We start from the raw sequence: 72,089 nt of genomic DNA, 5'->3' as shown, positions 1-72,089 counted from the left end.
AAGGGACTCTCAAAAGGTTTTTCCAGCATCACTATTTGAAAGCATCGATTCTTTGGCACTCACTCTTCTTTATGGTCCAACTCTCACACTGTACATGACTACTGGAAAAACCATAGTTTCAACTGTACAGCTTTGTAATATGCTGTCTAGGTTTGTCATAGCATACCCCCATTTTAGATCTGGGAAAGGGCCCCCAAGGGAGAGTTTTCAGAACAGGTCAGGATCCTAATATCAATTCCTGACTAGTCTAGATAGAAAAAAAGAGAAAAAGAGCTATTCTTGGGCCTTAGGACTTTCATAGATTAATTCTAATGAGCTGAAAAGCATGAAAGGAATGCTGTCACCCATCAGTCAGGTAACCTGTTATATCTCCATGGAAAAGAGTAAAGAACATTCATGAAAATAGCTCTTCATGGAAATGAAAGGTTATCCTTTCATCCCCAAGGAGGCTAGGAATAAAGAGAAGGAACCAAGTATTCTGGATACTTCCAAACTGTTACCTCTTGTACATTAACAGATCTAACCTAAAATATTTCTTCTTTTCAAAAACTGTTTTTAAAACTCTAATTATTTTCTCTCTACTTATATTGCACCTTATCTGCTGTACATTTCACTGATATTTAATATATTCAAATTTTATAAGTCTAAGTGGCACATCAAATAAAAATAAGTCTTCTTCATCATCTTTCTTCACTTATGTCTTTTGGTCTTTTACCCAATTCAAAAAAAAATTGGTCATTGGCACATATTTACAGAATTTAAAAAACAATTTAAACAGTTCAAATAAATGAATAAATAAAACCCATGTTGTTTGTATGAATAAAATCATACTCACTGTTCTGCAATGAGTATATTTATACTCTATACTAGAAAGAGTATACTTTATACTCTATACTATACTACTACTACTACTAAGTCGCTTCAGTCGTGTCTGACTCTGTGAGACCCCAGAGACGGCAGCCCACCAGCCTCCCCCGTCCCTAGGATTCTCCAGGCAAGAACACTGGAGTGGGTTGCCATTTCCTTCTCCAATGCATGAAAATGAAAAGTGAAAGTGAAGTCGCTCAGTCGTGTCTGACTCTTAGCGACCCCGTGGACTGCAGCCTACCAGGCCCCTCCGTCCATGGGATTTTCCAGGCAAGAGTACTGGAGTGGGGTGCCATTGCCTTCTCCGACTCTATAGTGTACTCTATACTTTTTACTAGAAAATCTTCATGGAACTTTTTCTGTATCAGGACATATTGATCCAAATGATTTTTTTAAAATTATATGTAGTGTTAATGAATACACTATAAACTGTGAGCATTATTTTATGTTATAAGCTAGTAAAAATAATATAAAGACAGAATTTTATGTATATATTTCTTGCCATAATTTGTTATTTTAATAACAATAAATAGGTAGAAAGGAAACATATTCAAACTGATGGGTCATATATTGCCAAATGGTATTAAAATTTTTTCAGGAGTTTACATTTTTGTTATAAATGAATTGAGGTTCCTGTTTTCTCCAATTTACTCTTGTATAGCAATTTCTAAAATTGGTGTGAAATGTAGAAAGTGTTGCTTCACTCTAATATGAATTTACAATTCTTTGAATGTGTCTATGTGCTTTTCCCAGTTTTCTGGTTAGTTGCTTATATTTCTTGTTGACTTTTGTATGAAGATTTGGTCAATTAATTTTAAATTTAAAAACTTGAAGTGTGTAATTATCATGTAATGGACATATATATTTGTATCCAAAATACATAGTGAGTGAAGTGAAGTTGCTCAGTCATGTCTGACTCTTTGTGACCCCATGGACTGTAGCCCACAAGGCTCCTCTGTCTATGGGATTTTCCAGGCAAGAGTACCAGAGTGGGCTGCCATTTCCTTCTCCAGGATCTTCCCAACCCAGGGATGAAACCTGGGTCTCCTGCATTGCAGACAGACACTTTACCATCTGAGCCACCAGGGAAGTATTTTAGCAAAGAGTATACATTTAAATTCACATGTAATTATTTTATATCTTTTCCAAGTTCACTATCTTTGAGTATATGGAAAATTTTAATGAAGACTCAGGTTGCAATGATGCTAGTTCTGGAGCTTCCTGAAACAATTCTTGCTATCTTTAATTCAGCATTTCTGAAGATGATTAATAAATCAAAGTGAAAGATTCTAACTGGTTGAGCAACAATAATTTCAAAATTTAACACTATTAAAATCATATAGTTTTCTCATTTCTGGTGTTTTTGACTTAGGCTCATTTGTTAGGACTTTGTCCATGCATTCCTATCCTGAAATTCAAATCACTGCTATGATTATTTTGCTCAATTAATAATTCTTGACTTTTGAATTCATTAGCACTTTAAATGTTTAGGATCTAAAGAAGATTATATTAAGCTATCATAAATCACTGAGAATTAGACAATAAACTTGTATGGCTCTTCTGCTGTCCTATTTTATGAAACACATATCCGATTGCATGAAATTTAAAGCAATATGTCTTGTGGATTTATGATCAAAGTCCAGAACATTTTAAACTGAAATCCTGACGAACTTTCAAACTTCATAAAACTGAACTGAGAAATAAAACATATCATTAGTTTGTTTGGGATTTGTGTGTGTGTGTTTTCACTAATGACAAGTTTACAGCAATTAGGTAATTTTCCCTTCCTTTGGTCCACACTTGATAATAAAGGCTTAAGGTTCAAACTTTTTCAGTTTGTTCTCTTAGAAGAGAGAATACACTTGTTAGGATGTGGTGACATTTAGAGCATGAAGCTTTCATATAAAAGTTTTCCAAGACTTCCTTGGTGGCTCAGTGGAATGGATTTTGCCTGCCAATGCAGGGGACATGGATTTCATTCCTGGTCTGGGAAGACTTCACATTATCTGGAGCTACTGAGTCCATGTGCTACAACTACTGAACCTGTGCTCTAGAGCCCTCAAGTCATAACGACTGAAACCTGCATGCTCTAGGGCCCGTGAGCCACATCTAAAGAGTCCCTGTGCTGCAACAACTGAAGCCTGCATGTCCTAGAGCCAGCAAGTTGAAATCACTGAGCCCTCAAGCTGCAACTACTGAGGCCCAGGCACCTAGAGCCTGTGCTCTGCAATAAGAGAAGCTACAGCATTGAGAGGTCCATGCATCACAACTAGAGAAAGCCCTCTTGCAGCAACGAAGACCCAGTGCAGCCAAAAATATATAAATAAAGCAGTGCATACCTGTCAAAAAAAACCAAACTTATAAAAGTATATTTTAAAAAGTCAAAAACATGTCCCTTAAAAAAAAGTTTTCCAGTTATAGATACAGAGTAAAGAAACAAGGTAGTTCAGTTTTAAGGGTGCTCCAAGAAGCTTGGGTTCTTTATGTCTCAGTGCAGAAAGAATTTGACAAGAGACAAAGTGATAGATAAAGAGATATTTATTAGAATAGAACACTTATGAAGCCTGTGAACATGTGGGCCAGAGGGTGCTGTTCTCCAAGAACTTAGTGGGCTACAGTTTTATAATCAGAACAAAAGTGGGGAGGAGGAGAAGACCACCTTCTTCCTCTTTCTTGAATAAACATCAGCAGTTTCTCCTCCACATCTTGTGGGGGAGTTTTCTTGTCCCTATGTGGTCAGGTCAGGACTGTTATGGTGCAGTGGAAATGAGCAAAAATGTGGTTATGAGGCAAGATGGGTCCCAGGCTGAAGAGTTTCTCCCCGTGTGGACAGAAATTCCTTAAGAGCAGAAACTCCATAAAAGCATAATGATGGAGGAGGCTGGGCCCTGCCCAGAGAAGAAATAAAAGTCCACATATTCCTCATTCTCAAAGCCAAGGAGACCTTCCCAACTACACATGTGCAGAAAGGCTCCTTGGAGATCCAAAAGGAAAGGGGTGTTATCATACAGTAAGTGATGTCAACAGGTTTCTTCACTAAAATCTATTTTGGCCAAGAGATGAGCATGCACACATGAGATATCCTGAGATAAACCAGATTCGGACTTAGAATCAAACCAGCAAGGTCATTGGTCAAAGGAAACCTGGAAGAAATGCCCCCAAAAGTGATTCAAACTACCACAAGGGCATGACTCTCTCTCTGAGTCTGCCTGTGTATCTTTTCACATGTACCATACTCTTTTTTTCCTCCTAATAAATACTTCACTTGTTTCACTGCTTTCTGTCATTGTGGGAATTCTTTTTCTGCAAAGCTGAAGAGCCAGGGCCTCATCACTGACCACTAGTCTAGTGGCTAGGATTCAGCATTTTCCCTGTCATGATCCGACCTCAATCTCTTGCTGGAAACTGAAGCCCCACTTCAAGCTACTGCAGGCCGAGGCCACCAAGAACAGTAACATATGCTAAAAATGGTAAATCATCTCAGGTTTTAGTATAATGTCACCTTTTTCTTATATTTTTGTTTTTAGTGCACATAAAGGGGCATGTCCTAGGAATCATTAACTTACAAAGCTCACTGGGCAGGAGATGGGTCTCATGCCACCATAGTTTTCTTGTTTTGGGGCATGTCTCACGCAGCTATTGTATGGTTTTGTTGCTAAGCAAGCCTGCTTGGCTTTGGCTAAGCAAAGCTACTGTCTTGAGTGATCATTAATTTACAGGAGTCTCTCATACATTTTTTTTTTTTTTGCTGGATTCCCTAGTATGATTAACTATTAAATTATTTACTTTGTTCCTTTGTGTGTGCATGCATGATATGTCACTCGAGTCCTGTCCGACTCTTTGTGACCCCACGGTAGATTTGCAACCCCAAGTTCACCACACTTCCAAAGCAGGAAGCCTGGTGCTAGATTGTTATTGCTCAGTCGATCTGAAAATACAATGAACATGCACTATGAAGACATAATTTCTACAGGCTTTGATATAATTTATTTGGTGTGAAAAGAATGGATAGGGTACTCCTAATATTAGATTGCTTATGTGAGTGCTAATGAGATATGATGTCATGGAGTAGTCTATTCATATTAATATTATCATCATCATAATAAAACTTTTATACTAGAACCTTATTCCTTGGAACATAATGTTCAATGTATAAAAAATACTACATTAAATACTATTCAAAATGTACCTGACTATTCTCAAAGAGTATTAGTTAAAACACTGAAAAACTAAACCCCTAACTTGGTAAAATTTATCCCATTTCTTCATTGTTTCTGGACAAGATGAATAACAGCATTATAACAAAAATTGACCTGATCCTTGGATTTTGGCAGAGAGCTGACATTGTCTCATGATATTCCCATAATGCAGGAATCAACTGCAGCAAGGAACAGTATTTCAGATAGATAATAGTTAAGATCTGTATAAAGGAAGAGCCATTATTACTATTAACATATAAGTAAACCCACAGGTACAGAAACACGGTAAAACTTTTATCAGAAATTTCCCCTTGGCCTTGTATGCAACTAGAATATGTTTCTCTTTAAAACCTCTCATAAAGCAAAATGTATTTATATTGTAGATTTACTATTTCATATCATAGATGACAATTGCAGAATTTTTAAGTACTAATTAAATTCTAAAGCACAATAAGTGAAAAAAGTTGGTAACACTTGTAGAATGCTATACTTTTATGAGTTTGTATTCTAAATTTGAAGACCTGATATAACTTGAAAATATTTTAATAGATATGTAGAGTTCTTTTCTTGTTAGTAAAGTTTTATTTGATAGTGTATTACAAACTCTTACTTCTGTCCTATGTATTTAAAGCTAGTTTTGAAGTTACTGATTTTCTCTGACTAATATTTTCATAATTAGATAAATTAACTACTAATTTTAAAAATACCTTTTTAAACTATCATGTCAAAACATTCACAATATTTAGGTCAAAGAGTTTTTTTGGTAAAAGCAGTAGCTCTCATTTCTTCCTTTGTTTCTAAAATTCACATTCTAGACTGAATTGATTCTTTGAGGAAAAGTCATCCATTTCAGGCTTGACTGTTACATGAAACTCACCAGCCCACAAACTGTCCACAGAAATGCACAGATGATCCCCAGATTCATGGCAACAGTTTATCCTTTGGGTGGGATCAGCTAATTTTCCTAAAAGAGAAAGAATCAAGGGTTGGGTTTACTCGGCTCATTTTAAACTGTAGATATGCTAGATACATTGCTGTTGTTGCTGCTGTTCAGTCCTAAGTTGTGTCTGACTACAACCTTATGGACTGTAGGCCTTGGGCTCCTCTGTCCATGGGATTTCCCAGGCAAGAATACTGGAATGGGTTGTCATTTCCTTCCAGGGGATCTTCTCCACCCAGGGATCAAACCTGTGTCCCCTGCATTGGCAAGTGGATTCTTTACCACTGAGCCACCAGGGAAATCCATACCCAATGCATCAGGTTAACAGAACTGTACAAAATATTCTTTTAAAGAATTGTGTCAGCCTTCCCATCACTGTTGTAAAAAAGTTAACAAACAGACACGTATTAAGTTGAAAGTTGAAGGAGGAGTACTCACCTTACAATGATAGCAGAGCCCAACAGAAAGAAGAAAAATGTTTCCTTTTGCACAAGCACTCGGCCAGTGAAAAGCCATGAACTCGGTTTACTATAGCCCTCACAACTTTCTTTTTCTTCTATTAAGGTGTGTTCCTTCCCTTGCCACGTGGGCACTTGCATGTGGCTCACCATGGTTGTTGCTGTTGCTGTTCAGTCACTAAGTCGTATCTGACTCTTTGAGACCTCATGGACTGCAGCATGCCAGACCTCCCTGTTGCTTACCATCTCTCAGTTTGCCCAAGTTCATGTCCATTGAATCGGTGATGCCATCCAACCATCTCATCCTCTGTTGCCTTCTTCTCCTTTTGCCTTCATTCTTTCTCAGCATCAGGGTCTTTTCCAATGAGTTGGCTGTTCGCATCAAGTGGCCAAAATATTGAAGCTTCATCTTCAGCCTCAGTCCTTCCAAAGACTATTCAGAGTTGATTTACTCTAGGATTGACTGGTTTGATCTCCCTGGTTTGGTCATTGTGGTTGCAGACTCTGAACTGCAATTCTCTGCTGATCCTGAACAAGCCCGTATTCCCTAGAGAAATACCTGTAAGTCCATTTACTTGTTTATCTGGTCAACATTTTGGTGGTCCATGTGGGGACCAGAGAAGATCCTCAAAGGCCCCCAATATTGTGAGCAAACAGATGTGGTACCCACAATTGACCCCATTATCACTGCTTTCTCACTGACCCTAGCATTTGAAGGTACATCTTTCTCCTGGATCTGAGCTCATATCCCCTTTGTGTCTAATGCTCTCCAGACTTTATCTGGGATCTACTTTAAGTGGTCTTTCTGGTTAAGTCCTTTTTCTGTGTGCAGGCACTTGTTTGGAACTTCAGTCTGATTTTCAGATTAGACCACTCCAACTGAAGCTGACTAAAGGGGACAGAGGTTGCCTTACTGAAAGTGTATTGATTTTTCTTTTTCTTTTTCTTTTTTTTTTTAGCATTTGACTTATTTCTTTGGAAGTTGTTGTTTTCTAGAAATTGTCTGAAAAAGATTTGGCCTGGTTTCTCTGGGACCAAAGTATTTTTTTTTATTTTTTATTTTTTTTAGCATTGGCTGGTATTAGGCTTGCAAGCTGCTTGAATTGAGCGATAAGCTGTTGAAGTTGTTTGAAAATTGTTCTCTTGATCCTGGAGAGACAGTAGCAAGTGCTCTTAAAGCTGGATCTTACTTCCCTGCCCAGGAATTGAACCTAAGTAGCCTGGAGGAAAATTAGGAATCCTAGCTGCCAAACCACCAGGGACTAGAGACTAGGAGCAAAGGTACCCTGGCTCCTGCCCTCATTTGAAAGCAAGAATGGTCAGTTCAGTTCAGTTTGCGACCCCATGGACTGCGGCATGCCAGGCCTCCCTGTCCATCACCAACTCCTGAAGTTTACTCAAACTCATGTCCATTGAGTCGGTGATGCCATCCAACCATCTCATCCTCTGTTGTCCACTTCTCCTTCAGCCCTCAATCCTTGCCAGCATCAGGGTCTTTTCAAATGAGTCAGCTCTTCATATCAGGTGTCCAGAGGATTGGAGTTTCAGCTTCAACATCAGTTCTTCCAATGAATTTTCAGGACTGATGTCCTTTAGGATGGACTTGTTGGATGTCCTTGCAGTCCAAAGAACTCTAAAGAGTCATCTCCAACACCACAGTTCAAAAGTATCAATTCTTTGGCGCTCAGTTTTCTTTGTAGTCCAACTCTCACATCCATACATGACTACTGGAAAAACCATACCCTTGACTATACAGACCTTCGTATAGTAATAGTAATATTCCACTGTAGCTTAATTAGAATTTTTCTAAGTACTAACATTTTTAACACCTTTGCATGTTGGCATATCTTCTTGGTGAAGAATTTTTTTTTTAGTCTTTTGCCCATTTAAAAAACTGCATTATTTGTTGAAATTTGAGAGTTCTTTATATGGCTCAGATGGTGAAGAATCTGCCTGCAATGCAGGAGACCCAGGTTCGATCCCTGAATCAGGGAGATCCCCTGGAGAAGGGAATGGCTACCTGCTCCAGTACTCTTACCTGGAGAATTCCATGGACAGAGGAGCATGGTGGGCTACAGACCATGGGGTCGCAAAGAGTTGGACACTACAACTTAATGACTAACACTTTCACTTTCCCTATATAGTCTATATAGAATCCTTTGTCAGATATATGATTTGGAAATATGTTCTCCTTTTCTGTTCATCCTCCTAAAGATGTCTTTCAGAGGACAAAACCTTTTAATGTTGATGAAGTCCAATTTATTAATTTTTTCTTGTAACAATCATTACTATTTGCATCATATCTAAGAACACATTGACTAACGTGTTGTTCTCAAAAAGTTTGATAAATTTATGTTTTACATTTAAGCCTATGATCCATTTTGGATTCATTTTCATGTTAGATATGACATGTAAACCTTTAAACCATTAAAAATGCCACTATGTGAAAATAAAAACAAATATGTTAGATACATTAAGTAGGAGAAAGGATCATAAGATTATGCAAGATTTACAAAGAAATGTTGAACAGGAACTACAACATTTTATTTCCTTAGGAATAATGAATCTTAGAATTTGGGGTACATGTAATTTTCCATTACCCCCTCACTGAGTGTAACTAAAAACCCTAGAAACTAGATGTAAAACAAGCATAAAATGACTCTGAAAGGTAAGGAGAAGGCAGAACTGCTAAGAATCTCAGGGTCCAAGGAATAACAGGATGGTAAGTTCTCTGGGTTTCCTTTCTGTTGCATGCAGAAGCAGACTTAGAATTTCAAGGGGGCAAAAACAGGTATAAACTTTATTATTAGACACATCACACAACACATAGGAGAGCAAGCAGAGAAACAGTTTATTTAGACAGAAGTAAAATGGAAATACACACTTGGAGAGAGAGAGGATGTGGGAGTCTTCCCTAATGAAGAAGAGCTCAGTAAAGAGGAAGTTAAATCATTTATATAAGGGCAGTTTCTCTGGGTCTTCATTCTCCGCTTGACGATTACATTGCTTCTTTCCCACATCTGATCTGATCTGATACATGTGTGCATGTTTTTGCCAAGATGGATTCCAGCACAGAGGCTGTGGGAGGTTTGACAACACCTACTATGGGATGACATCCCTTCCCTTTTTGACCCCTGAGGAGCCTTCCTGCGCATGTGCAGTCAGGGAGGTTTTCTTGACCTCAGGAGTAAAAGCTGTGTTCATCCTACCTAATTATTCCAGCAGAGCTCATCTTCTGCCTTTAACTTTGTTCTTGGTGTGAAACAAAGCTCCAATTTACTCCACTTGACAAGGTCCAGCTGCTCAGTGCTGGGGCCCAACTACCTCCTACCTCACTTTGACTCTGAAGAAAATTTTAAAGAAATAGGATCACTGTCACCTAAGTGTTTTGGGAGTGCCCCACCCAGCCACCACCCTAGGAGTCCAGCGAATTTTTTATTTAAAACCAGTGGTCCTTCCTCTTGCACATTTATAACCAAATGGATCAACCTGCTGCTGCTGCTGCTGCTAAGTCGCTTCAGTCGTTCCGACTCTGTGTGACCCCATAGATGGCAGCCCACCAGGCTCCCCCATCCCTGGGATTCTCCAGGCAAGAACACTGGAGTAGGTTGCCATTTCCTTATCCAATGCATGAAAGTGAAAACTGAAAGTGAAGTCGCTCAGTCGTGTCCAACTCTTAGCGACCCCATGGACTGCAGCCTACCAGGCTCCTCCACCCATGGGATTTTCCAGGCAAGAGTACTGGAGTGGGTTGCCATTGCCTTACCAGTGGCTATTATGGGGAAGTTTTGAAATCTCCAAACAATTTCCTTAAAACCAAATTGGACTATGCTAAGTTGCTTCAGTCATGTCTGACTCTGTGCGACCCCATAGATGGCAGCCCACCCACCAGGCTCCCCTGTCCCTGGGATTCTCCAGGCAAGATTACTGGAGTGGGTTGCCATTTCCTTCTCCAATGCATGAAGGTGAAAAGTGAAAGTGAAGTCGCTCTGTTGTGCTGGACTCTTAGCAACCTCATGGACTGCAGCCTACCAGGCTCCTCTGTCCCTGGGATTCTCCAGGCAAGAGTACTGGAGTGGGGTGCCATTGCCTTAGCCTAAACATTTCCAAAAATGAGTGAAATGCTTACTTCAGTTGGTATCCTGAGGCCTCCCAATATTATTGAGTTTAATATTATCTCTCTGCAAATTAAGATTTTAACATTAACTGAGATAAAGAATTGTACCATAGTTTGAGCATTCTTTGGCATTTCCTTTCTTTGGGATTGGAATGGAAATTCACCTCTTCCAGTCCTATGCACACTGCTAAGTTTTCTAAATTTGCTGGCATACTGAGTGCAGCCCTTTCACAGAATCATCTTTTAGGATTTGAGATAGCTCAACTGGAATGCCATCACCTCCACTAGCTCTGTTTGTAGTGATGCTTCCTAAGGCCCACTTGACTTCACATTCCAGGATGTCTGGCTCTAGGTGAGTGATCACCATCGTGATTATCTGGGTCATGAAGATCTTTTTTGTACAGTTCTTCTGTGTATTCTTGCCACCTCTTCTTACTATCTTCTGCATCTCTTAGGTCCATACCGTTTCTGTCCTTTATTGAGCTCATCTTTGCATGATATGTTCCCTTGGTATCTCTAATTTTCTTGAAGAGATCGCTAGTCTTTCCCATTCTATAGTTTTCCTCTATTTCTTTACACTGATCATTGAGAAAGGCTTTCCTACCTCTCCTTGCTATTCTTTGGAACTCTGCATTCAAATGGGTATATCTTTACTTTTTCCTTTGCTTTTCAGTTTTCTTCTTTTCACAGGTATTTGTAAGGCCTCCTCAGTCAGCCATTTTGCTTTTTTGCATTTCTTTTTCTTGGCTATGGTTTTGATCCCTATCTCCTGTACAATGTCATGAACTTTCCTCCATAGTTCATCAGGCACTCTGTCTATCAGATCTAGGCCCTTAAATCTATTTCTCACTTCCACTGTACAATTGAACTCATCTCACACGCTAGTAAAGTAATGCTCAAAATTCTCCAAGCCAGGCTTCAGCAATACGTGAACCATGAACTTCCAGATGTTCAAGCTGGTTTTAGAAAAGGCAGAGGAACCAGAGATCAAATTGCCAACCTATGCTGGATCATGAAAAAAGCAAAGGAGTTCCAAAAAAAACATCTATTTCTGCTTTATTGATGATGTCAAAGCCTTTGACTGTGTGGATTACAATAAACTGTAGGGAATTCTGAAAGAGATGGGAATACCAGACTACCTGACCTGCCTCTTGAGAAACCTATATGCAGGTCAGGAAGCAACAGTTAGAACTGGACATGGAAAATAGACTGGTTCCAAATAGGAAAAGGAGTACATCAAGGCTGTATACTGTCACCCTGCTTATTCAACTTATATACAGAGTACCTCATGAGAAATACTGGGCTGGAGGAAGCACACGCTGGAATCAAGATTTCCAAGAGAATTATCAATAACCTCAGATATGCAGATGACACCACCCTTATGGCAGAAAGTGAAGAGGAACTAAAAAACCTCTTGATGACAATGGCAGAGGAGAGTGAAAATGTTGGCTTAAAACTCAACATTCAGAAAGCTAAGATCATGGTATCCAATCCCATCACTTCATGGCAAATAGATGAGAAACAGTGGCTGACTTTATTTTTTTGGACTTCAAAATCACTGCAGATAGTTACTGCAGCCTTGAAATTAAAAGACTCTTACTCCTTGGAAGAAAAGTTATAACCAACCTAGACAGCATATTAAAAAGCAGAGACATAACTTTGCCAACAAAGGTCTGTCTAGTCAAGGCTATGGTTTTTCCAATAGATATGCATGGATGTGAGAATTGGACTATAAAGAAAGCTGAGCACCAAAGAATTGATGCTTTTGAACTGTGGTGTTGGAGAAGACTCTTGAGAGTCCCTTGGACTGCAAGGAGATCCAACCAGTCCATCCTAAAGGAGATCAGTCCTGGGTGTTCATTGGAAGGACTGATGTTGAAGCTGAAACTCCAATAGTTTGGCCACCTGATGAGAAAAGCTGACACATTTGAAAAGACCCTGATGCTAGGATAGATTGAGGGCAGGAGGAGAAGGGGACGACCGAGGATGAGATGGTTGGATGGCATCACCGACTCAATGGACGTGAGTTTGGGTAAACTCCAGGAGTTGGTGATGGATAGGGAGGCCTGGCGTGCTGCGGTCCATGGGGCTGCAAAGAGTTGGACCCGACTAAACTGAACTGAGATAAACAACTTAAAAAAGATAAAATGTCACCCAGAGCCTCGAGCTCTTCTCCCTTGGTTCCTCCTTCAGCTCCACCTTGTCTTTTTCCCTAGCTCCTCCTGGCCAGACTTCAGTTATGATGCCATGATCCTCCTCCCTTCTACACCAGCCTCACCCTCTCTGTACCCTTAATTCGCCCATGCTAACTCTCTCACTCAACTTCCCCCTTTCTCTGAAACTCTCTCCATTTCTCTTTTCCTTTGAACTTGTCAGGGTCTGTTCCTTTAAAATTAATCCTTCTGATGATTCAGAAAACAAATCCTTAATTTCTTATATTCCCTGGACTAAATTTGAACTGCACATCTTTGTCAAAGATTTTCCCAAAGTAACCAAAGGTCCTCACACGTTTGTTAAGCAATTGAATATTGTGTTTCAAACTTACCAAACTGGTTTCTCTGACTTATGTTACCTAGTTCATATGCTTGTTGGTGAACACTAGGCTCAGCACTGCATATGCATGCATGCTAAATTGTTTCAGTCCTGTCTGGTGTCTGACTATTTGTGACCCCGTGGTCTGTAGCCCCCCGCTCCCCTTAGCCTACTCTGCCCATGGGATTCTTCAGGCATGAATATTTGGTTTGCTGTGTCTTCCTCCAGGAGATCATCCCAACCTAGGGATTGAACCCGTGTCTCCTGTCTCCTGAATTGGCAGGCCGGTTCTTTACCACTAGTGCCACCTGGGGAGCCCATAATTGCATAAAACCTGCTAATAGGGAAATCCTGAAAGATCTCTAGGAGATCAGCCCACTAACCTACTACATGCTCAGCCTCGAGCAATCTCTAGGTGACTTCATCAAACAATTTCTCGGGTTTTTCCAAAACTGATTGGAACAAAATTCAGGCTTGCACACAAAATCCTGTTAGCTAAAGAAAATCACCCTGTCAATAATTCCACAAGGAATGCTGCCCTTAAAGGTACCATTAGCAGCCAAATCTCCATCATGGTCCAAAGGGATATTTTCCCAAATGATAATGTAGAAAAACTGACTTGAGAAGCCCAACAGTTGGCCTCAGGAAAAGCAATACAAGGTTGTAAATTTCACAATTGTTCATTTGTTAAAAAGAGAAAGCTCTGGTTTGACCAAACAACAACCTGGTCATACTGGAGACTCTAAAATTCCCGATCCTCACCACTGAATATGCAATACACTCCTGATCTATTGTCAAAATGATAAACTTCAAGAATCAGTGTTGGTGAAAAAACATTAATAAGGTCACAAAAAGTGCCTCCTTATTTATAGCCAAACTGTTCTCACCTCCTGTTGATTTTTCCTCTGAAGAATGTTTTTCTTGGCTTCAATGGCAGGAAATACATCATTCTCAATAACATTGACCAAAACTTGTTTTTCCCTTTTTTTTTTCTTTTTGGTATCCATTTTTTTTCCAGAACAAAATTAATGTTATATCTTTTACTATTCAAACTAACTTATTCAGGAGACATAAGAGATGTGAGTTTAATCCCTGGGTCAGGAAGATCCCCTGGAGGAGGGCATGGCAACCCACTCCATTATTCTTACCTGGAGAAATCCTATGGACAGAGGAGCCTGGTGGACTACAGTCCAGGGGATCTCAAAGAGTTGGACATGACTGAAGCAACTTAGCATGTACATACGCATTTCAAACTCTATCCTTTAACTTCTATTTCTTTATTCATAGATTATTTTTCTTTTCAGTCCATCAACATTGACTCTTTTTTCAAGATTCATTTCCAATCTTATTCTATTCTCAGATTATTTCAGCTCACAAAACTCTCACTTTTATCCAATATTTTATGCCTTAGCTTCTTATTGTGCTCTGATTGTATTGGTTCTAACATTTCTTCTTAACCACATTGGAAGATCTTCAAGGGGAAGCATTATCCTGACTCAGACTTTCAATAGTCTCTTTGCAATTCCAACATCTTTTTCAATTAAAATCCTGCTAAGCAATAAGAATGAATGAATATTGACATGTGCAAGTAGATTACTGAATCTCAAAATAATTATAACTGAAATAAACCAGACAAAAAAGAGCACATAACAGCTTGAAATCTCTAGCTAATGTCTAATCTGCAGTGATAGAAAGCAGATCAGTGGTGCCTGTGAAGTTGGGTAGTGGGGTGGGGTGAGGAGTTAGTGGCATGCGGGGGTCAGGGAGAGAGTGGACATCAGAGTAGGGAGGTTCTTGAAGGTAAGAATACAAAGGGGAAAAGAAATTTTTTAGAGTAATGCATGTGGATATTTTCTATGATGATTGGTCCAAAGCCACAAAACATATATCAGATTTATCAGTCAATACACTTTTAAATGTACACATTTTTGTATGCTTATTATATATTAATAGAGCTATAAAAACTCTACCAAACAAGCAAGAAGCAAACATTCAGAAGTCCTAGTGCACAAGCATTATATCTTTCTTGTTAAACTAAACCTTAGGAGCCCAATTAAAATGCCTCAGTATAAATTTAAAGATATTTCTTTTTTTTTTTAAATGTACTCATATAATCTTTATTCAAAATTTCACTGAGTGCAATTCATGAGGTTTTTTTGTTTGTTTCCTCAAGTGTCATAAATTCATATGTTCCCAAAGGAAAATATAGTACATTGATAATCATATAAAAATAGAAACAGAGAAAAAAATAGTATCTTAACTTGTATTTTCTATATTTTCAACAGGGCCTAACTGATCTTCCCAAATTTACTATCCATTACTTTATTTACATTCCAATTCTCCCACCAACATGGTAGTCTTGTTTCTGGTACAACCTTCTGTCATTTCCATTTCTGTAATATTCTGGCAATGCCTTTACCATGTTCCTTGGCCCCTACTTTCTTCTTATGTAGGGGATTCTCGTTGGTGTTGGAGAAGACTCTGTGGTGTTGGAGAAGACTCTTGAGAGTCCCTGGGACTGCAAGGAGATCCAACCAGTCCATCCTAAAGGAGATCAGTCCTGGGTGTTCATTGGAAGGACTGATGTTGAAGCTGAAGCTCCAGTACTTTGGCGACCTGATATGAAGAGCTGACTCATTTGAAAAACCCTGATTCTCCAAGCCAGGCTTCAGCAATATGTGAACCGTGAACTTCCTGATGTTCAAGCTGGTTTTAGAAAGGGCAGAGGAACCAGAGATCAAATTGCCAGCATCCGCTGGATCATGGAAAAAGCAAGAGAGTTCCAGAAAAGCCTTTAACTGTGTGGATCACAATAAACTGTGGAAAATTCTGAAAGAGATGGGAATACCAGACCATCTGATCTGCCTCTTGAGAAATTTGTATGCAGATCAGGAAGCAACAGTTAGAACTGGACATGGAACAACAGATTGGTTCCAAATAGGAAAAGGAGTTCGTCAAGGCTGTATATTGTCACCCTGTTTATTTAACTTATATGCAGAGTACATCATGAGAAACGCTGGACAGGAAGAAACACAAGCTGGAATCAAGATTGCTAGGAGAAATATCAATAACCTCAGATATGCAGATGACACCACCCTTATGGCAGAAAGTGAAGAGGAACTAAAAAGCCTCTTGATGAAAGTGAAAGTGGAGAGTGAAAAAGTTGGCCTAAAGCTCAACATTCAGAAAACGAAGATCATGGCATCTGGTCCCACCGCTTCATGGGAAATAGATGGGGAAACAGTGGAAACAGTGTCAGACTTTATTTTTTGCAGCTCCAAAATCATTACAGATGGTGACTGTGGCCATGAAATTAAAAGATGCTTACTCCTTGGAAGGAAAGTTATGACCAACCTAGATAGCATATTCAAAAGCAGAGACATTACTTTGCCAACAAATGTTCGTCTAGTCAAGGCTATGATTTTTCCTGTGGTCGTGTATGGATGTGAGAGTTGGAGTGTGAAGAAAGCTGAGCACTGAAGAATTGATGCTTTTGAACTGTGGTGTTGGAGAAGACTCTTGAGAGTCCCCTGGACTGCAAGGAGATCCAACCAGTCCATTCTGAAGGAGATCAGCCCTGGGATTTCTTTGGAAGGAATGATGCTAAAGCTGAAACTCCAGTCCTTTGGCCACCTCATGCGAAGAGTTGACTCATTGGAAAAGACTCTCATGCTGGGAGGGATTGTGGGCAAGAGGAGAAGGGGATGACAGAGGATGAGATGGCTGAATGGCATCACTGACTCGATGGACGTGAGTCTGAGTGAAGATCTGATCTGATGCTGGGAAAGACTGAAGGCAGGAGGAGAAGGGGACGACAGAGGATAGGATAGCTGGATGGCATCCCCGACTGGATGGACATGAGTTTGAGAAAGCTCTGGGTGTTGGTGATGGACAAGGAAGTGTGTTGTGCTGCAGTCCACAGGGTAGTAAAGAGTCGGATATGACTGAGTGACTGTACTGAACTGAAGTGAAGGGCTTCCTTGATAGCTCAGTTGGTAAAGAATCCACCTACAATGCAGGAGACCCTGCTGTGAGTCCTGGTCTGGGAAGATCCGCTGGAGATGGGATAGGCTAAACACTCTAGTATTCTTGGGCTTCCCTTGTGGCTCAGCTGGTAAAGAATCCACCTGCAGTGCAGGAGACCTGGGTTTGATCCCTGGGTTGGGAAGGTCCCCTGGAGAAGGGAAAGGCTACCCACTCCAGTATTCTGGCCTGGAGAATTCCATGGACTGTCTAACATACATGAGATTGGAACAAAAGCCTAATGGAGCGAATTGTGAATGCTAACACCAATCATAATGTATATTGTAAAATGTGCAATGAATTCTTGTACATTGTATAATGTACTCTTGTATTATGAACTTTTGATCAATTTTAAGCTGTAACAACTTCACAAGGTGATGTTTAGTCTATCATTCTCTAAAAAAGTATTGATATGTCTCCAGCCAATAATGTGTTAATCTCAGCCTATGGTTGACACTCTTTTCTGAGCTATTCTTGTACTTGGAGTCCTTATCTTATCTTTGAGGCTAATTGGTGAGATCGTCCCTGGTGGCTCAGATAGAAAGATTCCTTCTGCGGTGCAGGAGACCTAGGTTTCATCCCTGGGCTGGGGAGATTCCCTGGAAGAGGGCTCTGTAACACATCCCAGTATTCTTGCCTGAGAATCCGCATGGGCAGAGGAGCCTGGCAGGCTACATTCCATGGGTTGCAAAGAGTCAGGTATGACAGAGTGACTAAGCAGAGTCCAACAGCTGTACAGCAGTAATTAACACACCATTGAAAATCAGTTCAGTTCAGTTGCTGAGTCATGTATGACTCTTTGCTACCCCATGGACTGCAGCATGCCAGGCTTCCATGTCCATCACCAACTCCCAGAGCTTACTCAAACTCATGTCCATTGAATCACTGATGCCATTCAACAACCTCATCCTCTGTCATCCCCTTCTCCTCCTGCCTTCAATCTTTCCCAGCATCAGGGTCTCTTCCAATGAGTCAGTTCTTCTCATCACGTGGCCAAAGTATTGGAGTTTCAGCTTCAGCATTAGTCCTTCCAATAATATTTAGGACTGATTTCCTTTAGGATGTATTTTAAGATGGCAGAGTAGAAGGACTTGCGCTCATCTTCTCCTGCGAGAACTCCAAAATTACAGCTCACTGCTGAACAACCATTGACAGGAGAATGCTGGATCCCACCAAAAAAAGATACCCCACCTCCAAGGGTGAAGGAGAAGTCCCAGCAAGATGGTAGGAGGGCCGAAATTGCATTTAGAATCAAACCCAATTGGAAATCAATTATACTTCAATTTAAATAAGTTTTTTTTTAATTTTAAAAATGAGCAAAATACATAAATGTCCATTTTAGGTAAGAAAAGATAATTGAATAAGGACATGAAAAGATGTTAACAAAATTAGCTATTGAGGAAATTAAAACCCATAGTGAATGATCATTACATGCCTGTTAGAATGGCTAAAAAAAAACAAAAATAGAGATAATACAAATGCTAGTTAGGATGCAAGAAATTGGATCATTCATATGTTTCTGACAGAAATGTAAAATGGCAAAACCACTTTGGAAAATAATCTGGCAGTTCCTTTTAATACTAAAAATGGACTTACCATATGACTTAACAATTAAACTCTTAGATATACATCCCCAGGAAATGATAGCTTATTTCCATGCAAAAAAAATTGTACATAGAGATTTTTTGTAGCTTACTTTGTTGGATATGACTGAGTGACTGTACTGAACTGAAGTGAAGGGCTTCCTTGATAGCTCAGTTGGTAAAGAATCCGCCTGCAATGCAGGAGACGGAAGCTATAATAGCCAGAGGCCCAAAGGGCATTAGTGGATAAATGAATAAACAAACTTGTACACCTATAGCAAAGAATATTAGTTGTTCAGTTGTCAAGTCATGGCCTACTCTTTTGAGACTCCATGGACTGTAGCCTGCCAGGCTCCTCTGTCCATGGGATTTCCTAGGGGAGACTACTAGAGGGAGTTGCCATTTTCTTTTCCAGGGTATCTTCCTGACCTAGGGATGATATCTGTGTCTCTTTCATTGTCAGGCAGATTCTTTACCACTGAGCCATCAGGAAAGTCATGTAAAGAGGTAGAATGATGTCCCAGCCTTGTGTTAATGGTACAGTTATGTGTATTAATTATGGTAATAATTGCACAAAGATACAAATGTGACAAATTTGCGGAGATACACATACATACAGGTACACACATGGGTACTGCTGTAACCAGTGAAATCTGAACAGGTTGTATGGATTGAAACAATGTCAATATCAATATCCTGGTTTTGATAATGTAAAATCGTAACATTGAGGGAATTTATGTGATGGGTGCCTGGGAGAATTCCCTGTACATTTTTTTGCACTTTCCAACAAATTATTGATGCTTTTAAACTGTGGCACTGAAGAAGGCTCTTGAGAATTCCTTGGACAGCAAGAAGATCAAACCAGTCAATCTTAAAGGAAATAAACCTTGAATATTGATTGGAAGCACTGATGCTGAAGCTCCAATTCTTTGGCCACCTGATTCAAAGAGCCAACTCATTAGAAAATACCCTGGTGCTGGGAAAGATTGAGGGCAGGAGGAGAAGGGGGCGACAGAGGATGAGATGGTTGGATAGCACCATCAACTCAATGGACATGAGTTTGAGCAAACTTCAGGAGATAGTGAAGGAAGGGGAAGCCTGGCATGCTGCAGTTCATGGGGTGGCAAAGAGTTGGACTTGAATGAGTGACTGAACAACAATGAATTTATGATTGTAGCAAAATAAACTTTTTAAAAGTGAGAATGTATGTGACTCGTTATACATGGCCAGATGCTTCTGTGAGTCTTCTACTATTTTGCCCTGGTCCAATACTTTGGCCACCTGATGCGAAGAACTGACTCATTGGAAAAGACCCTGATGCTGGGAAAGATTGAAGGGAGGAGGAGAAGGGGATGACAGAGGATGAGATGGCATCAGTGACTCGATGGACATGCATTTGAACAAGCTCCAGGAGTTGGTGATGAGAAGCCTGGTGTGCTTCAGTCCATGACTTAATCCTTGCAGAGGTAGATGGCAAGTCCCTATTTATAGATGACATCTATTTCACACAATCCCTCACACTCTCCTGTCTGGAAACCACTCATTTGTTCTCTGTATCTATGAATGTGCTTTCTTTTTTTCTTTGTTCGTTTGTTATGTTTTTAGAATCCCCATAAAAGTGGACATTACAGTATTTGTATTTTGTGTCTGACTTGTTTTACTTAACATGATGACTTCTAGTCCATCCATGTTTTTGCAAATAGCAACATTTCATTTTTTTCATAACCAGCAAAAGTCCTCTGCGTGTGTGTTTCTGTGTGTGCCTTTGTGTTTATTCATAATAATAGACACTAAAGTCGCTTCCGTATCTTGGCTATTGTAAATAATGTGGAAATAAACAGTTAAGTGCTAATTTCCTTTTGAATTGTTTTTGTTTTATTTGGGTAAATACCTAGAAGTGAAACTGCTGAATCACTGGCAGTTCTACTCTTAATTTTTTGAAGAAATCCTATATTGTTTCCCTGGTGCTTCAGGGGTAAAGAATCCGCCAGTTAACGCAGGAGACTCAGGATACTCAGGTTCAGTCCCTGGGTTGGGAAGATCCCCTGCAGAAGGAATTGATAATTCACTTCAGTATTCTTGCCTGGAAAATTCCATGGACAGAGGAGCCTGGCAGGCTACCTTCCAAGGGGCCACAAAGAGTCACACAAAACTGAGCACTAGCACACTAAAAGATAGTGGTCCAGTCTCAGCTTTTTGGCATGTGGGTCTCTAGTTTTCCCAACACCATTTGTTAAAGAGACTGCCCTTTCCCCATGTATATTCTGATCTCCATTGTTGTAAATTAATTGACCAAAATATTTTTAGGTTTTTTCCTAGGCTCTATTTTTTTTTTTTTTGCATCGATCTATGTGCCTCTTTGTGTGTAAATATCATACTCTTTTGGTTACTATAGATTTATTACATAGTTTAGGTCGCACAGATACAGACACGACTGAGTGACTTCACTTTCACTTTCATTTTTCTTAAAACCAGGAAGGGTGAGCCTTCCAGCTTTTTATTCTATCTCAAGGTTGTTTTGGTGATTTGGGTATTTTTGTGGTTAGATACATCTCTGTCACTTGACTTCACTTACTAGTTTTATTTTTGTAATGTAAAAATGTCTCACCTGTATGTAGACATTGACCAATCTGTTTTCTAGTTTTGAACAATAGATCTTCCTTAATAAGACCTTCCCCTAGCAAACACACACAGTATAAAAAATCATTTATTTTTATAGGGGACACATTTGGTTGAGAGGTAGTTAAAGAATACTGGAGTTTGTAGGGGAAACAAAAAAGTGACACAATATAGGGGAAAAGTATGACTGGTGACCAGAACCATCAGAAGATAATTAGCCTACTTAGTTAGTTTGATTCATGCCATTAGCAGTAGTTTAAATATGGTTTCAGATACTTTTTATTCATTTTTAATATGTGCTTTTTTACTTAGGGGCTTTAATAGAAACAAAAATTATATTTAAAAGAAAAATTACAGTTTTGTTAGTTTACACCAGAGTAGCTCAGAAATTTTCTACTTGATGTTGAAATGATTTCTCCAAGTGCTCAGACACTAAGAAAGCAGCCTCTTTCACTACATGGATCGATAATTGTGCTCATAAGGCAAAGTACTTTGAGTTCAGTCCTAGAATATAAATTAGTTAAAAACTCTCTTCAATGCCCAAAGTTGTATCTTGTAAGAATAACCTCTTGCAGGAGAATTTGCATTGCTCCTTGCAATATATAAGTGAGCGTTGAAAGAAATATCAAAACCTGGAAAATCCTGTGGACAGAGGACCTTGGAAGACTACAATCCATGGGGTCACAAAAGAGTTGGACATGACTTCGTGACTAAATAACAACAACCTGCCTTTGACACAGATATTGACATATTCATGTATAACTCAAACATTCTGAGATTAATTAGGGTTCCACCAGACATGTAGTTAAATTCTAAGGAGAGGTTGGCTGAGGGGATTATTGGCTGGTAACTTTGAAAATACAAAGATGAAGCAGGGATAATAAGGACCACAAACTTCTCATAGTCATTATAACATTTGATTGCTTTTATTCATGGAATTAAACTGATCAACATGTAATAGCATAAATTTAGGCTACTAAATTGGTATTAAGAGGAGCCTTTCAATGAAGAAACGTGCCATAGCCCGAGCAAATTTTGAAGTCATGAGCTTCTTCCAAAATGTTCAAAATAAACCTCCTGTGAAAATAGAAATATTTATGTTTCCAGTTAATAAAATTATGAAGAACTTAGAAATGTAAAAATATACAGAGTAAAGTAAAATTTCTAATTAAAGGATTTGTAACATATTAGTAGCCCTGTCAGACAATTAGCCTTGTCAAAGTATAAAAGAAAATGCATTGTTTGGGGCAATCTAACAGTAAAATGAAGTGCTATTTCCCTTATTTGAGAATGAGATGTATGAAAAAAATTCTCACACAATGTAATAGTCACAATATTTTATGGAATAAATTAAATGCACCTACTATGTATCATCACTGTATTACAAATAAAATTGTTGAGACCCATGTTAACCCCTTTCTTACTCTTGTTTGCAATGTTTTCTTTCTAGAGTGAATGTTTTCCCTGGAGGAAGGAGACCTCATGATATCCAACTGGCACTAAAACTAAGTGATATTTGCCAACTTAGCCTCCCTGAACTACAGGGTTAGTCCATGAAAAGATGGACTAGGAGAGCAGAGACTCCACACTCCTAATTTTAAACATTGATATTTAAGTGTATAAGGTTCGTTAGTTCATCAATACTTCTGTATTTTCAAGGCAGGTAATACTGGATAGTAAAAAAAAAAAAAAAAAAAAAAACACCCACAAAAATTGTAGTAAAACAAAACCTAGTTTTATTTTGCTTCAATTGCTTACACTGTGTATCCTTTAGGACATGTTATTTATCTTCAGTGGATCTTTTTACTCCAAAATGTAAACACTGTCATCATCATACTGTTTTTAAGGACAATAAAAAACTGATGTGTGAAAACATGAAACCTAATATCTATTATTTAATTGATATTAAAAAATCTTATATAACTCTGTATCTCTGCACTCTGTCTTCCTAGTTGCACCCCAGCCATCTGTTTCTTATTATATTCTCTGTCTTGGTGGATGAGCACACCTTACACAATAGAGAATATTCACCAATAATGAAGGGTCTGATTATCATGGATTAGCACGTTTGAAATGTAATCTAAAACCCAGAATATTTTTAGGGCAGTAATAAGTATTTTAAGAAGAAATTTATGAAAGTGTTTATTTTAGAACTGTCACTATTGCAGAAACTACATGATATGTGAGGTCCTAGAAGGGTAGTTTTCACTAACTGTCGTAATTATATTCAATATATCTGTAATATAGCAGGTACTCAATCATTCCTGTTGAATGGATCATTAAATATATTTAGTTCTCAAATGACTTTGGTTCATTTAGGCTTTATGGATAGTATAACTCATAATCATACCTGTGCTTTTATTTATTTTTTGAAGGAGTTTTGCTGCAGCCATAAGTACTTTTTCCCGTATGCTGAAGTTACTCGTGAGAACATTGCGATCCTGATCTGTGAATAGCCCGTGTGAGAAACCCACTAGGAATTCTGCTGAACTTTCAAAGTATGGGTGATATAATACTGCCTCAACAAATTCAATGGCCAGTAGAAAGTCCATGGTGAAGTCTTGTTCAGTTTCAGAAGAATAGAATGATCTAAAGAAATGACACAAAATTAGATGCATGAGTTACAAAAAATTTCATTATACATGCAAATTAAAGTCTAAATGTCTCTTTTCTCCCGTGTTCCTTAGGGATTTTATGCTATTTATTACATAGTTGACTGAAGTGAACCTACAATTTCAGTATATTGTAATTAACCCTCACACTATCTTCTACATTTGCCTGGCTGAAGAATCTACTACATAGCAACAGAGATGTCAAAACTTTGAATCCCAATTTTTAAAAATTGTAGCATCCTAAGCAACTGCTCTCTTACTTCTACCAGATTTATTCTTTGTGATTTCTGATTCTATTTCTCCTATATCTAATTTCTGTGCCACTAATGTCTAACGTCACTTTTTTTCCACAAGCACAGTTCAGTGACAGGGTAGTATGAGCCAGTTTAATGAGTAGAAGATTATTTAACAGCAATATCTGAAAATTCTTCAACAACATACATAATTGATATTGTGTGTATATGCTTATATAGTTTTTTAATTCATAGGAAATGGACTAGAAATTTGCCACAGTAATAGAATAATCTTCTTGAATAGAACACAATAAGGCTCAAGGCTGAGGGACGGACAAACAGATCAAACAGATGATCAGAGTTACATCTGAGTTTATCTAATTTGTAGACTGAAATGGAAGACTCAATTCTTTCTTTCAGTGAACAACTATAAAAACTGAACAAAATATTAAAAACATGTTCTTGATATCAGAGAGTGGACAATGATTTTGAGAAATTGTAAGAACAAAATCCAGGAAAACAAGTATGATGGACTGAAAATTTACATGTTGAAGTTTATATGAAAGAGAAAGAAAGACCAGAGTGCAGACTCTCTCTCTCCCTCTCCTTTCTTTCTTCTCCATGTGAGGGCAGAAGAAGGCAGCCATCTTCAAGTCAGAAAGAGGGCCCTCACCAGAAGTTGACCATGCTGACACCTTAATTCCTAAGTTACAGCCTCCTGAATTGTAAGACTATCAATTTCAGTGATTAAGGCACCCAGTCTATGGAATTTGGTTATGGCAGCCCAAGTTCACTAATAAAAAAGGAGAACATGATACAGGATGCTTGGGGCTGGTGCACTGGGATGACCCAGAGGGATGGGATGGGGAGAGAAGTGGGAGGGGGGTTCAGGATGGGGAGCACGTGTACACCCGCAGCAGATTCATGTTGATGTATGGCAAAACCAATACAATATTGTAAAGTAATTAGCCTCCAATTAAAATAAATAAATTTATACTAAAAAAAGAACGGAGAACATGTGGTAAGTATGATATATGAAGAAATTTTTCAACCCAAGAGAATGGGTGCTTTTGAAAGCTGTTGCTCTAATGTTTACATGATGAGAAGAGTCTTTGACAAAAATGTGCAACTGAGAGAAGAAACATCAGAGTTAATGAATAACTAAATGGCAGTCTACACACACACACATACACACACAAGCATACAAAATATCAAGCCATTGAAGATATGGAGTAGATTTTTTTTTAAACCAGAAAAAGAGATTAAATAGCAAAGAAAAAATTGATCTATTCTAAAAAATTTTGATGTTAAGAAGACTTCATTAAAGGAGTGAGCCAACAAGCATAAACTGAGAAAAGATACATTCAAGATATATAACTGACAAAGCATTAATATTTAATCAATGTAAGTTCCTCCAAAATGATAAGTGAAAAATAGGAATTTCAATAAAAAAATTTAAGTCTGGGACTTCACAAAAGAAGACACCCATATAGTTTGCTAAGTATCAAAAAAATCACCACCTCATTTAGTAATGGAGGATTTGTAAGCAATTTTCACAGGACATGGAACAACAGACTGGTTCCAAATAGGAAAAGGAGTACATCAAGGCTGTATATTGTCACCTTGCTTATTTAACTTCTATGTAGAGTGCATCATGAGAAACGCTGGGCTGGAAGAATCACAAGCTGGAATCAAGATTGCCTGGAGAATTATCAATAACCTCAGATATGCAGATAACACCACCCTTATGGCAGAAAGTGAAGAGGAACTAAAAAGCCTCTTGATGAAAGTGAAAGAGGAGAGTGAAAAAGTTGGCTTAAAGCTCAACATTCAGAAAACAAAGATCATGGCATCTGGTCCCATCACTTCATGGGAAATAGATGGGGAAACAGTGGAAACTGTCAGATTTTACTTTTCTGGGCTCCAAAATCACTACAGATGGTGACTGTAGCCATGAAATTAAAAGACGCTTACTCCTTGGAAGGAAAGTTGTGACCAACCTAGATAGGATATTCAAAAGCAGAGACATTACTTTGCCAACAAAGGTCTGTCTATTCAAGGCTATGGTTTTTCCAGTGGTCATGTATGGATGTGAGAATTGGACTGTGAAGAAAGCTGAGCAGGGAAAAATTGATGCTTTTGAACTGTGGTGTTGGAGAAGACTCTTGAGAGTCCCTTGGACTGCAAGGAGATCCAACCAGTCCATTCTGAAGGAGATCAGCCCTGGGATTTCTTTGGAAGGAATGATGCTAAAGCTGAAACTCCAATACTTTTGCCACCTCATGCGAAGAGTTGACTCATTGGAAAAGACCCTGATGTTGGGAGGGATTGGGGGCAGGAAGAGAAGGGGACAACAGAGGATGAGATGGCTGGATGGCATCACTGATTCAATGGGCGTGATTCTGTGTGAACTCCGGGAGTTGATGATGGACAGGGAGGCCTGGCGTGCTGCAATTCATGGGGTTGCAAAGAGTTGGACATGACTGAGCGACTGAACTGAACTGAACTGAACTCAAAAGAATGGATAAAAGCATGAAAAGTGACCATTATCAAGTATAAGATAGAATATGATGCAAAAGAACCTATCAACACTGTTGGAATGAATATTAATTTGTGTTCAATACAAATTATTTGGTATATATCCTCTTTGACCAAGACAATCTCTTCACCAGACATTTAGACATATGCTTGCTGAAAGACCAGAATGAGAATGCTTGCGACAAGTATTTGTGATATTCAAGAATTAGAAATAACACACTGGTCCTTCTATGGTAGAATGGCTAATTAAGCTATTATATACTAATCTGTCATTACACAGATATGAAAAAGACAAAATTATTGCTGCACACAAGATAGATGACCGATTAAAATTTCAATAGAAGAAATCAATTGCTATTGCGCTATTCCATTCATACCAAGATTGAGAACAAGCAAAAATAATCCATGGTATTAGAATAGTAGCTCCTTTTGGGTAGAAGGGAAAGAATAGCAAATGAAATGAGGACAGCGGCTGGTCCTGCAGTATGGTTAGATTCTGTTTCTTGCCCTGGGATTGGTAGCATGGGGCTTTTATTTTGTGATAACTCATTATACTGATTACTTAGGATCTGTGTACTTCACTGCATACTTGTAATCTGTCAATAAAAAGCTATTATAATTACCTTTCTTCTCTATTTATGGCATAAGAGTTAGAGTGACGGAAATATTTCTTTATACATGTGGAACTCAGTGATAGAAAACATGGTTAATGGACTGTGAACACTAAATATATTTTTCTAATCTGAATCAATCAGTTAAATTAATGGATTCATTATTTACAAAAATCTCACTATTCCTGTTTTGACTATAATGCTTAAAACCCAAAATGTACATAATCTAAAATAGTTCAATTCTCTGAAACAAGATTTTGAAAAGCTTAAATGAGATAATGCATTCAAAGCACTACACACCGCTTGATTCACAGAAGCACTCAAAAAAGTAAGCGACTAAAAAAGACAGCAGGGGCTAATATATTGTTACTGTTAAGATGTTCATAAATTAAGTCTGGAGGTGTTGATTTAAAATATGTTGATGCAACGGGCATGGCATCACTAAGTCTAAAAAAGTGCACAGTGTCAACGTTTATTGTAAATGGGCAACTTTAACACTAAAAGACATTGGAATAAGCATAGAGTGATGAGGGATGGAGAAAAAAAAGAATCTGCAGTGATAAAGAGGAAAATGTGCTTAGTCGCTCAGTCGTGTCTGACTCTTTGCGACCCCATGGACTGTAACCCGCCAGGTTCCTCTGTCCCTGGGGATTCTCCAGACAAGGATACTGGAGTGGGTTTCCATGCCCTCCTCCAGGGTATCTTCCCAACTCAGGGATCAAACCCAGGTCTCCTGCATTGCAGGCAGATTCTTTACTGAGTCACCAGGGAAGCCTAAAGAGAAAGAGGAAAATAGTAAGGGTTCTTGTGAATAGGTGAGAAGACTTTTTTGCCAAGACCATTCACCTTTGAGTATATACATTTTTGCATTTAAATCCAAATATATTTCACTCAGAAAATCAATAAAAAATGCTTTACAAAAGGAAGTTCCCAGAGATATTCACAATTGAAAAGAAGGCTCTCTTCAGGGTTTTCTGAGATTCCATATCTAGGTACTGTTATAGAGGAATTCTCGGGGCTTCCCAGGTGGCTCAGTGATAACAAACACAGCTGCCAGGAGTTGCAGGAGACACAGATTCAGTATCTAGGTTGGGTTGATCTCCTGAAGTAGAAAATGGAAACCCACTCCAGTATTCTTGCCTGGAAAATTCCACAGACAGAGGAGCCTGGCAGGTTACAGTCCATGGGATTGCAGAGTCAGACATGACTGAGCACCTGAGCACACAGAGGTACGAAAACACCAAAAATTTTGTTCAAGGCTGCTTTGGGACAAAAACTCATGTTAATGACTGAATGTAGATCATTGAAGTCACTGCATCTCAACTCACATTTATATTAAGAAATAACTCTTTGAACTGAAGGAGGTGATGAACAGTACAATAGGCAGGAGGACAGAAGTTGACAATTGGATTCAAGGATGACCTAGAACCAGGGAGACAAGAAGCCTAGAAGAGAAACAGGAGCAGGACCAGGATCCTGGACTTCTCCCACAAAAAGCCCTTACTTTACAAATACCTAGAGAAAGCTGACCATGCTTAGCAGCAGACTTCATTGTAGTCTTTGTCTATTATTAAATGAAATTTCCTATATTTACCTAGGTGTATGTTAAGCATGTAAGTTTCACATAGTTTACCTTACTACATTTTTATCTGTAAAAAAAGAGAAAATGACCTCTCTTTAAGAAATTACTTAAACTATTATGAGAATCAGATAACTAGATGAACCCCATAAAATTACCAAACAACATGCTATGTATTTTAAACCATTTTTTTTAGGAGGATGAAGGTTGGCATTGCAAATTGAAACCCAGTGAAAATTTTTTACCACACTATTTCATAGCTACCTTATATAAACAAGTAGAAATTAATTGCACATTGCATCAATTAAAAAATAATGATTGGACATGAAGAATGACTTTGCTATGAGATATACTGTCAAATAATGTATGGAGCATCCTCTCAAAAAACCTGTAAGCAACCACCTATCTTTTCATGTATATCTTCCTTGATAGACCAGATGACTGATGAATTGCAAATAATAATGGAAAAACTATTTCTTGATACATTTTGAAACTATGAGTAATGAATATTTGAGGCAACCACATCTTACACGTTAAATTTTACAATTCCAGAAAGAAAGCCAGAGTTTAATCGCATCACATAAAGCAATTCTCTTACACATCACTGAACTTCGGTTTTGCCACATCAATGGCAGCTCGATGGGCCGCCCACATCTTAAAGATCGCTGTGTCCTCATCTGTGTCATACTGAGGAATACCGCTGGTAGTGGAAACTATCTTTCTGGACAGCAGATACTGTAGAATGAGAAATGATTTACTTCAATAACAGATTTTAAAATAAATTTAATTACCAGTGTCATGAAGTCCTGAAAAAGAATACTGTAATACACTCATCTAGCTGACTGTTTACCAATGAAATTTATTTTCAAAATAAATTTTAACACTTAGAGATGTTATTTAGCTTAACCTATTTGCTTTACAGATGGATGTATACCAATTTATTTGCAGAGACAGAAGTAATTTGGTAATTATTACATTAATTTTCTGAAAAACCTTTTTATAAATACAATTACACCAATTTGCTATCAACTATTTAGTAATATTTCAGGCTACTAATAGGAACAGTACAAGGAGGTAGGGACAAAACTTTGAACTTAAAATTTCATATGCATATTAATGTGAAGTTTAGTCTATTTTTAAATCATAAATCCCAACAGAAGAACTTCAGTGTCTTCATTCATTCTATTCATAAAAATATCATTGCATTCTTTTACCTTATAGAACTTGTTGGCTACATCCATAACTTGTGGATAGGATGCATGGCATTCCTCAGTTGAATAACAGAAGTTAGATCTGTACTCCTCTCGAGATAGTAACTCTACCTCATATGGCAAATTCCCCAAAAACTCAGATTCAATTGCAGCAAGGAAATACACAATAACCACATAGTAGTCAATGCCTGTAAAAAAATAGGATGGAGTTATCTGGAGCCATTAATTGTCTATACAAAGTAGGAGTTAACCAAATGACTAATGCTTAATCTATATAATTTATCTTCTTTATTCTCCAAACCATGTTGAATTTGTTGGCTCTAGGAAATGCACCTGATTATGAAAACTTAGGGCTCATCACAGTCAGGAAAGTTTCCATTGGGGACACACTCTTGGTGCAGTTATTTGTATATGGGTCTACATTCACATACAATTAATGCAATTCAGTTCCAAATAATTTATGTCCTATATTTATTTATCCCTCACATAGGAAGTAAAGAATAAGATTTGACTCAGGAAAGTACTCCCTTCCGTTTGGTTATATATGTTGTAGCTGTTTAGTCCCTAAGTCTTGTCCAACTCTTTGCAACACCATGGACTGTAACCTATCAGACTCCACTGTCCATGGGATTTCCCAGGCAAGGATCCTGGAGTGGGTTGCCATTTCTTTCTCCAGGGGATCTTCCAGACACAAGGATTGAACCCGAGTCTCCGGATTAGGCAGGTGGATTCTTTACCACCAGGGAGGCCCTGGGTATATATATATAAGCGTGGGCGGCTGCGACCAGCGCACTTAAGCATGGCTGGGAGGAGCAGACTCACCCACGAGGTCAGGGGCAGAGCCTGGAGGACCCCATGCCCGACGGGCAGCAGCCAAGAGGAGTTACCCCACGTCCGAGGTCATGGGCAGCGGCCGAGAGTGCCAGGCTGCGGCGGCGCAGGAACAGCCAAGAGGAGCTACCCCACGTCCGAGGTCAGGGGCGACGGCCTAGAGGAGCTACCCTGCGTCCGAGGTCCGTAGGCAGATGGGAGGAGCTGTCCCCCGCCCCCACGCCTGAGGCCAGGGATGGCGGAGGGAGGACCAACCCCATGTCCAAGGAGCGGTGGCTGCGCGGGCGCAGGAGGGCCTAGAGTTGAAGGTCAGGAAGGGCGGCAGTGAGGAGATACCCCTCGTCTAATGTGAGGAACAGCGGCTGTGCTTTGCTGGAGCAGCCGTGAAGAGATACCCCACGCTCAAGGTAAGAGAAACCCAAGTAAGATGGTAGGTGTTGCAAGAGGGCATCAGAGGGCAAACACACTGAAACCATAGTCACAGAAAACTAGTCAATCTGATCACACTAGGACCACAGCCTTATCTAACTCAATGAAACTAAGCTATGCCCGTGGGGCCACCCAAGACGGGCGGGTCATGGTGGAGAGATCTGTCAGAATGTGGTCCACTGGAGAAGGGAATGGCAAACCACTTCAGTATTCTTGACTTGAGAACCCCATGAACAGTATGAAAAGGCAAAATGATAGGATACTGAAAGAGGAACTCCCCAGGTCAGTAGGGGCCCAATATGCTACTGGAGATAAGTGGAGAAATAACTCCAAAAAGAATGAAGGGATGCAGCCAAAGCAAAAACAATACCCAGCTGTGGATGTGACTGGTGATAGAAGCAAGGTCCAATGCTGTAAAGAGCAGTATTGCATAGGAACCTGGAATGTCAGGTCCATGAATCAAGGCAAATTGGAAGTGGTCAAACAAGAGATGACAAGTGTGAACATTGACATTCTAGGAATCAGCGAACTCAAATGGACTGGAATGGGTGAATTTAACTCAGATGACCATTATATCTACTACCGAGGACAGGAATCCCTCAGAAGAAATGGAGTAGCCATCATGGTCAACAAAAGAGTCCGAAATGCAGTACTTGGATGCAATCTCAAAGATGACAGAATGATCTCCGTCCGTTTCCTAGGCAAACCATTCAGTATCACAGTAATCCAAGTCTATGCCCCAACCAGTAATGCTGAAGAAGCTGAACGGTTCTATGAAGACCTACAAGACCTTTTAGAAGTAACACCCCCCAAAATTGTCCTTTTCATTATAGGGGACTTTAGTCAAGAAACACCTGGAGTAACAGGCAAATTTGGCCTTGGAATACGGAATGAAGCAGGGCAAAGACTAAGAGTTTTGCCAAGAAAATGCAGTGGTCATAGCAAACATCCTCTTCCAACAACACAAGAGAAGACTCTACACATGGACATCACCAGATGGTCAACACTGAAATCAGGTTGATTATGTTCTTTGCAGCCAAAGATGGAGAAGCTCTATATAGTCAGCAAAAACAAGACCGGGAGCTGACTGTGGCTGAGATCATGAACTCCTTATTGCCAAATTCAGACTTAAATTGAAGAAAGCAGGGACAACCACTAGACCATTCAGGTATGACCTAAATCAAATCCTTTATGATTATACAGTGGAAGTGAGAAATAGATTTAAGGGCCTAGATCTGATAGAGAGAGTGCCTGATGAACTATGGACTGAGGTTCGTGACATTGTACAGGAGACAGGGATCAAGACCATTCCCATGGAAAAGAAATGCAAAAAAGCAAAATGGCTGTCTGGGGAGGCCTTACAAATAGCTGTGAAAAGAAGAGAAGCAAAAAGCAAAGGAGAAAAGGAAAGATATAAGCATCTGAATGCAGAGTTCCAAAGAATAGCAAGAAGAGATAAGAAAGCCTTCCTCAGCGATCAATGCAAAGAAATAGAGGAAAACAAGAGAATGGGAAAGACTAGAGATCTCTGCAAGAAAATCAGAGATACCAAGGGGACATTTCATGCAAAGATGGGCTTGATTAAGGACAGAAATGGTATGGACCTAACAGAAGCAGAAGATATTAAGAAGAGATGGCAAGAATACACAGAAGAACTGTACAAAAAAGATCTTCATGACCCAGATAATCATGATGGTGTGATCACTGACTTAGAGCCAGACATCCTGGAATGTGAAGTCAAGTGGGCCTTAGAAAGCATCACTATGAACAAAGCTAGTGGAGGTGATGGAATTCCAGTTGAGCTATTTCACATCCTGAAAGATGATGCTGTGAAAGTGCTGCACTCAATATGCCAGCAAATTTGGAAAACTCAGCAATGGCCACAGGACTGGAAAAGGTCAGTTTTCATTCCAATCCCAAAGAAAGGCAATGCCAAAGAGTGCTCAAACTACCACACAATGGCACTCATCTCACACACTAGTAAAGTAATGCTCAAAATTCTTCAAGCCAGGCTTCAGCAATACGTGAACCGTGAACTTCCTGATGTTCAAGCTGGTTTTAGAAAAGGCAGAGGAACCAGAGATCAAATTGCCAACATCTGCTGGATCATGGAAAAAGCAAGAAAGTTCCAGAAAAACATCTATTTCTGCTTTATTGACTATGCCAAAGCCTTTGACTGTGTGGATCACAATAAACTGTGGAAAATTCTGAAAGAGATGGGAATACCAGACCACCTGACTTGTCTCTTGAGAAATCTGTATGCAGGTCAGGAAGCAACAGTTAGAACTGGACATGGAACAACGGACTGGTTCCAAATAGGGAAAGAAGTATGTCAAGGCTGTATATTATCACCCTGCTTATTTAACTTATATGCAAAGTACATCATGAGAAACGCTCGACTGGAAGAAACACAAGCTGGAATCAAGATTGCTGGGAGAAATATCAATAACCTCAGATATACAGATGACACCACCCTTATGGCAGAAAGTGAAGAGGAACTAAAAAGCCTCTTGATGAAAGTGAAAGAGGAAAGTGAAAAAGTTGGCTTAAAGCTTAACATTCAGAAAACAAAGATCATGGCATCCGGTCCCATCACTCCACGGGAAATATGTGGGGAAACAGTGGAAACAGTGTCAGACTTTATTTTTGGGGGCTCCAGAATCACTGCATATGGTGACTGCAGCCATGAGATTAAAAGACGCTTACTCCTTGGAAGGAAAGATATGACCAACCTAGATAGCATATTCAAAAGCAGAGACATTAGTTTGCCAACAAAGGTCCATCTAGTCAATGCTATGGTTTTTCCAGTGGTCATGTATGGATGTGAGAGTTGGACTGTGAAGAAGGCTGGGCGCCGAAGAATTGATGCTTTTGAACTGTGGTGTTGGAGAAGACTCTTGAGCGTCTGCAAGAGGATCCAACCAGTGCATTCTGAAAGAGATCAGCCCTGGGATTTCTTTGGAGGGAATGATGCTAAAGCTGAAACTCCAGTACTTTGGCCACCTCATGCGAAGAGTTGACTCATTGGAAAAGTCTCTGATGCTGGGAGGGATTGGGGGCTGGAGGAGAAGGGGACGACAGAGGATGAGATGGCTGGACGGCATCACTGACTCGATGGATGTGAGTCTGAGTGAACTCCGGGAGTTGGTGATGGACAGGGAGGCATTCATGGGGTCTCAAAGAGTCGGACACGACTAAGCGACTGAACTGAACTGAAAAAGAATGATGTGCTGTAGATCTTAACATAGACATAGCCATAGAAAGAGTTGCCATTCATATTTGTTTTTTTAAATTGACTAGCCCCCACCTCAGGGAAATGCACAGAAAAACTGTATATATTTACAGATTAAATATCAAGGTTTAACCCAACTTAGCTGCCATCAATGGGGTTGCACAGAGTTGGACATGACTGAAGGGACTTAGCAGCAGCAGCTTACCCTATAGAATAGCAGAGTGAGCAAGCCCCACAACCACAGATCAATAAAGAAATATGGTGAAAATATAACACTTACCTCCCCAGCCACTGTTGATAGATATGCAGCCAGAGATTCCAGACTCATAAGCACACCGTGAACTATTGGGAGGCTATGAAAATCTATCTACAGAGTAAACAGAGTAGGTGAAAAGAGTTAAACCTTGAATAGAATGTCATAAGAGAGGAAAAGACTCATATGCTCCCCTCCAAAGAGTTAAGAAGAGGGTTATGCCTGCTAAAGATATGGTCCATTCATATGAATAGCATTTCATTCACTCTGAGAGCTCAAAGCTTCTCAGAAACTCTAGCCTGTACAGACCTTTTCTTGCATTTTTTTCTGTTTTTTTTTTTATTACTTTTTTTATGCTTTACCAATTTTTTCTTGACTAAGCTGGACCTGCAGAGTGTTTCACAAGGCAGTCTCTGTGGGTTCTTCTTTTCTTCCTGAATCAATCAAGACTTCATTGCAATAATTCAAATGTGCAGAAGTTTTTTTTTTTTTTCCCCCTGTATTAAAGCACCACATTCTAGTCCTTGTTTCATTCTGGATTCTGTCTAGTCACATCCAAAGAAGGCAATTTTAAAAAGAATTTCATGAGAATGGAAGCTGGTTTTGTTCCAGAATCTCAGTAATAAGATAATTGATTTAAGAAGTAGTGAGAGCAAAATACAGATGGAGAAATTCACCCCAACTGAAGCAGGAAAGAGAGGAGCCTTCTAGAAGCACAGAGTTCCCAGCATCACACTTGACTTCATTTCCCCATCCTACTTGTTTAAGTGCAGGAAGAGAGTGCTGCCCTCTGGGCCCATCCCTCCCTGTTTTCAGCCCTTTTTTCTGCCTGAACCTTACAACTTACAGGAAAGAGACTGTGCAGTGAGGGCCATATCTTATTTACTCTTTCTACTAATATTTAAGAGGCAAAACTCAGGCTTTCAAGGAAAAGTATGCTCCTTACTTTAGTTTGTGTGAAACCTCACCCTGGGTTTCATAGCTGAAAGAAATTTTGTCATATTTCCTCTAATTATCTCACCTCATGCAGCAGAGATATTTTGGTACCACCTTGCCCTGAGAAGCTGTGTCTACTCAGTGGCTAAGTCCTGCCCAACTGTGTGGGAACCCATGACTCTAGCTGGCCAAGCTCCCCTGTCCATGGGATATTCCAGGGAAGAATACTGAAGTGGGTTGCCATTTCCTTCCCCAGGGGATCTTACTGATCCAGGGGTGGAAACTAGGTCTCTGGCGTCTCATGCCATGGCAAGCAGCTTCTTTACCACTGAGCCAGATGGGAAGCCCAGGCTCTCAGTAGTCTCAGCAGTAAAGAATTTGGTGACACTACTAAGCAGACAAAGACAACAACAAAAAATATTTGTTTTTCCAAACGATAAGCTTTTTCAGTTTACAGGAATTTATATTATAAAAAACTGCATTTTAAAACCAGAAAGTCTATAAAATGTAAAGAAAAGGTATACCATATACTTTTACTAATCAAAAGACGCTTTTAATAAGTCCTAAGAGAGCCTGAATACTAGAAGATAAATGATTATATTGACTGCATACTCAATCAGCATTCAGAGAGTAAAACAGATTACATATTATGACTTTCAATAACAATGAAAGCAAAAAACAATTTTCCTTGCCTTTAATTAAAATGTACATACCTGTTTTAAATAGCTCTCCATACATTAAAGTTACTGCCCAATGTACATTCCCTGTATTGTTTTTGCCAAATGAAGCAAAATATTTGTCTGATTCTGTTATAAGGATCTTACATATTCTTAGTCGATCCATATATTTCCAGGGTTCAATGATTATCTTGTTATTCTGCACTGGAAATTCTGCTATGTCTCCATTAATCTGGTCCCAGAAAGGGAGATAGTTGTTGTCTGCATTGGTGGTTGGCCCTGGATCTGGGGCCAATCCCACAGAAAAGAAGCTCAGGAAGAGAAAAGTAGGGATCAGCAAAGAAGACCACATCCTCTCCCTGCCCGTTGTACTTAAGTGTGAGTCTCAACCAAAAGCAAGTTATATAGCAGATGGGAGGTAGTCTTCTGGCCAATTAGAAAATGACAAATAAACTGCCCAACAAGCACCTGAATTGATGAGTAAATAATGAACATCTGCCAACACAGATTTAGCAACTAAAATTGTTAAAGTCTTCAGATAAATTGTAAAATGCTTCAAATAAATTATTTGCACAGATAATTGATTGCAAATAGGCATTATTTCCCATAGTTTAAACTATGTAATCATTGTCAGTTTTTCTAAAATAACGTATTAAATTTAACCCAAAGGAATACTTTCCTGTTTTCCTGTTTTATTGTGAAATAGTTGACATGCCATTGCCTAAGTTCAAGGCATATAGCATGAAATATTTTGTAAAATGATTACCACAAAAGTTTCAGCTAATATCCATCCTCTCATCTAAATACAATGAAAAGAAAGAAAAAATAGGGAAAAGCACTTTCTTCTTGTGATGAGAACTCTTAGGTTTTACTGTCCTCACAACTTTTTAATATATAATACAACAGTGTTAGGTTTCCCTGGTTTCTTAGTGGTAAAGAATCTGACCCTCAAGGCAGGAGACCTGGGTTTGATCTATGAGTTGCGAAGGTCCCCTGGAGAAAGAAATGGCAACCCCCTGCAGTATTCTTGCCTGAGAAATCTAAAGGACAGAAGAGCCTGGCAGGCTATAGTCCACAAAAAGTCGTACATGACAGAGCATGGACAGGCACTGCAGGGTTAGCTATAGTCATCGTGTTGTACATTACATCCCTATTATTTATCTTATAACCGGAAGTCTGTATTTACTGACCAGCTTCTTCATTTCCCTATCCTCCTGACCACCTGCTCTGGTAACCCCAAATATGATCTCTTTTTCTACACGCTTTTTTTTTTCTTTCAGATTTTGCACATGAGTAAGATCAAAGGAGTATATCAAGGCTGTATATTGTCACCCTGCTTATTTAACTTATATGCAGAATACATCATGAGAACACTGGACTGGAAGAAACACAAGCTGGAATCAAGAGTGCCGGGAGAAATATCAATAACCTCAGATATGCAGATGACACCACCCTTATGGCAGAAAGTGAAGAGGAACTCAAAAGCCTCTTGAGGAAAGTGAAAATGGAGAGTGAAAAAGTTGGTTTAAAGCTCAACATTCAGAAAACAAAGATCATGGCATCCAGTCCCCTCACTTCCTGGGAAATAGATGGGGAAATAGTGGAAACAGTATCAGACTTTAATTTTTGGGCTCCAAAATCACTGCAGATGGTGACTGCAGCCATGAAATTAAAATATGCTTACTCCTTGGAAGGAAAGTTATGACCAACCTAGATAGCATATTCAAAAGCAGAGACATTACTTTACCAACAAAGGTCCGTCTAGTCAAGGCTATGATGTTTCCTGTGGTTGTGTATGGATGTGAGAGTTGGACTGTGAAGAAGGCTGAGCACCGAAGAATTGATGCTTTTGAACTGTGGTGTTGGAGAAGACTCTTGAGAGTCCCTTGGACTGCAAGGAGATCCAACCAGTCCATTCTGAAGGAGATTGGTCCTGGGATTTCTTTGGAAGGACTGATGCTAAAGCTGAAACTCCAATACTTTGGCCCCCTCATGCAAAGAGTTGACTCACTGGAAAAGACTCTGATTCTTGGAGGGATTGGGGGCAGGAGGAGAAGGGGACGACAGAGGATGAGATGGCTGGATGGCGTCACTGACTCGATGGACTTGAGTCTGAGTGAACTCCGGGAGTTGGTGATCTACAGGGAGGCCTGGCGTGCTGCGATTCATGGGGTTGCAAAGAGTCGGATACGACTGAGCGACTGAACTGAACTGAACTGAACTGAAGATCATATAGTTTTTTTCTTTCTTTGACTTACTTCACTTAGTATAATACCTTAAAGGTCCATCCATGTTGCTGCAAATTCAGGATTTCCTTGCAGTTTATGGCTGAATAATATTCCATTGTATGTGTTTACCACAACTTCTTTATCCTTTCATCCATCAGTGGACACTTAGATTTTCAAGACTTGGCTCTTGTAAATAAAGCAGCTATGAATATGGGGTGCAGATATCCTTTTGTTAGTGTTTTAGTTACCATTTGGATATAATCCCAGTGGGTCTCCCTGGGAGCAGAGACAGTAAAGAATCTGCCTGAAAATCAGGCGACCTCTGTTTGATCCCTGGGTCAGGAAAATCACCTGAAGAAGGGAAGGGCTATCAGTATTCTGGTGGAGTGGGAAGGCCACTCCAGTATTCTTGCCTAGAGAATCCCAAGGACAGAGAAACCTGATGGGCTATAGTCAATGGGGTCTCAAAGTGTCAGACATGACTCTTTCATACTCTAACACTTCCATAGTTCCAGAAGTACAATTGCTGGGTCATATGGTAGTTCTATTTTTTATTCTTTGAGGCTCCATACTGTTTTCTATAATGACAATACCAGTTTACAATCCCACCAAATGTGCACATTCATGCTAGCATTTGTTATCTGTTGTCTTTTGATAATAGACATTGTGAGGTGGTATAACTGTGTGAGGTGGTATCTCATAGTGGTTTTCATTTGCATTTTCCTAATAACTTGTGATGTTGAGCATCTATTTATGTACCTATGGATCTTTTGTATTTCTTCTTTGGAAAAATATCTTTGTTTTTTGCCCTAAGTTGTTTGAGTTTTTGGTATGTTTTGAATACTAAACCCTTATCAGATAAAATGGAAGTGAAGTCATTCAGTCGTTTCCGACTCTTTGTGACCCTATGGACTGCAGCCTACCAGGCTCCTCCATCCATGGGATTTTCCAGGCAAGAATACTGGCATGGGTTGCCATTTCCTTCTCCAGGAGATCTTTCCAACCCAGGGATTGAACCCGGGTCTCCCGCATTGTAGGCAGACGCTTTACCGTCTGAGGCACCAGGGAAACTCTTAACAGATAAGAGTTTTGCAAATATTTTTTCCCATTGTTCTGGTGGTCTTTTCATTTTGTTGATGGTTTCTTCCTCTTTTTAGTTTGATGTAGTCTTGCTGATTTATTTTTAAATTTGTTACTTGTGGTTTTTTGACTTATATTCAAAAAAACATTAACAAGAGTATTGATGAACTTTGTTCCTATGTTTTCTTCCAGGAGTTTCATATGTTCAGTTCTTAAATTTAAGTGTTCAATTCATTTTAATTTAATTTTTGTAAGTGTGTTAAATATGGGTCTGGCTTTATTCTTTCACATGTTTTTATTCAGTTATCCCAGTGCTATTTATTGAAGATTGTCTTTTCTGCATTGAGTATTCCTGGCTTCCTTGTTAGATACTAGTTGATTGATTATGCTCCGATTTATTTCTGGGCTCTCTATTCTGTTTAAGTGGTCTATGTTTCTGTTTTTGTGATGGTAACCTAGTGTTTTGATGCCTAGAGCTTTATAATATAGCTTGAAATCAGGAAGTGTGCCTTGCTATATAAGTGCCTTGTTATTTTTTCCTCAGGATATTTTTTTGGCTATTCTTAGTCTTTTGTGGTTCCATATAATTTTCAGAAGTGCTTTTTCCTACTTCTGTATAAATGCCTTTGAAATCTTGATAGGGATTAGTTTGAACTTAAAGGTGGTTTTGGTAGTATCAATTTTTTGACAGCATCATTTTTTCTAATCCATGAGCATAATGTATCTTTCCATTGATTTATGTCTTCTTTTATTTCTTTCATCAGTGTTTTAATGATTTTCAGAGTAGAGATCTTCAGCACCTTAAGTAAATTTACTTCTCTGTATTTTGTTTTATTTATATTGTTATAAATGGAATTGAATCTTCACTTTGTTTAAGAATTTTGTTAGTGAACAGTGTTGCTACTGATCTGTGTATGTTAATTTTGTTAATTTGTTAATTTTCCAACTTTATTGAATTCCTAGTATAGATCTAACAGATTTTTTCAGTTTGTTTGTTTTTTGAATCTAACAGTGCTTCAGTGTAGCTCTACATGAATTCAGCCTATTGGGAGATTCTTTTAGCCTCATGAATCTGAATGTTTATTTCTCTCTCCAGATTTCTGAAGTTTTCAGTCATTTTTGCTTTATATATACTTTCTCTCCCTTTCTTATTTTCTTCTCTTTTTGAAGTTCTCATATTGCAAATGTTTTGTTTCATTGTGCCCCATAATTCCATAGCTGTCTTCAATCTTTTTTATTATTTTTTCTTTTTCTCTCCTGTCTCAGTAATTTCCAATGTCCTATCCCTTTAGTTCATGGACTATTTCTCTGCATATTCAGTCAGTCTGCTTTGTCGCTCTCTATTAAATGCGTCAGTTCAGTTATTGTATTCGTTTTCTCTAGGATTTCTGTTTCTTTTTTTAACGGTTGCTCCTTTTTTATTTTTTTTTTATCAAACATCTCATTCTGTTGCTCATGCGTTGGTTTCCTAATTCTGTCGAGTTCTCGTTCTGTGTTTTCTTGTAGTTCACTAAACCTTCTTTTAGAGAATTAGTCTGAGTTTTTTGTCTGACAGTTTATAGTTCCCCATTTATTTGGAGTCAGTTATTAGATCTTTATTAGATTCCACTGGTCTTGTCATATTTATCTGATTATTTTTTCTGTGTATTTGAGTAATAGGATTTCTTTTCCAGGCCTTATAAGTTTATTCTCGCAGATATTTTTCTTTACTGTTCAGCTCAGTTTGGGTTTCTGGGTGTGTCTGCTGGTAATGTTTTAAGGCAGGAGGAGCCTGCTATTATGGTCTATTCTGGGGCAAGACACATGTTCCGCCTTTGAGGATGGAGATGGGATGGGGTGCACCACTGGCTGAGGACTTCTGGCTGAGGACAGTTGACTAGGACTTCTGGCTTGGTTTCCTACCCAAATGAGGTTGCAGAATGGAATCTACGGTGCATGAGTTCTTTGGTCAGGACCAGGTAGTATATTTTGTAGTAGGTGGGACTATGAATTAGCTTCCCTACTCTGGCAGGGCAGCAGACCAGGACACAGGGATTGTATAGCTCATTGTTTTCTGGTCCAGATTCAGCCTGAGTGTGCACTGAATTTTCTGCTGAGGCCACCAGCTTTGCTCTGCAGTTGCGGGGAGCCGTGGACTATTCTCTGGTCAAGTGGTACTGCACTCCAACTTTCCCGATGAACAAGGCCACTGGTTTGCTGTGCAAACTATCAACTGTCGGCCCTTCTTTCAGCTCAAGTGCTATTGGACCACACAGCTTCAGGGAGTTGTTGCCAATATTTCTGGTCAGATTGGGCCAGGTTATTGTTGTACAGTCACTAAGTTGTGTCTGACTCTTTGCATACCCACAGATTTCAGAATGCCAGGCTTCCTTGTCCTTCACTATCTCCCAGAGTTTGTTCAAATCCATGTCCACTGAGTTGGTGAATTGGGTTCCATCCCAGGGTTGGGAAGATCCTTTGGAGGAGGACATGGCAACCCACTCCAGTATTCTTGCCTGGAGAATCCCATAAACAGAGAAGCCTGGTGGGCTACAGTCCCTAGGGTGGCAAAGAGTCAGACAAGACTGACGTGACTTAGCATGCACAAACTGGTGATACTATCCAAGCATCTCATCCTCTGCTGCCCTCTTCTTCTTTTGCTTTCAATCTTTCTCATCATCAGGGTCTTTTCCAATGAGTTATGTGTGATTTTTGTCTATTCATCTGTCAATGGACAATACATTTGCTTCCTTACTTTGGCTATTGTAAATAATGCCAAAATAAACTCTAAAATGCAAATATCCTTATGAATTGCTTTTTTCTTAGGGTAAATATCCAGAAGTGGAACTGCTGAATCACATGGCAGTTCTACTTTTAATTTTTTGAGAAGCCTCTGTACTATTTTCCACAGACTCATAGATATTGTATTCTTGCCTGGGAAATCCCATGGACAGAGGATCCTGGCAGGTTACAGTCCATGGAGTCAGAAAGAATCCATCAGGACTTAGTGACTAAACAACAACAACAACGATACAGGGAACAGATTATTGCTGGGGGTGGGGTGGGGAAAATAGGTGAAGAGAGTTAGAGACACAATCTCCCAGATATGTAATAAATAAGCCACGAGGATGGTAATATACAGCACAAGAAATATGGTCAATGATATTATAATAACTGTATGGGGTCAGATGATTACTAGACTTATTGTGGTGATTATTTCATAATGTATACAAATGTCAAAACACTATGTAATACACTTGGGACTAACATAATATTGTATGTCAACTATTTTCAAGAATAAATAAAGAATGTTCCTGAAGCAACTCTCGAGTCACCTTTGCCTGGGACTAGTTTTCTTTACTACTAAAAAGTGGCATTCAGGGAGTGTTTACTGAATGTTGTACTTATTCAACAAAAAGTCCTCCATATGGTTGGAGGCAACTTGAATGAGTGATGGCCTTCTAGGAACTTAGGGAATTTGAAGGCTTATGCACTCCCAGAAAATGTTTTTCCTTTTGTCTTGTAGAGTTTCATTCTATACCTATGCCGATTGCTATTCAAATAAAAGATTGGAGGGGAGGAGAACTCTAAGCAAATTTCTGAAGTTCTGTCTTTGCATGCTTTCCTTTTTATCCTGGCATTATACTTTGCAAATTCTGATAGCTTTACTTTCCCTAAAGTCCAACCTTTTTCTCCTCAATTCAGGATAAGCTCTGGAGTCTTGGGTTTTTGTTTCTTGAGCTTAGCAAATGGCAGAAAATTATGGCTTTTAGGACTCACTAGATTTGTTTCCTTTTTTCTAAACCATTACTTCCTTCTCCTGATTGCTTTCTCCTGTCTGGAAATAAATTTTATATATTTTATCCTGCTTTTTAGTTCTTATGCAAGCAGCAATTCCAGTTGGAGTATCTTTGTAATAGGCTGAAGCAGAATTTCTTAAACTTAAAAGATTTGAGCATCTGGAATAGAGTTTCCAAGTTCTTTATTCTCAGGGACAATAGTGACAGATCTTGGCATAACATTCATAAAAGAGGCAAGCTTTCAGTGTTTGGGTCCTATCAGTAGCATTTTTACCTTAGAAAGTCAGCTCTGAACTATTCAAGAGCAAAAGGCCCAATCTGATAACTCTTTTTTTCCTAGACTTGAAACCAGTTACTCCTGGAGGGACAGTCAGGAGGATAATTTTTTCTTCCTCAGAACACTACTGCCATTAAAAAAAATATATCAGAGACAAAGTAAATATTCTGAACCTTACTAAAAAGACTTTCGCCCATAAGAATATTTTATATACACATCAAGAGGATGATATATAATTCTGAAGGTTAGAAGAGAAATATAAAAGAAAGGGACGACTTTTTTCTCAATGCTTTAAACATGGACCACATGATCTAAAATTCTCTAGTAATTGCAAGTCCAGAAACATTGTTGAAATTCAAAAAACTAAGAAAAAGAGATCTGATATCAGAAGTAAGTTCAGTTCAGTTCAGTTCAGTCGCTCAGTCGTGTCCGACTTTCCAACCCCTTGAAGCGCAGCACGCCAGGCCTCCCTGTCCATCACCAACTCCCGGAGTCCACCCAAACCCATGTCTGTTGAGTCGGTGATGCCATCAAACCATCTCATCCTCACTCGTTCCCTTCTCCTCCTGCCCTCAATCTTTCCCAGCATCAGGGTCTTTTCAAATGAGTCAGCTCTTCGAATCAGGTGGCCAAAATATTGGGGTTTCAGCTTCAACATCAGTCCTTCCAATGAACACCCAGGACTGATCTCCTTTAGGATGGACTGGTTGGATCTCCTTGCAGTCCAAGGGACTCTCAAGAGTCTTCTCCAACACCACAGTTCAAAAGCATCAATTCTTCGGTGCTCAGCTTTCTTTATAGTCCAATTCTCATTCCATACATGACCACTGGAAAAACCATGCCCTTGACTAGATGGACTTTTGTTGGCAAATGAATGTCTCTGCTTTTTAGTATGCTGCTTAGGTTGGTCATAACTTTCTTTCCAAGGAGTAAGCATCTTTTAGTTTCATGGCTGCAGTCACCACCTGCAGTGATTTTGGAGCCCAGCAGAATAAAGTCAGCTACTGTTTCCCCATCTATTTGCCATGAAGTGATGGGACCAGATGCCATGATCTTAGTTTTCTGAATGTTGAGCTTTAAGCCAACTTTTTCACTCTCCTCTTTCACTTTCATCAAGAAGCTCTTTAGTTCTTCTTCACTTTCTGCCATAAGGGTGGTGTCATCTGCATATCTGAGGTTATTGATATTTCTCCCGGCAATCTTGATTCCAGCTTGTGCTTCTTCCAGCACAGCGTTTCTCATGATGTACTCTGCATAGAAGTTAAGTAAGCAGGGTGACAATATACACCTTTGACGTACTCCTTTTCCTATTTGAAACCAGTCTGTTGTCCCATGTCCAGTTCTAACTGTTGCTTCCTGACCTGCATACAGGTTTTTCAAGAAGCAGGTCAGGTGGTCTGGTATTCCCATCTCTTTCAGAATTTTCCACAGTTTATTGCGATCCTCACAGTCAAAGGCTTTGGCATAGTCAATAAAGCAGAAATAGATGTGTTTTTGGAACTCTATTCCTTTTTCCTTATCCAGCAGATGTTGGCAATTTGATCTCTGCTTCCTCTGCCTATTCGATAACCACCTGAACATCTGGAAGTTCACGGTTCATATATTGCTGAAGCCTGGCTTGGAGAATTTTGAGCATTACTTTACTAGCATGTGAATTGAATGCAATTTTGAGGTAGTTTGAGCATTTTTTGACATTGCCTTTCTTTGGGATTGGAATGAAAACTGAGCTTTTTCAGTTCTGTGGCCACTGCTGAGTTTTCCAAATTTGCTGGCATATTGAGTGCAGCACTTTCACAGCATCATCTTTCAGGATTTGGAATAGCTCAACTGGAATTCCATCACCTCCACTAGCTTTGTTCATAGTGATGCTCTCTAAGGCCCACTTGACTTCACATTCCAGGATGTCTGGCTCTAGGTCAGTGATCACACCATAGTGATTATCTGGGTTGTGAAGATCTTTTTTGTACAGTTTTTCTGTGTATTCTTGCCATCTCTTCTTAATATCTTCTGCTTCTGTTAGGTCCATACCATTTCTGCCCTTTATCGAGCCCATCTTTGCATGAAATGTTCCTTTGGTATCTCTGATTTTCTTGAAGAGATCTCTAGTCTTCCCCATTCTGTTGTTTTCCTCTATTTCTTTGCATTGACTGCTGAGGAAGGCTTTCTTATCTCTCCTTGCTATTCTTTGGAACTCTGCATTCAGATGCTTATATCTTTCCTTTTCTCCTTTGCTTTTCACTTCTCTTCTTTTCACAGGTATTTGTAAGGCCTCCCCAGACAGCCATTTTGCTTTTTTGCCTTTCTTTTCCATGGGGATGGTCTTGATCCCTGTCTCCTGTACAGTGTCATGAACCTCCATCCATAGTTCATCAGGCACTCTGTCTATCAGATCTAGTCCCTTTAATCTATTTCTCACTTCCACTGTATAATCATAATGGAATTGATTTAGGTCATACCTGAATGGTCTAGTGATTTTCCCCACTTTCTTCAATTTAAGTCTGAATTTGGCAATAAGGAGCTCATGATCTGAGCCACAGTCAACTCCCAGTCTTGTTTTTGCTGACTGTATAGAGCTTCTCCATCTTTGGCTGCAAAGAACATAATCAATCTGATTTCAGTGTTGACCATCTGGTGATGTCCATGTGTAGAGTCTTCTCTTGTGTTGTTGGAAGAGGGTGTTTGCTATGACCAGTGTATTCTCTTGGCAAAACTCTATTAGCCTTTCCCCTGCTTCATTTTATACTCCAAGGCCAAATTTGCCTGTTACCCCAGGTGTTCTTGACTTTGTACATTTGCATTCCAGTCCCCTTAATGAAAAGGACATCTTTTTTCGGTGTTAGTTCTAAAAGGTCTTGTAGAGTGACTTAAAAAAGAAACCTTTATCCTTTGACCAGCATACCCTTAAAGCTGCAGATGAAATCCCTTTTTAACAATTGAGCTCACATTCCTGCAACACTAAATGCTTGCTAGAAGTGTCAAGGATGGGAAGGAATTCTGGGTAGGTTAGTACAAAATATTTAAAGTTATATTAGGTGAATTTTGAAATGATGTGGAATGGGAAATTCTTGTATAAATAGGGATACTTGTATCTTAATGTTGCCTTTTTATTTTTTTGTATAGTTCCTGGCACTCTAGTCTATATTGGTTAATTAGCTACAAATGAGGAAGCCCATAGGTTTGTGAATTTCATCTTAAAGGACAATGAGGCCTTTAAGTTCTGTCACTTCATGTACTGTTTTACACGCTTTTTACAGTTTTCTGGGGCCAAAACTGCTTCTTAATAGTGGTTCCATGGAGTGGACTCTTGAAAATGGAAGCATAAGGACTCTAACTGATTCTGGTCTCCTCCCTCACGAATATAGTCCAAACTCCCTTAATGAACATCAGTACAATTTTTAAGCCTGACTGGCTAAGCAAACAAGCAATATTGTTACTATATAATATTTATATAATATAAATTTTTAAATATTCATGGTAAAAATCTTATCCACAAACCACCATTACCTCCATTTATATTTCACTTTCTTGGTATTTCTTATCTGTTTTATGTCTTTTAGATATAGTTTGATATTTTAGGACTTCTCAGTTTAACCCAGCAAAAGCCATATATAGATGCCTATCTTTGGATATGCATTTCAATGCAACAGTTTTCTGCAGCTAACCATAGCTGTAAATTATCTTCCAATTTTTCTGTAAAGTTTTAAGGAATAAAAGAACTCATCACAAAAATAAAATCAGTTCAATAGAACAGACATATACAGTAGCAGAATAGAAAAACAGTATTGACACTTTTATGATGACCATCTCATGATATATGAATTCTTTGATAGAATGACTATCATTTTATGGAAAAATAAAAGAACTAGTGAACTCACTTTGATGTCAACCACAAGGAAAGGATAACACATTATTTGACCACTTTCATTTACTTTTCTTCTAATCTGTAGACTATATCAAATAATGTTAAATTCTAAAAATTGCCTGCATCTCATATCTCTTCTTGCTCCAACTGTATATCCTCACTAGTTTGCACTGTTAAGTGATTCAATTTTCTACAAAGATTGTGTTGTTACAATATCATTTCATGCACTTAATCATCTTGCTTCATAGAAAAGTTCTGAGATTCAACACAGTGGTTTGGGGAAGTGGGTTTCTCTGAGACTTGTCCTAGGCTTGTTTTGATGAGTTGGCCCCAAACTTGCATCAATCTTAATTACCTATCTTGTCAGAAGAACATATAAGAGAATCCTGGAACAAATAAGAGAGGTGTTTTTCCAGGTTTTGCTGGGAGAAGGTGGGGTAGTGGATGCAAGTAAAAAGAAATGTCTTTTGGAGATGCAATATTCAGTAAAAACAGTATTCTTGGTGATTTGAACACTACTCTGCCCAGTATAAAAAAGAGAACTGGTGGTCTTGGGAGATGGATACGATGTGTCAGACAATAAGACCTAATTAACTCCCAGACACTGGAAGGATTTTCTTCCAAGCATCTGCTAGCACTTGGTTACTAGAAAGAAGTAGTTAGCAAAAGGACCCTGTTTGTTACTGAGGCAGCACACTTGCCATCAGCTCTATGCCAGGACACACAGAGTTTCCTATTGCACTGCAAAAAAAAAAAAAAAAGTTACAAACTTAGTGACTCAAGAGACACAGATTTATTATATTATACTTCTGGTTTCAAAAGCCCAAATATTGGCTTCACTGAACTTAATTCAAGATGTTCACAGGACTGATTCTTTTTGAAGCTTCTGAAGGCAAAATCAATTTCCTTGCATTTTAGTTTCTAGAGGCCACTTAAATGTCTTGCGATCCCTCCCTTTCATCACTGCAACCTGTGGTCTGGTCCTCCCATCTACTATCACATCTCACTCGGATCATCAGGCATCTTCTTTATAAGGATCTTGTGAGTCCACTGGGCTGAACCCGATAATTCAGCTTAATGCCCCCATCTCAAGATCCCTGAATTAATCACATCTGTTAAGTCTCTTTTGTCATGAAGTGTAACATATTCTCAAGTTCAGGGTTTAGGATATTGTATTAATATTAGTTTTCCAAGGGCTGTCTTAACAAAATACCACCAACTGAGTGACTTAAACAACAGAATTTAGTTTCTCACAATTCTAGAGTCTAGAAACCTAAGATCAAGGTGCTGCTAGGATTGATTCCTTTCCAGGCCTGTGAGGAAGAGTCTGTTTCATGCCTCTCCTCTAGCTCCTGGTAATTTGTTGGCAATCTGCCATTCCTCGGCATGTAGAAACATTGTACAAGCTTCAGTTTAATACACTATCACTGGAAAATGGGTTTATTATATTGCTATTACATCATGTCCAGGATATCATGAATTAAAAATGAAACTACATACCCTGTGGTATCTAAGTCCCACAGTTTTGAGCCAGAACCATGTGCTGTGCCCATGGGTTGTGCTTCACAATGATACATGAGTACCTGTGTTGTGAAAACTTATTGCTTAGGGTCTGGCTTATTGTTATCCTCCAAGGCCAGATGGAACCAGAACTTACTAAGCAGTACCTCTGGCAGTTATCTTGATAACAGGATATAAATGGTATATAATTAGTATATAGAGCAAAAGGATTTGGGGAGTTAGAAGACTTAGGAAAAAATAGGAGGCTAACTGATATGAGGTGTTATAAACATTATGTTAACCTTTCTGTCATCACTATAAGGTGACCTGGAAAGGTCAGTTTTCATTCCAATTCCAGAGAAAGGCAATGCCAAAGAATGTAAAAACTACCATACGATTGAGCTCATTTCACATGCTAGCAAGGTAATGCTCAAAATCCTTCAAGCTAGGCTTCAACAATACATGAACCAAAAACTTGCAGATGTACAAGCTAGATTTAGAAAAAGCAGAGGAACAAGAGATCAAATTGTCAACCTCTGCTGTACCATAGATAAAGCAAAAGAATTCCAGAAAAACATCTTCTTCTGCTTCATTGATTATGTTAAAGCCTTTGACTGTGCAGATTACAGCAAACTCTGGAAAAGTCTGGGAATACCAGACCACCTTACCTGCCTTCTGAGAAACCTCTATGCATGTCATGTTTAAGAAGCAACAGTTAACACTGTTTACATGGAACAACGAACTGGTTCAAAATTGGAAGAGGAGTATATCAAGGCTATATATTGTCACCCTGCTTATTTAATTTATTTGCATAGTTCATCATGCAAAATGTCAGGCTGGCTGATTCACAAACTCGAATTAAGATGGCCAGGAGAAATATCAACAACCTTAGATATACAGACGATACTACACAAATGGCGGAAAGCAAAGAGGAACTAAAGAGCCTCTTGATGAGGGTGAAAAGGGACAGTGAGAAAACTGCCTTAAAACTCAGCATTCCAAAAACTAAGATCATGTCATCTGGTCCCATCACTTCATGGCAAATAGATGGGGAAACAATGGAAACAGTGGCAGATTTTATTTCCTTGGGCTCCAAAATCACTGCAGACAGTGACTACAGCCATGAAACTAAAAGACACTTGTAGCTTGAAAGTAAAACTACGAAAATCCTAGACAGTGTATTGAAAAGCAGAGACACCACTTTGCCAACAAAGATCCATCTAGTCAAAGCTATGGTTTTTCCAGTAGTTATGTCCAGATATGATCATTGGACCATAAGGAAGGTTGAATGCCGAAGAATTATAGTCCAGCTCTCACATCCATACATGACCACTGGAAAAACCATAGCCTTGACTAGATGGACCTTTGACAAAGTAATGCCTCTGCTTTTTAATAAGCTGCCTAGGTTGGTCATAACTTTCCTTTCAAGGAGTAAATGACTTTTCATTTCATGGCAGTGATTTTGAAGCCCAGAAATATAAAGTCAGCCACGGTTTCCACTGATTCCCCATCTATTTGCCATGAAGTGATGGGACCAGATGCCATGATCTTAGTTTTCTGAGTGTTGAGCTTTAAGCCAACTTTTTCACTCTTCTCTTTCACTTTTATCAAGAGGCTCTTTAGTTCTTCTTTACTTTCTGCCATAAGTTCCGTTCAGTCTGTCAGTCGTGTCTTTGCCACTCCATTAATTGCAGCACGCCAGGCTTCCCTGTCCATCACCAACTCCTGGAGGTCACTCAAACTTATGTCCATAAGTCAGTGATGCCATCTCATTCTCTGTCAACCCCTTCTCCTCCTGCCCCCAATCCTTCCCAGCATCAGAGTCTTTTCCAATGAGTCAACTCTTCGCATGAGGTGGCCAAAGGACTGGAGTTTCAGCTTTAGCATCAGTCCTTCCAATGAACACCCAGGACTGATCTCCTTCAGAATGGACTGGTTGGATCTCCTTGTAGTCCAAGGGACTCTCAAGAGTCTTTTCCAACACCACAGTTCAAAAGCATCAGTTCTTCAGTGCTCAGCTTTCTTCACAGTCCAACTTTCACATCCATATGTGACCACTGGGAAAACCATAGCCTTGACTAGAGGGACCATTTTTGGCAAAGTAATGTCTCTGCTTTCAAATATGCTATCTAGGTTGGTCATAACTTTCCTTCCAAGGAGTAAGCATCTTTTAATTTCATGGCTGCAATCACCATCTGCAGTGATTTTGGAACCCCAAAAAATAAAGTCTGACACTGTTTCCACTCTTTCCCCATCTATCTGCCATGAAGTGATGGGACCAGATGCCATGATCTTCGTTTTCTGAATGTTGAGTTTTAAGCCAACTTTTTCACTCTCCTCTTTCACTTTCATCAAGAGGCTTTTTAGTTCCTCTTCACTTTCTGCCATAAGGGTGGTGTCATCCTCATATCTGAGGTTATTGATATTTCTCCTGGCAATCTTGATTCCAGCTTGTGCTTCCTCCAGCCTAGCGTTTCTCATGATGAACTCTGCATATAAGTTAAATAAGCAGGGTGACAATATACCACTAATATCACCTAATAAGTCCACATAATTTTGGCACTTGGGTTTAACTTCTCTGTGACATGTGAAATCTTCCCAGACCAGGGATCAAACCCATGACCTTTACATTGGCAGGTGAGTTCCTATCCACCGCACCACTGGGAAGTAGAAAAACCTGTTGTTGTAACATCACCAGGTGTCTTGGGGAACAATCTAGAATATCCAAATTTATATAACAACAATAGGGACTGATTATATAAGAAAATATATAAACTTTCCTTTGAAAGATAATATATACATCAATTTCCATCAACAGCTTGAGAAGGTGTTGGGTGGTAAGGGAAAAAAATATAAGAAAACAAGGAAATATAAGAATATCCAGAGTGTTATGATATTGGCTAATGTGCTGTTTTAGGGAAACCTAAGCTTTCTTTCAGATAATGTAGGTTCCAATGACTACATAAATCACAGTTATCTTTTGTGCACAAGAGACTGTGGAGTTATCTTTATAAGAATTATGATCATACCCTTGAGAAATATATTGCAAAGAAGTATTAACAATATGGCTAAGAGTCACATTAGAATAATAATTTAATAATGAGAGTCCCTTGGACTGCAGAGTTCCAACCTGTCATTCTAAAGGAGAACATTCTAAAGGGTGTTCTTTGGAAGGAACGATGCTAAAGCTGACACTCCAGTACTTTGGCCACCTCATGTGAAAAGTTGACTCAGTGGAAAAGACCCTGATGCTGGGAGGGATTGGGGGCAGGAGGAGAGGGGACGACAGAGGATGAGATGGCTGGATGGCATCACCAACTCGATGGACGTGAGTTCGAGTGAACTCCAGGAGTTGGTGATGGACAGGGAGGCCTGGCGTGCTGCAATTCATGGGGTCGCAAAGAGTCAGACACAACTGAGTGACTGAACTGAACTGAACTGACTGAATCTCCCAAGAAAGCTTAGAGAATCCTTAAATAATTCTGGTCACATTTTTGAGTGGCCAAGACAAAAACATCCAAGATTTATGTGAGAGAGTACTGACTATGAAATCCCATCCCATTCATGCTTATTTAAGAATTTTTTCACAAATTCTTGCTATTATATCAGGCAAAGTCATAGGAAATTGTACACTTAGTATTTTTCTGAGTAATTTCAGTAATTTGGTACTTACTTACAAAATGTCTTCTTATGCTAAGGACTGTGTTATTCTGTTCTCACAGGGATGAAGTGAAGTCACTCAGTCGTGTCCAACTCTCTGCGACCCCATGGACTGTAGCCCACCAGGCTCCTCCATCCATGGGATTCTCCAGGCAAGAGTACTGGAGTGGGTTGCCATTTCCTTCTCCAGGAGATCTTCCCGACCCAGGGATTGAACCCGGGTCTCCTGCATTGTAGGCAGATGCTTTACCGTCTGAGCCATCATTGAATTTTACAGGGAATCTCACAGGGAAGTAGTTAAAATTATATTCTTTACATTCTTCCTTAGAAGTGTTGTTGTTCAGTCGCCAAATCATGTCTGACTTTGCACAACCCCAGGGACTGAAACACACCAGTATTCCCTGTCCCAGATGTGTACAAGCCTATACAGAATTTGTCCTGAAGAAATTTTGCCCACCAAGCTTATGATTTATTGACCCAGCTTTGACTGGGCTTCCTTGGTGGCTCAGAGGTAAAGAATTTGCCTTCATTGCAGGAGAATCAGGAGATGTGGGTTTGACCCCTAGATCAGGAAGATCCCCTGGAGAAGGAAATGCAGCCCACTTCAGTATTATGTGCTTCTCTTGTGGCTCAGATGGTCAAGAGTCTCCCTGCAATGCAGGAGACCCCTATTCAATCCCTGAGGGAAGATCCCCTTGAGTAGAAAATGGAACCCACTCCAGTATTCTTGTCTGGAGAATCCCCATAGACAGAGGAGCCTGGCAGGCTGCAGCCATAGTGTCGCAAAGAGTTAAACATGACTGGGCGACTAACACTTTGATTATGTGTTTCCACTTGTTTAATTTGCTTTTGTTGCCTCTGCATTGGGCATCTATTACAATGTCAAGGATCTTTCGATCTATATTTTGTTTTAGGACTTTTATAGCTTCAGGTGTTATTCTCAAGTCTTTCATAAATTTTGAGTTAAGTTTTGTGTATATTGTAAGACAGTCATCCAGTCTGTTTTTTTTTTTTTTTGGACACATGAGTCTTCAGTTTTCCCAACTCCATATATGAAAAGAACTGCCCTTTCCCCATGTAACTCTTGCCTCCTTTGTTGTAAATTGATTGACTGTATCTGTTTGGGTTTATTTCTGGCTCTCTATTTATTTAAATTAATCTATGTGACGACATAGGATGAGATGGCTAGATGGCATCACTGACTCGATGGACGTGAGTCTCAGTGAACTCCAGGAGTTGGTGATGGACAGGTGCCGGGAGCCGGTGAGGCATTCCACTCGTGACAAAAGTCATGAGGAAGGAGGCTCGGCATACGCAAAGGCGGGATCGAGCCTCAGGAGTCCCCCTGGATATTCTCGAGCATCTACCCCAAAAAAACCAGAGTCTGCCTACTTTACTGCTTTGTGCTCTCACCTCTGACTTTACTGGGGGCTGTTCCCCACCACCATCTCGCTCTCTCTGTCAAAGAGTTAACGTACAGCTCCAATTAATAAAGTTCCTGGGCAATTAGGAGTGTTTAAATCCAAACCCCTCAGATAGCTCTCTAACTCGCCTAACAAGTTTACCCGGACTCTTACAGCTATGCATACGGTTGTTTATTATAGTCTCCCAGCCTCGAGAGGCACGGGAAGCTTAAGATATTCAAATAGCTTAGAGCCTCTCAGAGAGTTAGAAACTGTCAGAATAAAACTAGTAAAAGATTTCATTGATGAACCAATGGTTGCTGCCAAGTTTTCACATCCCCTGTATTGTATCCTTGAATATGTATTAATTAATATAGTTGGTATGTAGAAAAAATAAGTAGTGGCCTTGGTGTTAGTAACTTTAGACCCTTAAGGTAATAAATTCTTTCCTTTGTTGTAAACCCATTACACATCCACCCTATAGGAATGCAATTTTATCTAACACCTTCAGAAGATGGCACCAAACCTTAAAATAATTATTCTTAGAGAAAATAAGTCTTATGGTTGATAAGTCTTTGTCAAGAGTCATAAAATGTTAATAGGCCTTCTGGCCAGAAGATAATGTAAATCACCTAAACCATTTGTATACGATAAATTTGCAGGAAAAAAACCCTGGTTTTTGATAAGGCTCAAAGACTGCTGACTGCATCCCCTATTATCCTCTATGTGTAACTTAGGGTATATAAGCCCCTGTTGAAAATAAAGCTATGGGCCTTGCTCACCAAAGCTTGGTCTCCCCATATCATTCTTCCCCTCAATTTCCAGCTGAGTATCCATCTGGAGCGCGGAAATCCTCTGCGACCATTTATTTGCCTGGGCTTCTAAGACCCACTCGAGAAGGTGTCTAAGGTGGGGCATCTTCTGCTATTTGAGAGGGCGCCTGCGGCCTCCATGGTCAGAGCTAACCTGGTGTCACAGGTTATATTGATTTTCCGTGTAAACCAAGCTACTCAGCCTCTTTTCTCCACTGAATTTTCCTACTGAGCTATCCTCATTCTATTACTCTTTATATCTTTGATAAATAAATAAATAAATAGGTCACCAAAGCCGTCTCTCCTTTGAATACCCTGGATCAGCAGGGGCTGAACCCCAGCAGACAGGGAGGCCTGGTGTGCTGCGATTCATGGGGTCGCAAAGAGTCGGACACGACTGAGCGACTGATCTGATCTGATCTGATGTGCCTCTTTGTATGGCAATACCATACATTTTTGGTTTGTTGTTATTGTTCAGTCATGAAGTCCTGTCTGACTCTGAACCCTATGACCTGTAGCACACCAGGCTTCCCTGTTTTTCACTATCTCCCAGAGTTTGCTCAAACTCAGGTCCATTGAGTCCATGAGGCCATCCAACCATCTCATCCTCTGTCGTCTCCTTTTCCTCTTCTCCACAATCATTCCTAGCCTCAGGATCTTTTCCAGTCAACACTTTGCATCAGGTGGTGAAAGTATTAGAGCTTCAACTTCAGCATCAGTCCTTCCAGTGAATATTCAGGATTGGTTTCTTTTAAGATTGACTGTTTTGATCTCCTTCCTGTCCAAAGGACTCTCAAGAGTCTTCTCCAGAACCACAGTTAGGAAGCATCAATTCTTTGGCACTTAGCCTTCTCTACGATACAACTCTCACATCCATACATGACTACTGGAAAAACCATAGCTTTGACTAGACAGACCTATGTTGGCAAAGTGATGTCTTTGCTTTTTGAATACACTAAGTTTTTTGTAGCTTTCCTTCCAAGGAGCAAGTGTCTTTTAATTTCATGGCTGCAGTTACTGTCTGCCATGACTTTGGAGACCAAGAAAATAAAATCTGCCACTGCTTCCACTGTTTCCCCATCTATTTTTCATGAAGTGATGGGACTGGATGCCATGATCTTAGTTTTTCTAATGTTGAATTTTAAGGTAGCTTTTTCACTCTTCTCTTTCACCCTCATCAAGGGCTCTTTAGTTCTCTTCACTTTCTGCCATTAGTGTAGTATTATCTGCATATCTGAGGTTATTGACATTCCTCTTGGCAATCTTGATTCCAGCTTGTGTGTTATCCAAGTCGGTTTTTTGCATGCTACTCTCTGCATAGAAGTTAAATAAGCAGGCTGACAATAGACAACCTTGTTGTACTCTTTTACCAATTTTGAACCAGTTTGTTGTTCCAAGTCTGGTTCTAACTGATGCTTCTTGTCCTGCATATAGGTTTGTCAGGAGACAGCTAAGGTTATCTGGTATTCCTATCTCTTTAAGAATTTTCCACAGGTTGTTGTGATCCACACAATCAAAGGCTTTAGAGTAGTCAATGAAGAAGAAGCAGATGTTTTTCTGGAATTCCTTTGCTTTTTTCATGATCCAATGAATGTTGGCAATTTGACCTCTGGTTCATCTGTTTTTGTAAACCCAGCTTATACACCTGGAATTTCTCAGTTCACATACTATTGAAGCCTATCTTGAAGGATTTTGAATGTTGACTTGCTAGCATATGAAATGCAGAGAAGGCAATGGCACCCCACTCCAGTGCTCTTGCCTGGAAAATCCCATGGACGGAGGAGCCTGGAAGGCTGCAGTCCATGGGGTCACTGAGGGTCAGACAGGACTGAGCGACTTCACTTTCACTTTTCACTTTTATGCATTGGAGAAGGAAATGGCCACCCACTCCAGCATTCTTGCCTGGAGAATCCCAGGGACAGGGGAGCCTGGTGGGCTGCTGTGTATGGGGTCGCACAGACTTGGACACGACTGAAGTGACTTAGCAGCAGCATATGAAAAGAACATGATTATATGGTAGTTTGAACATTCTTTGGCATTGTCCTTCTTTGGGATTGGAATGAAAACTGCCCTTTTCCAGTACTGTGGCCACTACTGATTTCAGTTTATAGTTTTAAACTAGAAAGTGTGATACTTCTACCTTTTTCTTCTATCGCAAGTTTGTTTTGGTGATTTGGGTATTTTTAGGGTTTGATACATTTTGTCACTTCAGTTATTAGTTTTATTTTTACATAAAGATATCTTAAAAAGCTGTGACCAAGGCCCAGAAGAAGGACAGCAAGAAGCGCAAGCGCAGCCGCAAGGAGAGCTACTCCGTGTACATGTACAAGGTGCTGAAGCAAGTTCATCCGGACACCGGCATCTCGTCCAAGGCCATGGGAATCATGAACCCCTTCCTCAACGACATTTTCGAGCACATTGCTAGCGAGGCATCGCGCCTGGCGCATTACAACAAGCGCTCAACTATCACTCCCAGGGAGATCCAGACTGCCGTGCGCTTGCTGCTACCTGGGGAGCTGGCCAAGCATGCCGTGTCCGAGGGCACTAAGGCTGTCACCAAGTATACCAGCTCCAAGTAAACATAATGTGCCTAGCCGCTGTTTACGGAGAAGGTAATGGCACCCCACTCCAGTACTCTTGCCTGGAAAATCCCATGGACGGAGGGCCTGGTGAACCTGGTGATATCCATGGGGTCGCTAAGAGTAGGACACGACTGAGCGACTTCACTTTCACTTTCAAAGATATCTCACTTGTATTGAGACATTGATAAACCTATTTTTTACTTTCAAAAAGTGGCTTTTGCTTAATATGTCCTTCTCATGGGGAATAACAGATAATATAAAACATCATTTATTTTCATAGGAGACCGCTTTGGTGGAGAGGTAGTTAAGGAATACTGGGTTTTGAGGGGAAATTAAAAAGTGGCATAATATTGGGAAAAGGTATGACAGGTGGTCAGAAACACCAGAAGATAATTAGCCTACATAGTTTGATTAGTGCCATTAGCAGTGATTTAAATATGGTGAGTTTCAGATAATTTGAACTCATTTTTATTATGTGCATTTTTTCATTTAAGGGCTCCAATTATAACAAAAATTATATTTAAAAGGAAATTTTTAGTTTTGTTTAGTTTACACTAGAGTTCAGTGCAGTTCAGTTGCTCAGTCATGTCTGACTCTTTGCAACCCCATGGACTGCAACACACCAAGCCTCCCTATCCATCAGCAACTCCTGGAGTTTACACAAACTCATGTCCATTGAATAGGTGATGCCATCCAAGCATCTCATCCTCTGGCATTCCCTTCTCTTCCAGCATTCAAACTTTCTCAGCATCAGTTCAGTTCAATTCATTTGCTCAGTCATGTCCAACTCTTTGCGACCCCATGGACTGTAGCACATCAGCCCTCCCTGTCCATCATCAACTCCCAGATATTACTCAACTCAGGTCCATTGAGTTGGTGATGCCATCTAATCATCTCATCCTCTGTCACCCCTTCTCCTCCTGCCTTCAATCTTTCCCAGCGTCAGGGTATTTTCCAATGAGTCAGTGCTTCACATCAGGTGGCCAAAGTATTGGAGTTTCAGCTTCAGCATCAGTCCTTCCAATGAATATTCAGGACAGATTTCCTTCAGGATGGACTGGTTTGATCTCCTTGCAGTCCAAGGGACTCTCAAGAGTCTTCTCCAACACCACAGTTTAAAAGCATCAATTCTTCAGCACTCAGCTTTCTTTATTGTCCAAATCTCACATACATACATGACTACTGGAAAAACCATAGGTTTGACTAGATGGACCTTTGTTGGCAAAGTAATGTCTCTGCTTTTTAATATGCTAAGGTGGTCATAGCTTTTCTTCCAAAGAGCAAGCATCTATTAATTTCATGGCTTCAGTCACCATCTACAGTGATTTTGGAGCCAAAGAAAATAGTCTGCCACTGTTTCCCCTCTTTCCCCATCTATTTGCAATGAAGTGATGGGACCAGATACCATGATCTTCATTTTCTGAATGCTGATTTTTAAGCCAACTTTTTCCACTCTCCTCTTTCACTTTCATCAAGAGGCTCTTTAGTTCTTCTTCAATTTCTGCCATAAGGGTGGTGTCATCTGCATATTGAGGTTGTTGATATTTCTCCCTGCAATCTTGACTCCAGCTTGTGCTTCATCCAGCCCAGCATTTCTCATGATGTACTCTGCATATCAGTTTGATAATCAGGGTGACAATATATAGCCTTGATGTACTCCTTTCGCATTTGAAACCAGTCTATTGTTCCATTTCCAGTTCTAACTGTTGCTTCCTGACCTGAATACAGGTATCTCATGAGGCAGGTCAGGTGGTCTTGTGTTTCTTTCTCTTTAAGAATTTTCAAGTTTGTTGTATTCCACATAGTCACAGGCTTTGGCATAGTCAATAAAGCAGAAATAGATGTTTTTCTGGAACTTTCTTGGTTTTTTGATGATCCAACAGATATTGGCATCTTGATCTCTGGTTCCTCTGCCTTTTCTAAATCCAGCCTGAACATCTGGAATTTCATGGTTCATGTACTGTTGAAGCCTGGCTTGGAGAATTCTGATCATTACTTTACTAGTGTGTGAGATGAGTGGACTTGTGCATTTTTTGGCATTGCCTTTCTTTGGGATTGGAATGAAATCTAAACTTTTCCAGTCCTGTGAACACTGCTGAGTTTTCCAGATTTGCTGGCATATTGAGTGCAGCACTTTCACAGCATCATCTTTCAGGATTTAGAATAGCTCCACTGGAATTCCATCACCTCCACTATCTTTGTTCATAGTGATGCTTCCTAAGGTCCACTTGACTTCACATTCCAGGACGTCTGGCTCTAGGTGAGTGATCACACCATTGTGATTATCTTGGTCGTGAAGATCTTTTTTGTATAGTTCTTCTGTGTATCCTTGCCACCTCTTTCTAATATCTTCTGCTTGTGTTAGGTCCATACCATTACTGTCCTTTATTGTGCCCATCTTTGCAGGAAATGTTCTCTTGGTATCTCTAATTTTCTTGAAGAGATCTCTAGTCTTTCCCATTCTATACTTTTCCTCTATTTCTTTGCATTGATCACTGAAAAAGACTTTCTTATCTCTCCTTGTTATACTTTGGAAGTCCGCATTCAAATGGGTATATCTTTCCTTTTCACCTTTGCCTTTCAATTCTCTTCTCTTCACAGCTATTTGCAAGACCTCGTCAGATGACCATTTTACCTTTTTGGATTTCTTTAACTTGGGGATGGTCTTGATCCCTGCCTCCTATACAATGCCATGAACCTTCATCCATAGTTCTTCAGGCACTCTGTCTATCAGATGTAATCCTTTGAATCTATCTCTCACTTCCACTGTATAATCATAATGGATTTGATTTAGGTCATACATCAATGGTCTAGTGGTTTTCCCTACTTTCTTCAACTTAAGTCTGAATTCAGCAATATAGGTTTCATGATCTGAGCCACAGTCAGCTCCTGGTCTTATTTTTGCTGACTGTATAGAGCTTCTCCATCTTTGGCTGCAAAGAATATAATGAATCTCATTTTGGTGTTGACCATCTGGTGATGTCCATGTGTAGTCTTCTCTTGTGTTGTTGAAAGAGGGTGTTTGCTATGACCAGTTCATTCTCTTGGCAAAACTCTAATTAGCCTTTGTCCTGCTTCATTCTGTACTCCAAGGCCAAATTTGCCTGTTACGCTAGGTATTTCTTGATTTCTTACTTTTGCATTCCAGTCCCCTATAATGAAAAGGACATTTTTGGGGGGGTATTAGTTCTGGAAGGTCTTGTAGGTCTTCATAGAACCATTCAGCTCCAGTGTCTTCAGCATTACTGTTTGGACCATAGACTTGGATTACTGTGATACTGAGTGGTTTGCCTTGGAAACAAACAGAGATGTTCTGTCGTTTGTGAGACTGCATCCAAGTACTGAATTTCAGGCTCTTTTGTTGACTATGATGGCTACTCCATTTCTTCTAAGGGATTCTTGCCCACAGTGTACATATAATGGCCATCTGAGTTAAATTCACCCATTCCAGTCCATGTTCGCTGATTCCTAAAATGTTGATGTTCACTCTTGCCATCTCCTGTTTGACCTCTTCCAATTTGCCTTGATTCATGGACCTAACATTCCAGATTCCTATGCAATATTGCTCTTTACAGCATTGGACCTTACTTCCATCACCAGTCACATCCACAGCTGGGTGTTGTTTTTGCTTTGAATCTGTCTCGTTATTCTTTCTGGAGTTATTTTCCCACTGATTTCCAATAGCATATCTGGCATGTACTGACCTGGGTGTTCATCTTTCAGTGTTCTGTGTTTTTGCCTTTTTATTCTGTTCATGGGGTTCTCAAGGCAAGATTACTGAAGGGTTTTGCCATTTCCTTCTCTAGTGGACCATGTTTTCTCAGAAGTCTCCACCATGACCCATCCATCTTGGGTGACGTTACATGGCATGGCTCATAGTTTCATTAACAGGCTGTGGTCCATGTGATCAAATTGGTTAGTTTTCTGTGATTGTGGTTTTCAGTATGTCTGCCCTCTGATAGAGAAGGATAAGAGATTTATGGAAGCTCCCTGATTGGAGAGACTGACTGAGGAGGGAACTGGGTCTTACACTAGAGTAGCTCAGAAATTTTCTACTTGATGGTGAAATGATTTCTCCATGTGCTCAAATACTAAAACAGCAGCCTCATTCATTACATGAATTGAAAAATGTGCTCATATGGCAATGTACTTGGATTTCAATCCTAGAATATAAATTACTTAAAATGTGTCTTCAATACCCAAAGTTGTATCTTATAAGAATAATCTCTCAGAGGAGAATTTTCCCTGCTTACCTGGAAATCTATGAATGAGCATTGAAGATAGTATCAAAATCTTAAATATCAATAGTGTAACCTGTCTTTGGCACAGATATTGACCTATTCATGTGTAACTCAGGCATTCCATGAAACTAATTAGCTTCAACCAGGTATATAGCTCAATTCTGAGGGGAGGTTGGCAGGGGGATTATTGGCTGGTAATTTGAAAATACAAAGATGAAGCAGGGATAATAAGAATAACAAACTTTTTGCAGTCATTATAACATTTGATTGCTTTTATTCATAGAATTAAACTAATCTACACATAATAACATAAATTTAGGCTACTCAATTGGTATTAAGAGTAGCCTTTTAATGAAGAAATGTCCTGTAGCCCGAGCAAATTCTGAAGTCATGAGCTTCTTCCAAATTGTTAATAATAAACCTCCTGTGAAAATAAAAACATTTATGTTTCCAGTTAATAAAATTATGAATACAACTTTGAAATCTAAAAATATATAAAATAAGATAAAAATTCTAATGACAGGATTTGTAATATATTAGTAACACTGTCTGACCATTAGGCTTGTCAAAAGATACAGGGAAATGCATTGTGTTGGACAATCTAACAGCATAAAAGAAGGGCTATTTCTCTTCTGCTCATTTGGCAGCATATATAATAAATGATGAGCTGTTTCCCTTATTTGAGAATGAGATGTATTCAAAAGATTCTCGCACAATGTAATAACCACAATATTTTATGGAGTAAATTAAGCACAAATTGTTGAGACCCATCATAACTCCTTTCTTACTCTTGTTTGTAATGCTTTGTTTCTAGAGTGAACCTTTTCCTGCGAGAATGGAAACCTGGTTGCTGTCCAACTGTCCCTAAAACTAAGTGATATTTGCAACGTAGCTTCCCTGATCCTTAGGATTAATCCATGAAAAAATGGGCTGGAACTGAAGAGACTCCACAGTTCTAATTCTAAATGATTAAGATTTAAATGTGTAAGATTCACTAGTTCATCAAAGCTTTCATATTTTCAACGCAGGTTATATTAGATAGTAAGAAAAACGAAAACCTTAAAAACTGAATTTAAACAAGCTGTAGTTTAAGTTTGCTTCAGCTACTTACAAAGTATATAATTTTGGACATGTTATTTAATGTCAAATGAACTTTTTCTTCAAAAATGTAAACAATGCTATGAAATTCATACTGTACCTAAGGACAACAAATAAAATGATGTGTGAAGACAGAAAGCTTAATATCCATTATTTAACTGATGCTCAAAAATTTTATAAAACTGTCTGTCTGCACCCAGTCTTCCTACTTCCAGCCCAACCATCTCTGTTTCTTATATTCTCTGTTTTGGTGGATGAGCACACTTTACACCGGGGAGAATGACACAACAATAATGAAGAGCCAGATTTTCACAGACTAGCAATTTTGAATCCTAAGCGAGATCCCAGAATATTTTGGGGGTAGCAATAAGAATTTTAAGAAGAGACATATAAAAGTGTCGATTTTAAAACTGTCACTACTGCAGAAGCTACATGATATGTGAGGTCCTGGAAAGGTAGTTTTCCATAACTGCCATAATATTAGTCAATATATCTATAATATAGCAGATAATCATTCTTGTTTAACGGATTATTAAATATATTTTGTTCTCAAATGACTTTGGTTCATTTAGGCTTCATGGATAGTATAACTCATAATCATACCTGTGCTTTTGTTTATTTTTGTAGTGAGTTTTGCTACAGTAATCAATGCTTTTTCCCGTCTGCTGAAGTTACTCATGAGAACATTGCGATCCTGATCTGTGAGTAGCCTGTGTGGGAAACCCACTAGGAATTCGGCTGAACTTTCAAAGTAAGGGCGATATAATACTGCCTCAAAAAATTCTGTGGCCAGTAGAAAGTCCATGGTGAAGTCTCGTTCAGTTTCAGAAGAATAGAATGAGCTAAAGGAAGGACACAAAGTTAGCTGCATGAGTTACAAAATACTTCATTTAAACGCAAATTAAACTCTAAATGTGTCTTTTCTCCCATGTTCCTTAGGAATTTTATGCTATTTATTAAATAGTTGCCTGAACTGAACCTACAGTTTCATTATATTGTAATTAATCCTCACACTATCTTCTACATTGTGCCTACATTAGCTGAAGAATCTAAGTGAAAGTGCAGTCACTCGGTAATGTTCGCGTCTTTGCTACCCCAAAGACTGTAGCCTACAAGGCTCCTTCCTCCATGGGATTTTCCAGGCAAGGTTACTGGAGCGGGTTGCCACTTCCTTCTCCAGGGGATCTTTCCCACCCAGCGGGTGAACCCGCGTCTCCTGGATACAGGCAGATGTTTTACCATCTGAGCCACCAGGGAAGAATCTATTACATAGCAGCAGAGACAGCAAAACTTTGAATCACAACTTAAAAAAATTGTAGCATCTTAACCAACTCCTACTTCCACTAGATTTATTCTTGGAGCTTTCTCATTGTGTTTCTCCTATATCTAATTTCTGTGCCACTAATGTCTAATGTCACTTGTTTTCCACAAACACAGTTCAGGGGCTGGATACTATAAGCCAGTATAACAAATAGGTTATCTAATAGCAATTTCTGAAAATTCTTCAACAACATACATCATTGACTCATGTTTATTGTGTGTATATGCTTATATGCTGCTACTGCTAAGTCACTTCAGTCGTGTCCGACTCTGTGTGACCCCATAGACAGCAGCCCACCAGGCTCCCCCGTCCCTGGGATTCTCCAGGCAAGAACACGGGAGTGGGTTGCCATTTCCTTCTCCAATGCATGAAAGTGAAAAGTGAAAATAAAGTTGCTCAGTCGTGTCTTGACTCTTAGCGACCCCATGGACTGCAGCCTACCAGGCTCCTCCATCCATGGGATTTTCCAGGCAAGAGTACCGGAGTTGGGTGCCATTGCCTTCTCCGATAATTGCTCCTAATTCCTAGGAAATAAGAAGTGGACTAGAAATTTGCCACAGTAATCAAATCACCTTCTTGAATAGGACATAACAGGGGCCAAGGCCAGGGGACAAACAAACAACAGATGGTTTCTCTTGAGTTCATCTAATTTAAAGACTTAAATGGCATGCTCAATTCTCTCTTGTAGAAAACAACCATAAAAACTGAATAAAATATTAAAAACATGTTCTATGATGTCAGAGTGGACAACAATACTGAGAAATCATGAATTCAAAATTTAAGAAAAAAGGTATGATAGTTTGAAAATTTACATGTTGAAGTTCATACTAAACAGGAAGAGAGACTAGAGTGCAGATTTTTTTTCTCTCTCTCTTCTCCATGTGAAGACACAGATGCTATGATGCAAGAACGCAGTCATCTGCAAGCCAGAAAGAGGGCCCTCAGCTGAAGCTGACTATGGTGGCACCGTAGTTCTGAACTTGCAGCCTCCAGAACTGTGAGAAAATAAATTTCTGTGATGTAAACCAACTAATTTATAGTATTTGGTGATGGCAGCCCAAGTTCCTAATAAGAAGGGAAGACTCAAGGCAATGATTGATTTTGAGAGGTATTGCTCTAATGTTGACATGATGAGAAGAGACTTTGATAATATTGTAGAGTGAGAGAAGAAACATCACAGTTAGTGATGAACTATTAATAAATAGGACTCTACACACACAGAGAAACATACAAAAAAATTCCAAGCCATTGAAAATCACTGGGTAGGTTTTTTCTTTAAAACCAGAAAAAGAATTAAATATTAAAGGAAAACAATTAAGAAATTGGTCTACACTGAAAACTTTTCAAATTAAGGAGACATCATTGAAAGAGTGAACTGACAAGGATTAACTAAGAAAAGCTACATTCAAGATATGTGATATGTGACTCTTAGATGAACTGCAAATAAAAATGGAAAAACTGTTCCCTGATATTATGGAAAAATATGAGCAATGAACATTTGAGGCAACCAAAACTTAAACATTATGTTTTACTATGCCAGGAAAAAAACAAACAAACAGAGTTTAGTTACATCACATAAAGCAATTGTCTTACATATCACTGAACATCGGTTTTGCCACATCAACGGCAGCTTGATGGGCTGCCCACATCTTAAAGATCGCTGTGTCCTCATCTGTGTCATACTGAGGAATACCGCTGGTAGTGGAAACTATCTTTCTGGACAGCAGATACTGTAGAATGAGTAAGATCTATGTCATTAAAAGATTTTAAAGTAAATTAAAATACATTTAATTACCAGTATCATGAATTCCTGAAAAAGAACATGTGACATACTCATCTAGCTGATTGTTTAGAAATGAAATTTATTTTCAGGATAGATTTTAACACTTAAAGATGTCATTTAACTTTGTTTGCTTTGTAGAAAGATTTATGCTGTTCTATTTGCCGAGGCAAACATAATTTGGTGATTATTACATGAACTCTATTGAAAAATGTTTTTATAAATACAATTATGCCAATTTGCTATTAACCATTAGGAACACTTCAGGATACTAAGTAGAACGATTACAGGGGGAAGGGACAAAACTCTAACATAATTTCAAATGATTATAAATGTGAAGTTTAGTCTATTTTTAAATCATAAATCCCAATAGGAGAACTTCATTCAGTGTTTTCATTCATTCCATTCATAACAATATCATTACATTCTTTTACCTTATAAAACCTGTTGGCTATATCCATAATTTGTGGATACTCTGCACGGCATTCCTCAACTGAGTAACAGAAGTTAGATCTGTACTCCTCTCGAGATAGTAACTCTACCTCATATGGCAAATTCCCCAAAAACTCAGATTCAATTGCAGCAAGGAAATACATCATAACCACATAGTAGCTAATACCTGTAAAAAAATAAGATGGAGACATCTGGAGCCATTAACTGTCTCTACAAAGTAGGAGTTAACCAAATGACTAACGCTTAATCTATATAATTTATTTTCTTTATTCTCTGAACTATCGTGTTGAATTTGTTGGCTCTAGGAGATGCATATGATTATGAGAACTTAGGGTTAGTCACAGTCAGGAAAGTTTCTATTAGGGGCACATTCTGGATACAGAAAGTTGTATATGAATTTACTTCAGTTCAGTTCAGTTCACTTGCTCAGTCGTGTCCGACTGTTTGTGACCCCATGAATCACAGCACGCCAGGCCTCCCTGTCCATCACCAACTCCCAGAGTTCACTCAGACTCACGTCCATTGAGGCAGTGATGCCATCCAGCCATCTCATCCTCCGTCGTCCCCTTCTCCTCCTGCCCCCAATCCCTCCCAGCATCAGAGTCTCTTCCAATGAGTCAACTCTTTGCATGAAGTGGCCAAAGTATTGGAGTTTCAGCTTTAGCATCATTCCTTCCAAAGAACTCCCAGGGCTGATCTCCTTCAGAATGGACTGGTTGGATCTCTTTGCAGTCCAAGGGACTCTCAAGAGTCTTCTCCAACACCACAGTTCAAAAGCATCAATTTTTCGGTGCTCAGCTTTCTTCACAGTCCAGTATCTATCTAAAATGAACAATGGCTTCCCAGGTGGTGCAGTGACAAAGGATCCGCCTGCAAATGCAGGAGATGGCAAGAGATGGGGGTTCAATCCCTGGATCAGGCAGATCCCCTGGAGTAGGAAATGGAAATCCGTTCCAGTATTCTTGCTTGAACAGAGAAGCCTGCTGGGCTACAGTCCATGAGGTCTCAAAGAGTTGGACACGACTGAGCATATGTCCACATGTCTGACACGAAATGACAATGTGCTGTACATCATTAATTTAAATATCACCATAGCAGAGTTATCATTCATGTTTTTTTTTTAATTGATCATCTCCTGGGAGATTGCACAGAAAATTGTATATGTTTACAAAGGAAATATTGAGATTTAACCAAATTTAGCCTATCCCATAGAAAAGCAGAGGTAGCAAGGCCCACAGTCACAGATCAATAAAGAAGCATGGTGAAATATAACACTTACCTCCCCAGCCACTGTTGATAGATATGCAGCTAGAGACTCCAGACTCATAAGCACACCGTGAACTACTGGGAGGCTCTGAAAATCTATCTACAGAGTAAACAGGGTAGGTGAAAATAGTTGAACCTTGAATAGAAAGTCATAAGAGAAGAAAAGACTCATATGCTCCCCTCCAAAGAGTAAGAAGAGGGTTATGCCTGCTAATGATATGGTCCATTCATATGAATAGCATTTCACTCACTTTGAGAGCTCAAAGCTTCTCACAAATTCCAGCCTGTACAGACCCTTTCTTGAATTTCTTTCTATTTTTTTATTTTTCTTTATTATTTTCTTTATACCATATTTATCTTCTTTACACCATATTTATCTTCTTTACCAACTCCTTCTTGACTAAGCTGGACCTGCAGAGTGTTTCACAAGGCAGTCTCTGTGGGTCCTTCTTTTCTTCCTAAATCAATCAAGACTTCATTGCAATAATTCAAATGTGCAAAGGCTTTTTTTTTTTTTTCTATATGAAGGCACCACTTTCTAGTCCTTGGTTCATTCCAGACTCCATCTAGTAACATCCAAAGAAGACAATTTAAAAAAGAATTTCATGAGAATGGGAAGCTGATTCAGTTCCAGAATCTCAATAATAAGATAATTGATTGAAGAAGTAGTGAGAGCAAAATACAGATGGAGAAATTCATCCCAATTGAGGCAGAAAAGAGAGAAGCTTTCTCCCTTTCTCAGAGAGGATGCTGAGTTTTTGAGCATCACACTTGACTCCCCATCCTACTTGTTTAAGTGCAGGAAGAGCGTGCTGCATTCTGGACCAGTTCCTCCTTGTTTTCAGCCCTTTTTTTCTGCTTGAACCTAACAACTAACAGGAAAGAGACTGTGCAGTGAGGGCCATATCTTATTATTCTTTCCACTAATATTTATGAGGCAAAGCCCAGGCTTTTAAGGGAATATATGTTCCTTACCTTAGTTTGTATGAAACCTCACTTTGGATTTCATAGCTAAAAGAAATTCTGTCATATTTTCTATAATAAGCTTACCCCATGAAACAGAGATATTTATAGTGTCACATTTATCTGAGAAGCCTGTCAGGCTTTAAAAAAACAAGATTTTTTTTCATCTAGAAGGGGACATTTCTTCTTCAAACAATAAGCTTTTTCAGTTTACAGGAATTTATTTTAAAAGCTGCAGGAATTTATGTTTAAACCAGGAAGTCTATAAAATGTAAAACAAAGGTGTGACAAATAACTTTACTAATTAAAAGAAGTATTTGATTAGGTATTACGAAAGTCTAAGTACTTAAACGATTATATTGACCGCATTGGTTATATTGACTGAATGCATGAGCATTCAGACAGTAACACTTAAATGGATTAGCTGTAATGCCACTCCTAGCATCAAAGAAAGAGAAAAGCAATTTTCCTTGGGAATAATTCAAATGTACATACCTGTTTTAAATAGCCTTCCGTATAATAAAGTCAATGCCCAAAACACATTGCCTGTATTGTTTTTTCCAAATGAAGCAAAATATTTGTTTGATTCTGTTATAAGGATCTTAAATATTCTTAGTCGATCCATATATTTCCAGGGATCAACAATTATCTTGTTATTCTGCACTGGAAATTCTGCTATGTTTCCACCAATTTGGTCCCAAAATGGTGGGTAGTTGTCATTTTCATGGGTGGTTGACCCTGGATCTGGGGCCAATCCTACAGAAGAAAAACCCAGGAAAAGAAAAGTGGGGATCACCAAAGAAGACCACATCCTCTCACTGCCCGTTGTACTTAAGCGTAAGTCTCAAACAAAAGCAAGTGATATAGCAGACGGGAGGAAGTCCTTGGGCCAACTAGAGAGTGATGAATACCTGAGCAGGTTCAACTAGAATCTGAATTAATGAGCAAATAAATGAGCGTCTGCCAATATAGATTTCGTGATTAAAACTGTTAGAGGCTATTGCAAAACACTTCAAATAAATCATTTGCACAGATTATGTTTTGCTGATAGACAATTATTTCCTGTGGCTTAAATTACCTAAACATTGTCAGTTTTTCTAAAACATTGTATTAAATTTAACCCAAATTCTTTCATTGTTTTCCAGTTTTATTGAAAAACAACTGGCATACATCATTGCCTAAATTTAAGCATACAGCATTATAGTTTGATTTACACATATTGTAAAATGATTATCACAATAGTTTCAGCTATCATCCATCCTCCCACCTAAATACAATAAAAAGAAAAGAAAGACAAAAAGGGAAAACACTTTTCTTGTGATGAGAACTGTTAAGATTTACTGTCTTCACAATTTTTTAATATATTATATAGCAGTGTTAGCTATAGTTATCTTGTACATTACATCCCTAGTACTTACCTTGTAACTGGAAGTTTGTACTTTCTGTCCAGTTTCCTTCTGTTCTCTATCCTCCTAACTGCCTCTTCTGGTAACCACAAGTATGAGATCTTTTTCTATAGTCGGTCAGTTCAGTTGCTATCATGTCCAACTCTTTCCAACCCCATGAACTGCAGCACGCCAGGCTTCCATGTCCATCACCAACTCCTGGAGCTTGCTCAAACTCATGTCCATTGAGTCGGGGATGCCATCCAACACCCTTATCTTCTGTCATCCCCTTCTCCTCCTGCCTTCAATCTTTCCCAGCATCAGGGTCTTTTCCAATGAGTCAGTTCTTTACATCAGGTGGCCAGAGTATTGGAGTTTCAGCTTCAGCATCAGTCCTTCCAATGAACACCCAGGACTGATCTCCTTTGGGATTGACTGGTTTGATTTCCTTTCAGTCCAAGGGACTCTCAAGAGTCTTCTCCAACACCACAGTTCAAAAGCATCAATTCTTTGATGCTAAGCCTTGTTTATGGTCCAATTCTCACATCCATACATGACTGCTGGAAAAACCATAGCTTTGACTAGGTGGACCTTTGTTGGGGAAGTAATGTCTCTGCTTTTTGATATGCTGTCTACGTTGGTCATAGCTTTTCTTTCAAGGAGCAAGTGTCTTTTATTCATGGCTTCAGTCACCATCTGCAGTGATTTTGGAGCCCAAAATATAAAGTCTGTCACTATTTTCATTGTTTCCTCATCTATTTGCCATGAAGTGATGGGACCAGATGTCATGATCTTGGTCTTCTGAATGTTGAGTTCTAAGCCAGCTTTGTCACTCTCCTCTTTCCCTTTCATCAAGAAGCTCTTTAGATCTTCTTCACTTTCTGCCATAAGAGTGGTATAATTTGCGTATCTAAGGTTATTGATATTTCTCCTGGTAATCTTGATTCCAGCTTGTGCAAAATGTCTGGCATTTCACATGATGTACTCTGTATACAAGTTAAATAAGCAGGATGATAATATATAGCCCTGATGTACTCTTTTCCCAATTTGGAACCAGTCTGTTGATCCATGTCTGGTTCTAACTGTTGCTTCATGACTGCATACAGATTTCTCAAGAGGCAGGTAAGGTGGTCTGGTGTTCCCATCTCTTTACAAATTTGCCAGTTTGTTGTGATCCACACAGTCAAAGGTTTTGGCGTAGTCAATAAAGCAGTAGTAGAGGTTTTTCTGGAACTCTCTCTAAAGGTACTATGAATACTTTTTCTACAAGTATTGTTGTTGTTTTTTTTTCCTTTCAGAATTTGGATATGAGTGAGATCATACAGTATTTGTCTTTCTCTGCCTTATTTCACTTAGCATAATGCCTTAAAGGTCCTCTATCCATGTGGTAGCAAATGTTTGCTTTTCTTTGCACTTTAAGGTTAAATAATATTCCATTGTATGTATTTACCAGAACTTCGTTAGCCTTTCATCCTTCCATGGACATTTAGGTTTCCCTGTCTTGGATATTGTAAACACTGCTGCTATGAAGTTGGGGTTTTAGATATCTTTTCATTAGTGTTTTTGTTTCCCTTTGGATATACTTCTGGAGGTAGATTTGTTGGATCATATGGTAGCTCTATTTTTTATTTTTTGAGGCCGTTCCATATGTTTTCCCTAGTGGTTGTACCAATTTACAATCCCTGCTCCCCACAGTGCACAGAGTTTCGTTTTCTTCATATTCAAGCCACCATTTGTTATCTCTTGTCTTTTTGACAGTTCATATTCTAATCGTGTGAGGTGATAACTCATTTTGTTTTTCATTTGCATTTTCTTAATAAATTGCAATAATGAGCATCTATTTATGTACCTGTTGATCTTTTGTGCATCTTCTTTGGGGAAATGGCTATCTTTTTTCTGAATTGCATGAGTTGTTTGTA

General features: G+C 39.2%; 3 protein-coding genes across 3 annotated transcripts; 1 reads left to right on the top strand and 2 right to left on the bottom strand.

Moving 5' to 3' along the window:
* Positions 1 to 23,546: 23,546 nt before the first annotated feature.
* LOC123327826 (protein LEG1 homolog) lies at positions 23,547 to 36,832 on the bottom strand. Its single transcript, XM_044924563.1, has 5 exons — positions 36,517 to 36,832; positions 30,126 to 30,310; positions 29,510 to 29,646; positions 23,689 to 23,927; positions 23,547 to 23,602 (listed from the first exon to the last, which is right to left on the bottom strand). Exons 1-5 carry the CDS (start codon positions 36,830 to 36,832, stop codon positions 23,547 to 23,549), a joined length of 933 nt encoding a protein of 310 aa, XP_044780498.1.
* A 13,195-nt stretch (positions 36,833 to 50,027) lies between these two features.
* Positions 50,028 to 57,660, top strand: LOC112587290 (histone H2B type 1-L-like). Its single transcript, XM_025294224.2, has 2 exons — positions 50,028 to 50,175; positions 57,332 to 57,660. Exons 1-2 carry the CDS (start codon positions 50,028 to 50,030, stop codon positions 57,658 to 57,660), a joined length of 477 nt encoding a protein of 158 aa, XP_025150009.1.
* A 4,564-nt stretch (positions 57,661 to 62,224) lies between these two features.
* On the bottom strand, positions 62,225 to 69,667 carry LOC123464637 (protein LEG1 homolog). The gene is made up of 6 exons (XM_045161983.1): positions 69,281 to 69,667; positions 67,836 to 67,922; positions 66,538 to 66,722; positions 65,917 to 66,053; positions 63,606 to 63,844; positions 62,225 to 62,328 (listed from the first exon to the last, which is right to left on the bottom strand). The coding sequence occupies exons 1-6, from the start codon at positions 69,594 to 69,596 to the stop codon at positions 62,225 to 62,227; spliced, it is 1,068 nt and encodes a 355-aa protein (XP_045017918.1). The 5' UTR covers positions 69,597 to 69,667.
* Positions 69,668 to 72,089: the final 2,422 nt, after the last annotated feature.

The sequence above is a fragment of the Bubalus bubalis genome, chromosome 10, assembly GCF_019923935.1.
Source record: "Bubalus bubalis isolate 160015118507 breed Murrah chromosome 10, NDDB_SH_1, whole genome shotgun sequence".
Taxonomy (NCBI): Eukaryota; Metazoa; Chordata; class Mammalia; order Artiodactyla; family Bovidae; genus Bubalus; species Bubalus bubalis.
This window is presented reverse-complemented; position numbering and strand designations above follow the sequence as displayed.

What these genes read in the sequence shown, in the direction of transcription:
- LOC123327826 (XM_044924563.1), bottom strand. Translation starts at nt 36,832, where the DNA reads ATGTGGTCTTCTTTGCTGATCCCTACTTTTCTCTTCCTGAGCTTCTTT. An exon ending in TGGAGAGCTATTTAAAACAG is followed by an intron (nt 30,311 to 36,516) that starts GTATGTACATTT and finishes ATTTTTTTACAG; the next exon opens with GCATTGACTACTATGTGGTT. An exon ending in AAACCGAAGTTCAGTGATGT is followed by an intron (nt 23,928 to 29,509) that starts GTAAGAGAATTG and finishes TCATTTCTTTAG; the next exon opens with ATCATTCTATTCTTCTGAAA.
- LOC112587290 (XM_025294224.2), top strand. Translation starts at nt 50,028, where the DNA reads ATGCAAAATGTCAGGCTGGCTGATTCACAAACTCGAATTAAGATGGCC. An exon ending in GATGAGGGTGAAAAGGGACA is followed by an intron (nt 50,176 to 57,331) that starts GTGAGAAAACTG and finishes TATCTTAAAAAG; the next exon opens with CTGTGACCAAGGCCCAGAAG.
- LOC123464637 (XM_045161983.1), bottom strand. Translation starts at nt 69,596, where the DNA reads ATGTGGTCTTCTTTGGTGATCCCCACTTTTCTTTTCCTGGGTTTTTCT. An exon ending in CGGAAGGCTATTTAAAACAG is followed by an intron (nt 67,923 to 69,280) that starts GTATGTACATTT and finishes TTTACTCTGTAG; the next exon opens with ATAGATTTTCAGAGCCTCCC. An exon ending in TAGCCAACAGGTTTTATAAG is followed by an intron (nt 66,054 to 66,537) that starts GTAAAAGAATGT and finishes CTCATTCTACAG; the next exon opens with TATCTGCTGTCCAGAAAGAT.